Source organism: Haliotis rufescens, unplaced genomic scaffold (genome assembly GCF_023055435.1).
Source record: "Haliotis rufescens isolate VD_foot unplaced genomic scaffold, xgHalRufe1.0.p SCAF_18, whole genome shotgun sequence".
Classification (NCBI taxonomy): Eukaryota; Metazoa; Mollusca; class Gastropoda; order Lepetellida; family Haliotidae; genus Haliotis; species Haliotis rufescens.
This window is the reverse complement of record NW_025963868.1, coordinates 31,425,154-31,497,242: the sequence shown is the minus strand read 5'-3', so window position 1 is coordinate 31,497,242 and position 72,089 is coordinate 31,425,154. Positions and strand designations below refer to the sequence as shown.

At 43.1% G+C, this 72,089-nt stretch overlaps 2 protein-coding genes and 1 long non-coding RNA gene across 3 annotated transcripts; 1 reads left to right on the top strand and 2 right to left on the bottom strand.

Annotated features, from left to right (window-relative positions):
• Nucleotides 1-34,439: 34,439 nt before the first annotated feature.
• On the bottom strand, nt 34,440-35,498 carry LOC124124856 (keratin-associated protein 10-8-like). Its single transcript, XM_048398010.1, has one exon. It carries the CDS (start codon nt 35,496-35,498, stop codon nt 34,440-34,442), a length of 1,059 nt encoding a protein of 352 aa, XP_048253967.1.
• An 11,994-nt stretch (nt 35,499-47,492) lies between these two features.
• On the top strand, nt 47,493-52,347 carry LOC125381565 (WSC domain-containing protein 2-like). The gene is made up of 3 exons (XM_048398609.1): nt 47,493-47,620; nt 49,955-50,097; nt 51,916-52,347. The coding sequence occupies exons 1-3, from the start codon at nt 47,506-47,508 to the stop codon at nt 52,060-52,062; spliced, it is 405 nt and encodes a 134-aa protein (XP_048254566.1). The 5' UTR covers nt 47,493-47,505; the 3' UTR covers nt 52,063-52,347.
• Nucleotides 52,348-61,207: 8,860 nt separating this feature from the next.
• Nucleotides 61,208-62,733, bottom strand: LOC125381566. Its single transcript, XR_007221909.1, has 2 exons — nt 62,669-62,733; nt 61,208-61,707 (listed from the first exon to the last, which is right to left on the bottom strand). It is a non-coding gene; the product is annotated as an uncharacterized LOC125381566 (long non-coding RNA).
• Between the last annotated feature and the right edge of the window lie 9,356 nt (nt 62,734-72,089).

The window sequence follows — 72,089 nt, the reverse complement described above, 5'->3', positions numbered from 1 at the left end:
ATGCGGTTACTATTTCGAATTGGAAAAATAAAACTTCACAGCAAATAGACAGTGAACTATTTTTTGACGACCCTCCTATTGAACCAACCCTCAGTCTACAGGCTATCAACGCTTCTTCACAGTGCTCGAACACTCAGTTTGTCTTATCCTATTCAACACGAGCTGTCGTTTGTCGTAGCGAAAATCGCACCGTGCTTGACGTCAGACAGTTTCTGAATGAGAAACCAACAATAAAAGGTATAACGCTTACTCAGGGCGAATGGAAAATGATGTTACGTCTGAAACCTTTCATCCGTGCACAAATCAGATCCATGAATGAACGGACAATGAATAAACGAACACTGCCTGTATGATCTCCATGAACAATTTAAAATTATATATTTGGGCTATCAACAATGGGCTTAAAGACGATGAAAAGAAGAAAGTACTCGAAGTTTACTACACTCATCAATGAAAACCTGCATGCTATAGAATATAACAGTTGTAGCGATATGTACTCGAATAAAAATACTTTCATCTAAATGATAGCAGAAATTGCTTGAACGGTAACGCGAAAGCCGAAGGTCCTAAGGAGCGGAAAACGACACCAATAAAATATCACATCGATACGCTACATGAGGATGGTGTCGATATAAGAGTATGTCATACGTTGAAATATGCTTTGTTTTATAGTTGAACATTCATGTGTTTCTGATTCTCTGTGAACGAGTGTTTACATGAATAATATACGTTGTGTTTACATGAATAAAATACGCTGTTTATCACGCTCTGATTGTTTTGTCCTCATTGCTTATCGTTCTTAGATATCGTTAGTTTATCTTAACATGTATTTATGCGGAGACGAATATCGCTCTCTCGCAGTTGAATCATGGCTACAGACACAGCACCTTCCTTTACGGAAAAGGCATTAGAAAATTATTATTTTAACCCTCGTAATCCGGGTGCATTCTATGGTCCAATAAAATTCAAACAAGCATTGCAGAAACAGGGAAACAGCAAGTATAAAGTCAAGAAAATAAGACAATTTTTGAATGACAAAGATGCTTATTCGCTGCATAAGCCGGTGAAATATAGGCTTCCACGTTTGAGAGTTCGGGTGAACAGCCGAGATGAAATGTGGGATATTGACTTGGCAGATGTGAGTCGTTATGCTAAGAAAAATGATGAAATACGATATTTACTAATCATTATTGATATCCTCTCTAGGTATTTGTGGGTTGTCCCATTACTGAATAAAAAGACTATGACGGTCACCAAGGGGTTGAGAACAATCTTCAAAGAAGGTCGTTTTCCGATAAAAATTCGCGTTGACAAGGGCAAGGAATTTTCTGGAGAGTTTAGAATGTATGTGTCTAATCAAAACATAAAGCTGATTGTGACTCAAAACGAAGATATAAAGGCTAATTATGCCGAGAGTGTCATTAGGACGTTGAGAACGCTCATGTCTAGATATATGACACACAACAACTCTGAAAAATATATTGATGTGTTACAAGATTTAGTGTATAACTATAATCATAGTCAACATAACAGCCTCGGACATTGGGCCCCTGCTGATGTGACCAAGACAAATGAACTCAAAGTGTGGAAGCACTTGTACGTTAGATCCATGCTGATACATGTAAAAAGCAAGAAGCCTTTCCATAAATTTGAGTATAAGGTGGGTGATATTGTACGTGTAAGTTATTTGAGAAGAACCTTTAGTAAAGAACACAACCTACGCTGGACTGAAGAATTATTCAAAATTGCTTCGCGAACACGACGACAGGGTATACCTATCTACACGTAGCCAGACCATCGTAAGCGATTTAACAAAGCCTTGGGGTAGATACTCAAGATCCTGACTGAAGTATATATATATATATACTACGCGCGGACCTCAGAGCGGATAATCTCTCGTGGACAGCCGGCGAATGCAATAGTTTTGTTGATTTTATTTCCATCTCAAAAAGCGTATTTTGTTACAATGTTAATAATCGTTCACACATCAAGAACCAGTCACTGTGTACCACAAATACCTAAGAAATCAGCCAGGAAGAGTGGAACACGGAGACACACATTTATGTCCACAGCGACCCCAGCCTGTCGTGTCGCACACGTTCGTTTGACTAATACATATTTAAACATACAATGGATTTGTTTACCGAATAACACGATAGCGCCGCTCCAGTGAATATCACGCTCCACTCAACATTTAGTGTTTAACATGCATTAATTCCCTGGAGCAGCTAGAAACTAATTAATGCACATCCAAATGTTTACAATAGTAATCAAATTAATGATAAAAATAAGAATGTTCTGTTCTGCTGGACGATACAGAAATGAGTGTCAATATCAAATCGGCACAGCCCCTGTTTGACGAGTTTGGGAGACAATATGAGTAACTGAGTTTTGAATTTTCTGCAATGTAGTAATTCAGAGATTTAAAAAAATATGAATTGTAGTAATTTTGACATACGAGTGTTTGTATGAGAAACTTGGCTGTCTGATTGCCCAGGATTTTGCTGCTGGTGTAAAAGTGAAGAAAAATATAAGCAATACCATATTTATAAGAAATCTTGGCCAAAAGCGACTGTACGATTCCGACTATACCATGAGCATGTGTTCATGAATCACTTATAAATATTCATCATGCCAGATGTTCGCGATAAGGTGAGCATATCCTGCCGCACCTGTGGCATAAGCCACAGACACATGCACAATCAATAAATAAAAATGACAAAACCTTTTCCATATTCAATGGAAATCTCTGTCGATTGTAGGATCCCCAGTATATCATGAACATGTGTTTATGAATCACTATCAAATAGTAATGATACCAGGTGTTCGTGAAAGGTGAGCATATCCAGCCCCAACGGTGGCACCCGTCACAAACACATGTAAAGGCAAGTCAATTGTTCACCTAAAAAAAAGCATAAGAACACATGGTACAAGTCGAAATAGGAAACAGCATCGGACATCATTTTTGTCACTTTACGTCAAATTTGGAAATGTCCTTCACATGTCTCCCATTACGTTTTGAAAGCTTCACTGGGGACTTGAATGTTGTAACTTTGATCAAACAAATTCTGAGCAAGAGTCGCCCTTTGACATCTTGGTAGGAAGAGCATGCCCGATTGTATCTCAAAAGTTGTAAAACGTAAACACAGAAGACTGGAGCTGCTGGAATATTGTTCGACATGAAGGGGAAGTTGACTATTGGAAAGTTGAAGTCATCCCTTTGTCATACAGTCTTGTGGAGAATCTGAATCGTTATGCATAAATCTAAATCTGAAACAAATGAGGCGGACACACTGGCCTCCTATATTTCTAGTTCAGATAGGTTAATAAGTGGAAGGGAATTGGCTATTTGATGGTTATTGAACGATATCAGATCATCAATGTACCTGAAGCTTAAGTTAAACTTCTTGGCCAAATTAACATGTTTTTACTTTGCCATTCCGTGTAGACATTTCCGATTCATATGCATACAAAAACAGATCCACAAGAATGTGAACACAATTGGTGCCCATGGGGATTCCGCCTTCTTGCCAAAATACCTTATCCCCAAATTTTACATTAATTTTATCAAGTCCAGCATTTCACATATTGTTTCCTCAGTAATCTTCAGATAGCATTTGCTTTCAATTTTGAAAAATTTACCTTAACCTCTGAATATGGGTACGTAACTGTATCAGTGGTCATCATTTTTGTAACAAAAGACCATTGAATCAAGGCATAAAGTGTGTCACGTGGGATAGTGGTGTACAAAGTTGAAAAATCAAATGTTTGTAAAGAATAGAATGTCAAGTCAATTGTTCACCTGAAAAAACCGGAACATTTGCAACAAGTTAAAAAAGGGAACTGATCTGACATGATTATTTTCTTTGATGCAACAAATTTTGAAATGTCCTCCGCATTTTTACCGTTAAACGGTTGTGAAAGCTTTGCTGGCGACCGATTTAAGTTTGATCAAGCAACTTTTGAACAAGAGTCGTACGGCGTTCTTTGAAATCACTTTGAAATCTTGGTGGAAAGAAACATGATTTGCAGAGTTGACATATTCCTAGTGACAATTTGGAAGGAAAGAAAAGTTTCACGCTGCAGCAGAGACTTTGACATCACCGTTTACAAATTTGATAGAACAGCCAGATAGAATCTTCAGGGGTAGTTGTCTTGATCCTATTGTGGGTAACTTGATTTTGTTATCATTCAACTTGAGATAGTTAACATACACCTACAGCTCTATTGTATTTGGTAAAGACACCCAATATATATTCATGTATTAGTCACACGAATGTGCAACGTGACAGGCTGCCGTCGTCGTGGTGTTTTCTGTGTGTCTCATTGTTCCAGTCTTCTACTATCAAGGTAGGCAGCTGTATTACTTCTCTGTAATAATGTGGATGTGTGTGTGTTTGTTTTGTGTGTGTGTGTTTGTGTGTGTTATATCGTGTGTGTGTGTGTGTGTGTGTTACAACGTGTGTGTGTGTGTTACAACGTGTGTGTGTTACAACGTGTTTGTGTCTGTGTTACAACGTGTGTGTGTCTGTGTTACAACGTGTGTGTGTGTTTCATGTCGTTTCTGTGAAGATGTACACACTCCACCTGAGGTATCACAGGCCACCCTCCCTTCTACCTTGAGACAAACTCCCTCCCTGGCACAGTCCACACACATGATGTAACAGTCCACACAAGGCCACATCCATGGTATAATAAAAATAAAGTTAACTAATTATCATTAATAAATTTTTTAGATGTAACAGTTATTGTTGTTGGGTTTTTATTTAAAGGAAGGAAAGGAGAAACAAATGCATAAAGCATTATGTTTTTTTAATATTTTTTTCATTTCAAAATTAAAACAGAAAAGAAAAGAAAAAAAATTCTCCTTTCCTTCCTTCATGGTTTTTTCATCAAGTATGAACTAGTGACTTCAGTGAGCACTGAGAGTTTTATCAACCCAGTTGGATTCTGTGTCCCAGTCATAACAGTATGTGAAAAGAGTTATGTAGACACAAACAAAAATTGTTCCAAGTTCATAGTCAGTAACCAATATTGGGTGAGGTTTATCAAGCCAGCTGGATTTGATGTCTCAGTCATAAACAGTGTGTGGTAGAGTTTTTCTTTAACTGCACTCAAAATGACCTAAGATCATAGTCAGTAACCAATACCTTGTGCCCAGCGAACTGTCAAGTGTCCTGTTCCACTGACCTAGTCATCTATTATTGCTACTGGTGAAGTGTACTGTAACTGTGTCAATGATTTTATCACTGAAGTGTATCTCATGTCATCACTGAATGCCATTCAGTAATTGCTTCTTTTACCGCTTCAGTGATTCTCGAACTCCTACACGGATTTCTATTGTTTCTGGTTAAGTGATTTCAATTGTTTCCGCTTCAGTGACCGCAAGGCGCAAGGCAAAACTCAATCCCCTATATTTTCAACTACTGATATTATTCATAACGCATTATGTTTTTAAGGGCTAGTTTTGGTGTATAAATGTTGAATGGAAGAACGGACGAATGATAGAGGTATGACCTGATATTTCATAACATTATCGTCATGAAGTTCATTAGTAATGTATACAATACCACAGTGGATTATATGTGTATATATGTGCGCATTTAGAATATTCTGAATGTGCTTCGTTTAGTTTTGTAGCAGCGCTATATTGCTCCCGAGGACGTGAATTAATCGGAAAGACTTCCGCCCGTACCCCCCGCCAAAAGAAATATATATGTAAACGCATATTGCCGCTCAATCCTCGTAATCAAACATTTTTTAGGGGCATATGGGTGGAGGAAGTCTTAGCATATAGTTCTCTATCTTTAGTATCCAATGTGTTTAACGTTCATTGCAACGCGTGCGTTAGTATGAAGTATTTGCCTTGTGTTTGTATTATCAAGGAGTTCTTGGATGGTTGCCTCAATCAAAATGTGTTTATAGTTTCATTTTTTGCGTATGTTTTCTAAGGAATGATATTGGCCATACTCCTTTTGTAACTGAATACCTTCAAAATCCCGGTTACAGTAGCAGTAGTAGTAGTAGTAGTAGTAGTAGTAGTAGTAGTAGTAGTAGTAGTAGTAGTAGTAGTAGCAGTAGTAGTAGTAGTAGAAGCAGTTGGCTCGGTGTCAGGCTCAGTGACTAGGTTGTCATGTCATCGTATCCCAATTACGTAGATCGATGATCATGATTTAAGTCACTGGGTTGTCTGATCCAGACTCGATTATCCATGGCTGGAATATTGCTGAGTACGGCGTTATATATCAAGCAAACAATTGGCCACTGATTTAACTGTTCCGATTACACACAGTCGAGAATGAACGTTGGAGACCTCCTTGAACATGCCCTAAACACAGAAATGTATCAAATATTTTCACAAAGGGAACATCATAACACCTTTTGCTCCATGCAACCGTTTCACAAGTTAGAGTGTATGTACGACCCATGTAACCACTTTTCTTGTCGCTGTTCTCTATACAATGGTAAAACACAATCTACATGTAAAATCTGTCTCTAACATTTGATACTGAACATTTTACTGTTAGCACTCACACAATAAATATCTCAATATATCTCACAAAATCTCTATAATCACAAGACGATGTTTGCAAATGATTTTGCATTGTACAGACTGTTGAAAATTATTTGAACGACAACTTATTAAAAATAAATCACATGAACAAGTTATCAATATTTACAAGAAGATGGTGGTGTGTGTCTGTTGGATTGAAAATGGTTTTGTGTTTTTAGCAATATTCCCGCAATATCACGGCGGGTGACACCAGAAATGGATTTCACTGATTGTACCCGTGTGGGGAATCGTGCACGGGCCTTCGGCGTGACGAGCGAACGCTGTAATCACTTGGCTATACCACAGCCCTGCTTCTATAGAAATCCGTAACACATAATATAGTTATAAAATACATTGACTAAAATGACATGCCAGCCAGTTAGAAAATCATAAAAAGCATAGCTACTCTGACAGCACTGACTCATTATTGTAGCAACCGCGCGTGGGTTATGGACGTTGAAACATGGGACAATCTATAAAAAAACCTTCAAGATCAACTGAAACATTGTGTGGCAATGGTTTTACATGTTGATTTCCATTGTCTGGGAATTGTCACTCGTATAGTGCACGCTAGACATGTCCAGCTTGGAGCCTTGTTGCATAACACTGTCCGATGTTGTACTGATATACGTCCGATGTGGTTGGCGCTTGGTGACGTCACACGCGGGGCCCCATTGTTTCGAGACGCTTCTGACTTGACGATGTGTTGGAGCTTTAGGTGATTAAATCTGTGTACACTTTCAGCTCTCCTTGTTACTGAACACCCCGATAGTCTCCCGGCACGTGCTTGCAATTGCAGTCAGATATATGAGTGAGTGAGTATGGTTTTACGCCGCTTTTAGCAATATTCCAGCAATATCACGGCGGGGGACACCAGCTATGGGCTTCACACATTGTACCCATGTCGGGAATCGAACCCGGGTCTTCGGCGTGACGAGCGAACGCTTTAACCACTAGGCTACCCGACCACCCCTTTAGATATACATGTATGAAGTCAGTGCAAACTTTGATGATTTTAAAATAGCAATATTTTATGCTGAGGTCGGGTAAAGCGCGTCATGCTAGCATAACAACACGGAATTTGTATGTTTGAATAAAAAAAAATTATTTATCCCAAACGCTTGAAATTAGGATTGGTAAATATTTTTAAGTCGATTATTGTATTCTGCACATTTTACAACATGACACGTTATATTAACCCATTATTGCCATTTCCGCAACTGACCTCGAAAATTTAAGTTTTTTATTCTGTCTAACGTCTGGATAATAACTTTACTGAAATGGATATGGTTGATAATTTACCATCGCGCTCCTTTTTGCCGATAAAAAAATACGAATTTATAATCAGTTAAAATTAAAATATCGATTATGATTATATGATTATTAAAATCAATTGTCAAAAATCAAAAGTTTAACGATTTAGACAGGTTACTAATATGAAACGCATCACCTATAATAACGTATTCAGGTTAGTTAAAAATAAATACAAATTTTATATTAGCTTTTGTCTTAACCTCTGTATGTTTGAAAAGGTCGGGATATTTGTATATGTCAATGTGTAATTTTCTATCAGGTATTAATGTGTAAAATATTGGTTCAAACGTCCCTTGTTTAATGAGGCACCGACTGTTTGAAATCACCCACCCTCTTTACAGCGCCATGTGCTAAAATTAATCCAGCAGACAGGGCTAAGGGAGAAACCATCTGTTTAAGGAGGGGTGTCGGGATATTTTCTAAATTTATAAACTAGCTCCTGTTGTACTTAGCCAAAATGTGCCCTTATCTTGCAGACGGTATTGTTGAAAGTTCGGGGTGTCAAATGTTTTGTTAATATGTGTGTTGGAAAAAGTAATTTAGCTCCTAAACATTGAAAAATGCAGATCTCGAACCAAAATCAAGCTTCCGACCCCCCGAAACTCCACACAACAAGCAGTACAAGTCACCTACCGTCAACTACACACAACAAGCAGTACTAGTCACCTACCGTCAACTCCACACAACAAGCAGTACTAGTCACCTACCGTCAACTCCACACAACAAGCAGTACTAGTCACCTACCGTCAACTCCACACAACAAGCAGTACTAGTCACCTACCGTCAACTCCACACAACAAGCAGTACAAGTCACCTTCCGTCAACTCCACACAACAAGCAGTACTAGTCACCTTCCGTCAACTCCACACAACAAGCAGTACTAGTCATCTACCGTCAACTCCACACAACAAGCAGTACAAGTCACCTACCGTCAACTCCACACAACAAGCAGTACTAGTCACCTGCCGTCAACTCCACGAATTGACCACATTTCCATTTCTGAAACAAAAACCCGTCACACTTCTTTATCTCAAATATGAAACTTTATTAAACAAATATGTTTGAACCACAAACGTATATACACTCTGTAAGATGAGTACATTGCTTAACAGAAAGGAAACCGGTTGGTTTGGAATATAATGACGTCTTCTTTGCACACCATAAAACCAGTTCGTCCATTTCAATTCAAAAATAACGCTCAGCATACCTACAAGAAGAGAGAAGCAGTTCATAAAACATCATGAATGATGTACCATGTCAATATTGTCAACAACATATTCCATGAAACCTCATATCAGTTATAATAATAACGAATTGGAGTTTGTATACGTGGTTAATAAAACAGAACAAACAAATAAACATAGGTTAGTACGTCAACATCATCAAAATAAGAAGACTTTTACTCCGAAAGTGGTGTCAGATAATAAACAAAATAAAGTCATTATCATTTATTTCAATCATTGAAGCAACGTCATGCAATTATTAAAAAAATAAAATAGACATTGACTTTTGTTTTCTTTTAACCCTATCATTTTTTTAGCCACTGGGTGATGATGATAAAGTAGAAACATGTTTGATAATAAAATGGCATTGGTATTTCTTTATCATAATATTATATAATAGAGGGAAAAATACTTGTAAAAATGACGACAATATACAACATATAGAGTATGTTCAGTTAACAACTTGTTTCACGTCCACATCGAGTTATCTGCCCTTGGCAGCACACATCTACCTTCAGTAAAACATATCTGCACTCAGCATCTGTGGTGTGGACTTGTTCATATATGTATACATTGCTGCTCAATCCATTTACTTTGCTATTTGTGATGGGGAATGCGAGGGAAGTCTTAAGAGCATTTCTGTTAAACCTAGTTTTTAAGACTCATGTGCATAACAATAAAATGATCGACAAAAACGCTCCGTCTTGATGGCGGGTAAGAATTATTGTTCCCCAGAAACCTGTGCTGGTCGTAAGAAGCGACTTCATTGGTTTGGTCTTCAGGCTCTGTGACTTGGTTGATTTCATGTCATTGTACTCCGATGGCATCAATCGTTGCTCATAATATCGATCACAGGACTGTCTGGTCCAGATTTGATTATTTACAAACTGCCGTCATATTGCATAATTGACTATTGCTGAGTTCGGCGATAAACAACCAACAAATCTACAAATACATCCACAGTGGGAATCTGCTCACAATAGGTCCATAGCGACAAAACTGGATATTTTATTATTTATAACCATATTAAGAAGCTCGAATTAACGGTAATTTTTTTCCGGAAAAGCATGATGGCTGCCAAGCGTTATAGAAGCGTGGAATTATTTGTGATGTTCTATCTTGGAAGCTTGACCACTGTTGCGAGTAGGTGAATATTATCGCTAAACTTTTTGCTTTCACCGCTGCCATCATATTTTGTATTTTATACTGCCATTGAATATTGTACTACCATTCTATTGTGTACTGCCATTGTCATTGTTGTGCAGTAATTTGTATTGATTTGTAAACCTAGTTAATTGTGTAATGCAAATCGCTCGTTAATTGTTTTGTTGGGATGAAGCGTGGACGTGCCACCTTCAATATTCCCGTTATTCGAAGACTCATCATCAGCTGTTGCTTCCTGTACAATGTGTACTCCCGGGGTTTGTCTCCCGTTTGTCCTGGCCTGCTTGGCTCCCCTCACAAGCTTGTGGTTGATGGCTGCTCTTCTCTTTGGAGGCATCACGGGAGGTTGAGGTGGCGAGGCGGTAATCCACAAGTGTAAAATATGCCGAGGGTGAAATTAAAGGGGAAGTGTACACGCAAAAATTACTTTCTTTCTTTTTCTAAACAAAACGCAATTTTAGAATTAGTTAGTATCTGTGTTTGAAAATATACACTCATTTTTTTCACAGTGAAAGTAGGAAGCTCACAATAGTGTGAAAATGATATGCCGTTATGAGGCCTTCGTTTTTCGAGCTAAACAGGCCTAAGTTATCTCCCTTTGATTATGACGCATTTGGTGCCAATTCAACTGGGTCCCTGTCTATTCTGAACGCAAAAGATATCAAGTACCAGTTTGCGGTAAAACAACATGGCCTACGACACACTCCGGCGCAGTGGTGACTCAGCATAACACTATGCTGGCTGGCATCTGAGACGCTAGAATCACACACCTGTACCTACACAACGTGAAGCGGCTCTAACAAAGCATGATGACGTCATAATGTTTATCAATTGGCACCAATGACGTCATATTGCAAGGGACATAAGCCATGGTGTTTTTGTTATGGAAATAGAACACTTGGTAAATGTGAAAAATATAAATCGTTTTAATGCAAAACATATGTTGATTAATTGTGATATTTTTATATTTTTGTCTATGACACTTCTAGGTTAACACTTTTATTGTGGAAAAAGTACAAGAAAATTAGGTTAATTTCCGTGTGAACTTGCCCTTTAAGGAGTAGAGCAAAATATATGCGATACAACGAGGGCTGAAATAGATGGTATTTGAAGCGTGAATCGGCAAGACGGACGCGATTGTGTACAATGAGTGAGTGAGTTGGGATTAACGCCGCTTTTAACAGTATTCCAGTTATATCACGGCGTGTCAGCTTAATGTGGGAGGAAAGCCCGAAGTGATGCAGGTCTCAGACGTTTACCACTTCGGTGAAACCCACGAGCACGGGTATGGTGCTGACAAACCTAGAAACATATTTGGGGCGAACCGGGATTCGAACCCACAATCATAGGTTTCTGGCGTGCCCAAGGGACGCAACTCTGCACAGCGAATCGCGGCGCCTTAGACGACTGGGCCACCCGTGCCCGATTGTGTACAAAGAAAACGTACAAAGCGATTAGATACAGCGAAACACGTGTGGTGGACTATAGAGATGTAACAAAGGAGAGATGACGCTTGCGCGGGATCTGCTGCCCTGGGCACGATGCCGGGTGCTGACCCAGGGGTGATTCGGTTACAAGGGGTGAATATGTTACAGATGTGATTAGCCAATGATTTGGATACGCGCGATAAAGTCATTTAGTAGTTAGCACTAAATGTAGTTAAGTTCGTGAAGTTTCGGGGTAGAAAAGATCTTCAGCAACCCATGCTTGCAATTGCCGTAAAAGGCGACTATGCTTGTCGTAAAAGGCGACTAACGGGATCGGGTGGTCAGGCTCGCTGACTTGGTTGATGCATGCCATCGATCAAAATTGCGTGGATCGATGCTCATGATATTAATCACTGGATTGCCTGGTCCAGACTCGATTATTTACAGACCGCCGTCATATATACCTGGAATATTGCTGAGAGCGGCGTTGAACAACAAACAAAACCAACTAAATGTAGTTATGTTTCTAGGTTTGTCAGCACCATACCATTGCTCTTGGGTTTCATCGAAGTGGTAAACGTCTGAAACCTGCATCATTGCAGACTTTCCCCCCACATTAAGCTGACACGCCGTGATATAACTGGAATAATGTTAAAAGCGGGGATAAACCCAACTCCGTAACTCACTCATATATCCACCAATGAAGATCCAGGTTAGAATAGGCCCTCAGCAACCAATGCTTGCTGTGAAAGGCAACTATGCTTGTCATAAGAGGTGAATAATGGGATGGGTGGTCAGGCTCGCTGACACGGTTTATGCATGTGATGGTATCCCCATTGCCTGGATCGACGCTCATCATATCTTTCACTGGATTGTCTGGTCCAGACTCGATTATTTACATATAGCTATAATGTTGTTGAGTGCAGCATTAAACAGCAACAAACAAACAAACAAGCAGACAAACACTCACATATATCAGTTATTTCTTTATTATTAGACATTGTTATTATATTCTATATTTCAGGCTGTCAACAGCAGCAGCAGCAGCAGCAGCAGCAGCTACAGCCTTACCAGGAGCTGATACATATTTTAGACAAAGCGCAAAGGACTTAGGTGAGCTTTTTTTTATTAATCATTTGTTATTCATTGAGATTTCATGTTAATACAGACTTCCGTCCCCAACGATTGTAGAACTACTGGTTTGTCATGTACTGACTTGCATTTAGCTGTACCGCCTTGAAATAGTTAAATGACCCGTGAAGATTCCGGGGTAGAATAGGTCTTCAGCAACCCATGCTTGCCGTAAAGGGCGACTATGCTTGTCGTAAAAGGCGACTAACGGGATCGGGTGGTCTGGCTCGCTGACTTGGTTGATGCATGTCATCGATCCCAATTGCGTGGATCGATGCTCATGATATCAATCACTGGATTGTCTGGTCCAGACTCTATTATTTACAGACTGCTGTCATATAGCTGGAATATTGCTGAGTGCGGCGTTACACAACAAACCAACCAACTCTAATGGCTGTATTTGTCTGTATGAACTACTGGTTTGTCCAGTACTGACATGCATTTAGCTGTACCGCCTTGAAATAATAATAATCTGACAATAATACATTAGGCTGCTCCATTGTCACATACGGGGACGTGGGTGGCCCAGTTGTCCAAGGCGCCGCAATTCGCTGTGCAGAGTTCCTTGGCACGCCAGAAGCCTGTAAATGAGGGTTCAAATCCTGGTTTGAAATGATTGTTTCTAGGTTTCTCAGTGCCATGTTTGTGGGTTTCACCCAACGAGACCTACATCACTTCAGGCTTTCCTCCCTCTCACACTAAGCTGACATGCCGTGATATAAGTGGAATACTGCTCAAAGCTGCGTTAAAACCAACTCACCCACTCATTCTCAAATGCAATCTTGTAAGTTGACCTAATTGGCTATGCTTAAGAAAATGTTTTTTGCCCATTAAGACAAGATAGAAAGTTTCATTGACTGTTGCTGTTCAAATATCGAGTTACTACTAGCGGTGGGACGATACACCGATGCATCGGCGGATCGTGATATTTTACTTCTCGACACAAGTATCGATCAGAGTCGCCCACTAAGTAAAAAATATCGATTCATTCTTTAAATGTTTACTTTAATTGCTGTTACACCGAACACTAATGTAGTGAAAATTACTATTGAAAAAGTAAATATTTTCATCAATTGCGTCATACTTGACGCTGCCAAATGTAAATTGTCAGTGTGCCAGGTATTTAACTATCTTGTTTATGAAAAAGATGGCCTACAACACCACAGATAAGAGCACATACAAGAATCGTGATATGTATCGGATCGTGAACAAGATATCATGATACGTATTGGATCGCATAGTTGGTGTATCGCCCCAGCCCTAGTAACTACCGATCTCCCTACCTGTGGTTTGAAGTATTTCAGTCACATGAAGCCCTATCGACAATTTTAAAGGAGTAAATTTGAATCAAAACAATAAGTTCAGAATTATTCCAAGTTCAATGAGGGATGTCTAAACGGGTCCCGCATTAAGCTTATAAATACCTATACAGACATCTTCCCGAGGCGGGGCGGTCGGGTAGCCTAGTGGTTAAAGCGTTCGCTCGTCACGCCGAAGACCCGGGTTCGATTCCCGACATGGGTACATTGTGTGAAGCCCATTTCTGGTGTCCTCCGCCGTGATATTGCGTGAATATTGCTAAAAAGCGGCGTAAAACCATACTCACTCACTCACTCTTCCCGAGGCAAGGGAGTTAACTGACTATAAAAGTCCAGTTTCCACCCTTGCCGAACTAGGCTGCAGTTATGGTGTCATAATTATTTTGGCTGGATTTACCAGTCTCTGCATGGTCCAATCAAAGTCATGTAACGAAATCGAACACCCGGTTCGTAAACTGCCGTGCAGATTTCGGAACTGCAGGATTTGCAAAGCATGTGTATTGTCAACTTAGTGTCAACAGATATTTTCCAAATCTTTACATGTTTTTAATGAAGGTGATCACGTGATTTGATGCATTTCGCCAAGTAATTTAAGATCCGTTTTATCACAATATGAAGCTTGATTATTGATCGGTGCCGCCATTTTGTTTGAAACAAATGCAAGTGATATCAGAGGCTGAATCTGATTGGTCAGTAGGAGGGAACTAGAAGGGACATTACTAGTAATAGCCACTCGTGGCGCTATGATCGAACCCAGAAATTCCGGCCTAGTTCGGCAAGGGTGGAAACTGGACTTTTCATAGTCAGTTAACTCCCTTGCCTCTGGAAGATGATACACAGACAGTTTCATTTAGTCTTAAAAAGCCTTCGTCCAAAAATACATACAAACGCATGATCATGCAGGACCATTTTATATCAGATTTACGATTGGGTGTTTTTTGGGGTTTTTTACATGATATAGAAATACAGTAAACTATGTTTATAACGAACACGCTTATAACAAACTGACGGATATTACAAATTGCCTTTTGATCCCGTCCATTTGCTGTATATATGCTGTATATCTATGCTTATAACGAACTACGGTTATAACGAACTAAATTAGTGGTCCCTTTGAGTTCGTTATAACCGTAGTTTAATATACAGACTCTTCTTGTAATATCAGTGCTCTTACTCTGCATTAAGGGGCTGAAACAAGGTCGGCTCAGAGTCAGTGTACTGTCTGAGCAGTGTTAAACTGCGGCATGATATCTCAGTGAGCTAGTACTGTAAAATAGGCATTAGTCTGCACGTCGCTATATAAATGCAATAATCTTGAACTCGACGTTGAACCCCATTTCACCTCACCTCACTCATTATAAATGATATTTTCATATGTGCCAGTTACTACAGCACGTTTAAGATTGCAACATCTAAATCTAGAATAGGATGTTGTACTGATATACGCCCAAACTCGCTAACTCATCACAATAGGAACAACATGGATATATTGCTAATATAGGCAGGAATGTAAATTTGCTGTGCACTAACTTCTGGACGCTGTTACTAATTAAGTTAGTTGAATTCACCAGACTTTTGTCTCAGTGTCAGAAACAGTTTAGATTTTTTTGCAAAGCTTTGTATATTTATCAAACACATGCTGAACTGGTGCCTTTTCATTTTTTTCTAATGAACATTGTTTGTGTGTTTCCTTGTTTTATTAAGTGCATAATGTCTGCAATTTCTCATAAACTACTGAAGTTACATTAATAAAAAAACTTTGCTTGCTGCCTTGAGTTATGTCCCTTGCTACATGTATCTTTGCAAAGTTATTAAGGCACTTGCTGTATGTGTTTTCATATTAATTTCCATATTATTCACTACTAAATGAACAAAACCAAAATTGTAACATGCTCAATACTGGGGGACAGCATCTTCCCGAGGCAAGAGAGTTAACTGACTATTAAAGTCCAGTTTTCACCCTATTCGAACAAGGCTGGTATTATGGAGTTACATTTTGGCTGGACTAACGAGTCTATGCATAGTCCAATCAAAATCGTGCAATGAAATCGAAATCCGGTTCGTAAACTGTCATGCAGATTTCGGTCTATTGCAGGATTTGCAGAGCATGTGCACCGCCAACTCGCTGTCAACAGATATTTTCCGAATTTGATTTGATTTGATGCACTTCGCGATGTAAGACCCGTCTTATCACGTTTTAGATCTTGATTATCGATCAGACCGTCTTGACTGGGCACCGCCATTTTGTTTGAAGCAAATGCAAGTGATATGAGAGGTGGAATCTGATTGGTCCATAGGAGAGGCATACGAGGGACATAACTAGTATCAGCCTCTAGTAGGCAAGGGTGGAAACTGGACTTTTAAAGTCAGTTAACTCCCTTGCCTTGGGGAGATTGGGGGACAGTGATAATGCTGTTTTCTTGTTGCATGTTGTCACAGATCTTGTTCTAACATTTAGAAAGGGAGGTAATCAATACATCAACCAAATCTATGCTTGTAAGACAAGTGGTTGGCTCCTGCCGTTACTGGTGGACTAATGCTGAACAGCCACAACACCTCACTCACTCACACACATTTTGCCCAGTGAAGATCCAGGTCAGAATTGGTCTTCAGCTACCTTTGCCTATCGTTAGAGGCAACTTAAGGGATTGGATGGTCAGTCTCCCTGACTTGGTTTATGCATGTCATCGTATCCCAGTTGTGTAGATCAATACTAAGGATGTCAATAACTGGATTGTCTGGTCCAGACCTGATTATTTACAGATCGCCGCCAATTTGCTGGAATATGGCTGAGTAGGGCGTTAAACAACAGAGAGAGAAAATTCATTTCACAGAGTTTGCCCTTAATAGCTACTACTGCCACCACTACATGTACTACATCTAACTTTATGAGTGAGCGAGTGAGCTTGGTTTAATGCGGCTTTTAGCAATATTCCAGCAGTGGACATGGCAGTGGACACCGGAAAATAGGCTTCACACATTGTACCCATGTGGGGAATCAAACCCGGGTCTTCGGCATGACGAACCAACGCTTTAACCACTTGGCTACCCCACTGCCCTCTATATATGATCTCTGTGACCCAGGGCAAAATCGGCAACCCAGTACCTTATTCTAGTTGTCGAGTAAAATATGAACCAATCACCATGTGTGAATGTGCCCGCATTGATCATTATAACATCCTATCGACCACTGTGTGGTTGTCAGTCAAATATTAGCTGTAATATTGCTCAATGCGGCATTCTGCAGCATTCATTCCCTCACATGTCTACATGCAATGGTAACTCTGCCTACTTCAGACGTCCCAGATACCTTTGAGTGTGTTCGAATCCTGGTACGACCGGATTATCTTTCTAGATTTATCAGCACCATACCCTTTGCTCACCGAAGTGGGAAAGTCTGAGACCTGCATTACAGCTGGCTTTCCTCCAGCATCAAGCTGTTCTCTGTCTACTAAGAAAATACCTCGATATATTTTATCATGAATTAATTTAAATACTGTTTGGCACTGAAGCAAATTCTCTCACTCCACATAGAGTTTACAGAGTTCCGGAATTCTCTGGCTACTAGGAAAATACATCGAAACAGTTTAACATGGATTGTACTGTGTGAATCTCCAATTCAGTACTATCTCCTCGAAAGAAAGGTGTGATTTGATATAAGATTTGTGTGTGACGAGCATCTTTCTCAATTTAGACATTTTCAAACAATAACCTGTTGATGACATATACTGCTGGGAACAATGATTCTGTGGATTTCTGCAAGATTTGAAAACGTAACAAATAGTAAACCCTGAATGCACAAGTGTAATTCTTTGAACAGCTTTATTGTTAAAAATGTGCTGAAATATGCTCATAGTTATCAAGCAATCGCTTTTCATTTTTCTTGAAGTTATGACGTTTTTAAGATTTACAGACAAGATAATGTGTTCCTGAAGTTGTTGCTGGAATATTCTTGAAGTAGATATGTGTATAGGGTGGTAAAGGAATAGATGTTTCCTTCCTGGTTCTCCCTGTGTTAACGAATATCTGCTTACCATTTCAGGTGTCATAATGAGGGGCTAGGACGCATTAATCTGAAAAAGCAGCGATAGGTCACCAGCCACACTCACCAGCCTCAGTTGCCGTCCATCCTCTGTTGCCACAAGCCTCAGCCTCAGCCTCCAGCTTCCATTGGTCTCACCATCAACAGTCAAGCAGTGAAAATGAAATTCCTCCTTCACCATCAGCGACCATATCAACCTGGTGTTACATCTCCAGATGCGGTAAGTAAAACTGAAGATAAAACTAATTATTTATATTATAAGAATTATTCGTTTAAGGCAAACATGTTCCCCGTCATATTGAATCAAGGTTTATGTTCTACTCTATATCTCACTTTAACAGCTGTTATATTGGTGCATTATATACTTGTCCGTCGACCATCAACTACTGCAAAAAGGGCCTTACACATGTGAATTGAATGTTGTGTTTGTTTAAAAGTTATTGAAATTAACAAAATACTATTTCTGCTTCAGGTGTGGCTACCTTTTCCAACACCTCTGCCAATTACACCACGTCATGTGCAGGAATTGACACCCTCTGGTATACTCCATATCCATGTATCCTATCACTGACGTATACAAAGTGGTTCTGAAATCAACTCATGACTGGATTGTTAAATACCGTTAACTCCTTTGCCTAAGGAAGATGAATACATTGTCATATCACTAACATATACAAGGTGTTTCTGAAATCAACTCTTATCCAGCATGATGCAAAGATTACAACTTTACGTGCTGGTGTTATCAGGATCTTGTTTTGTGTGTAACGATCATCCACTTCCAAGTCCCTGATGGTGTCCATGTGTACCTCCTGATGACTCGGCAGCTTTGAGATGTTGAGGGGTGTTTCATGTTTCATGGCTCATACTCCTACTTGAAACACCCGCTAACATCTTCTAGATGAACGATGTATTCTGAAGCATCTTTTCAGGTAGTTTTTTGAGAGCGTCTTTTGTCATGGAATTGTTTGAATGACGCGAGCAGCGATGTCGGGCTCTATGATTTCTCATACCAATATGTCATCTGGTTCAAGCCTACTTGAATCCACTTTATAAATACAGTACACATGAGTATGATATAGTGTAATTAATAATTTGCTATTTAACTGGTCCGTTTTGACGAAATTGTTGACATTTTCATCTACATCAAACACACCTCAGGAGGATCATAGGGGACACTTTCTTGTCAATAGAATCTATCAAGTGACCGAGCTGGAGCTGGCGTCATTGCGACTTGAAGGTGATTTGTTGTCGTAGGTAGGAGTCAATAGATGTTGACATTTGACACGTCGACAGGGATAATGTGGCTTGGTGCATTGTCTAACAATAAAAACATGTCAGCCAATTCTTGCCAAAGAAATTGAAGCAATTAGCAAAGAAAGTTCCGGTCATTTAAGCTTTAATTATTAGCAAAGATAAAAAGAGGATTAACTGTGAACACAACTGAGATCAATTAATACACCTAAGAGGAGAACGATAATGATACATATTGGCATTATGGATAGGGAAATGGGACATTTGATCTGAAAAAAAACAAACATTGGAATTGGTATTAAAACCAGGTTGACATTATAAAAAGATGAATTGTTTGTGCCGAAATCCGTTCCAAGAAAATCATGGCATTATGAAAAATAAGCTTGCAGTTTCGAAAGAAACACCTTACATAATTATATTTAACATCAGATTTCTATCCATTTATCTGCCAGGAAGTGTATGTTAAGCAAATGCTAAGTGAAAATATAAATTTACTGATGTAGTTCTAATTTGTATCTATTTGTTAAATACTTTGCAATGCTAATTTATAACAATGTGTTATTTCACCTGTTCGTTTTGACGTACAGTTTTCTTTTCAACGACTAAATACTATCGTTTCGGTGCTGGTCCCCTTAGATAAGCACCTGAAAGGAAGATGCACATTAGACCTGTGCTTCCAGCTTCACACAACCTGTTAACTAGTCATTGCTAGGGGAGGTTACTCTATTTGACCCACGTCACGAGCTCACGCATTTCCCACCCCTTGAACAGCCATATTCAGCGTGTTGTAGTGTGAGACAGAAATGAACGTAATACGATCAATTTTAGGCTTTCACTTTTTTTTCTGTGTATCTGTGTTTACAAACTGATGTTGTGGGTTACATATTCAATGGCTTTTATGTTCATACTGATGAATTGTGGGATATATTGTACGTGCATCTCTTGCTGGAATCGATTTCGTAGGTGTGTTGTTCGAATCCAGTTGTCTTGTCGATTATTGGTTACACGTGGCCTGCCACTCCGAGGATGGTCTCTGACTCCATTCGTCTCTGGCAACATTGCCGTAAACACCAAATGGTGTTACTGTGGACGTTAAATTGTCTTGCAACATCACATTGACTCGATCCTGCTTCAAGCATACCATGCTCATTTTCGGACAGGCGAGGCTTTTCGTAATGTTGAATAATTGGGTAATTTTGTTGTTTTTCTGAGTGGTTTTTGTCAGCGCGATCCTAAACAATGCATAACATTTCATTTTTCGACCGTGGAGGTGGTCCCATGAAGGGGTGTTGACAACGACCTGAATGACCTCAGGGCTCCTCCAAATTGGAATTTTGTTGGTGGAATGAGTCTGTAACCACCTGCGTCAGTTGCTACCAGCTGCCATCCTCAGTTGCCCCTAGTGACCGCCTCAGTTCCTGTCTGCCTCGGTTGTTATCCCGTCTTAGTTGGAGCCAGACTCAGTTGGCCCCTTATGATTATGGAATGTATTTTGTCGCTGTTATTTACAGTCAATTCATCAACACATCAGGGTCCCTCCTCATTCTAATTTGACGGTAGAGGGAGTTCCATGAAGGTGTGTTGATGACTTGACATCACCTCAGGGTCCCTCCACGTTTTAATTTCGACCGTGGAGGGAGTCCCATAAAGGGGTGTTAACAACGACCTGAATGACTTCAGGGTTCCTACATATTGTTTTTTCGTTGGTGGAATGAGTCTGTTGCCACCTGCGGTAGTTGCCCCCTGTTGCCAGCCTGAGTTGCCACCCACCTGAGTTGCCTCCCGCCTCAGTTGCCACCCGCCTCAGTTGCCACCTGCCTTAGTGGCCACCTGCCTTAGTGGCGACCTCCCTCAATTGCACCACCTCAGTTCCTGTCTGCCTCGGTTGTTATCCCATCTTAGTTGGAGCCAGACTCAGTTGGCCCCTTATGATTATGGAATGTATTTTGTCGCTGTTATTTACAGTCAAGTCATCAACACATCAGGGTCCCTCCTCATTCTAATTTGTCGGTAGAGGGAGTTCCATGAAGGTGTGTTGATGACTTGACATCACCTCAGGGTCCCTCCACGTTGTAATTTCGACCGTGGAGGGAGTCCCATAAAGGGGTGTTAACAACGACCTGAATGACCTGAGGGTTCCTACATATTGTCATTTCGTTGGTGGAATGAGTCTGTTGCCACCTGCGTCAGTTGCCCCCAGTTGCCCCCAGTTGCCACCCACCTCAGTTCCCACCCACCTGAGTTGCCTCCCGCCTCAGTTGCCACTGGCCTTCGTGGCCACCTGCCTTCGTGGCCACCTGCCTTAGTGGCCACCTGCCTCAATTGCACCGCCTCAGTTCCTGTCTGCCTCGGTTATTATCCCGTCTTAGTTGGAGCCAGACTCAGTTGGCCCCTTATGATTATGGAATGTATTTTGTCGCTGTTATTTACAGTCAAGTCATCAACACATCAGGGTCCCTCCTCATTCTAATTTGACGGTAGAGGGAGTTCCATGAAGGTGTGTTGATGACTTGACATCACCTCAGGGTCCCTCCACGTTGTAATTTCGACCGTGGAGGGAGTCCCATAAAGGGGTGTTAACAACGACCTGAATGACCTGAGGGTTCTTACATATTGTCATTTCGTTGGTGGAATGAGTCTGTTGCCACCTGCGTCAGTTGCCCCCAGCTGCCACCCACCTGAGTTGCTTCCCGCCTCAGTTGCCACCCGCCTCAGTTGCCACCGGCCTTAGTGGCCACCTGCCTCAATTACACCGCCTCAGTTCCTGTCTGCCTCGGTTGTTATCCCGTCTTAGTTGCAGCCAGACTCAGTTGGCCCCTTATGATTATGGAATGTATTTTGTCGCTGTTATTTACAGTCAAGTCATCAACACATCAGGGTCCCTCCTCATTCTAATTTGACGGTAGAGGGAGTTCCATGAAGGTGTGTTGATGACTTGACATCACCTCAAGGTCCCTCCACGTTGTAATTTCTACCGTGGAGGGAATCCCATAAAGGGGTGTTAACAACGACCTGAATGACCTAAAGGGTTCTTACATATTGTTTTTTCGTTGGTGGAATGAGTCTGTTGCCACCTGCGTCAGTTGTCCCGAGCTGCCACCCACCTGTGTTGCCTTCCGCCTCAGTTACAACCCGCCTCAGTTGCCACCGGCCTTCGTGGCCACCTGCCTCAATTGCACCGCCTCAGTTCCTGTCTGCCTCGGTTGCTATCCCGTCTTAGTTGGAGCCAGACTCAGTTTGCCCCTTATGATTATGGAATGTATTTTGTCGCTGTTATTTACAGTCAAGTCATCAACACATCAGGGTCCCATCTCATTCTAATTTGACGGTAGAGGGAGTTCCATGAAGGTGTGTTGATGACTTGACATCACCTCAGGGTCCCTCCACGTTGTAATTTCGACCGTGGAGGGAGTCCCATAAAGGGGTGTTAACAACGACCTGAATGACCTGAGGGTTCCTACATATTGTCATTTCGTTGGTGGAATGAGTCTGTTGCCACCTGCGTCAGTTGCCCCCAGTTGCCCCCAGTTGCCCCCAGTTGCCACCCACCTCAGTTCCCACCCATCTGAGTTGCCTCCCGCCTCAGTTGCCACTGGCCTTCGTGGCCACCGGCCTTCGTGGCCACCTGCCTCAATGACACCGCCTCAGTTCCTGTCTGCCTCGGTTGCTATCCCGTCTTTGTTGCAGCCAGACTCAGTTGGCCCCTTATGATTATGGAATGTATTTTGTCGCTGTTATTTACAGTCAAGTCATCAACACATCAGGGTCCCTCCTCATTCTAATTTGACGGTAGAGGGAGTTCCATGAAGGTGTGTTGATGACTTGACATCACCTCAGGGTCCCTCCACGTTGTAATTTCGACCGTGGAGGGAGTCCCATAAAGGGGTGTGAACAACGACCTGAATGACCTGAGGGTTCTTACATATTGTCATTTCGTTGGTGGAATGAGTCTGTTGCCACCTGCGTCAGTTGCCCCCAGCTGCCACCCACTTGAGTTGCCTCCCGCCTCAGTTGCCACCCGCCTCAGTTGCCACCGGCCTTCGTGGCCACCTGCCTTAGTGGCCACCTGCCTCAATTGCACTGCCTCAGTTCCTGTCTGCCTCGGTTGTTATCCCGTCTTAGTTGGAGCCAGACTCAGTTGGCCCCTTATGATTATGGAATGTATTTTGTCGCTGTTATTTACAGTCGTCAAGTCATCAACACATCAGGGTCCCTCCTCATTCTAATTTGACGGTAGAGGGAGTTCCATGAAGGTGTGTTGATGACTTGACATCACCTCAGGGTCCCTCCACGTTGTAATTTCGAGTGTGGAGGGTGTCCAATAAAGGGGTGTTAACAACGACCTAAATGACCTCAGGGTTCTTACATATTGTCATTTCGTTGGTGGAATGAGTCTGTTGCCCCCTGCGTCAGTTGCCCCCAGTTGCCACCCACCTGAGTTGCCTCCCGCCTCAGTTGCCACCCGCCTCAGTTGCCACCGGCCTTCGTGGCCACCTGCCTTAGTGGCCACCTGCCTCAATTGCACCGCCTCAGTTCCTGTCTGCCTCTGTTGTTATCCCGTCTTAGTTGGAGCCAGACTCAGTTGGCCCCTTATGATTATGGAATGTATTTTGTCGCTGTTATTTACAGTCGTCAAGTCATCAACACATCAGGGCCCCTCCTCATTCTAATTTGACGGTAGAGGGAGTTCCATGAAGGTGTGTTGATGACTTGACATCACCTCAGGGTCCCTCCACGTTGTAATTTCGACCGTGGAGGGAGTCCCATAAAGGGGTGTTAACAACGACGTGAATGACCTGAGGGTTCCTACATATTGTCATTTCGTTGGTGGAATGAGTCTGTTGCCACCTGCGTCAGTTGCCCCCTGTTGCCCCCAGTTGCCACCCACCTCAGTTCCCACCCACCTGAGTTGCCTCCCGCCTCAGTTGCCACCCGCCTCAATTGCCACCGGCCTTCGTGGCCACCTGCCTTAGTGGCCACCTGCCTCAATTGCACCGCCTCAGTTCTTGTCTGCCTCGGTTGTTATCCCGTCTTAGTTTGAGCCAGACTCAGTTGGCCCCTTATGATTATGGAATGTATTTTGTCGCTGTTATTTACAGTCAAGTCATCAACACATCAGGGTCCCTCCTCATTCTAATTTGACGGTAGAGGGAGTTCCATGAAGGTGTGTTGATGACTTGACATCACCTCAGGGTCCCTCCACGTTGTAATTTCAACCGTGGAGGGTGTCCCATAAAGGGGTGTTAACAACGACCTGAATGACCTGAGGGTTCCTACATATTGTCATTTCGTTGGTGGAATGAGTCTGTTGCCACCTGCGTCAGTTGCCCCCTGTTGCCCCCAGTTGCCACCCACCTCAGTTCCCACCCATCTGAGTTGCCTCCCGCCTCAGTTGCCACTGGCCTTCGTGGCCACCTGCCTTAGTGGCCACCTGCTTCAATTGCACCGCCTCAGTTCCTGTCTGCCTCGGTTATTATCCCGTCTTAGTTGGAGCCAGACTCAGTTGACCCCTTATGATTATGGAATGTATTTTGTCGCTGTTATTTACAGTCGTCAAGTCATCAACACATCAGGGTCCCTCCTCATTCTAATTTGACGGTAGAGGGAGTTCCATGAAGGTGTGTTGATGACTTGACATCACCTCAAGGTCCCTCCACGTTGTAATTTCTACCGTGGAGGGAATCCCATAAAGGGGTGTTAACAACGACCTGAATGACCTAAAGGGTTCTTACATATTGTTTTTTCGTTGGTGGAATGAGTCTGTTGCCACCTGCGTCAGTTGTCCCGAGCTGCCACCCACCTGAGTTGCCTTCCGCCTCAGTTACAACCCGCCTCAGTTGCCACCGGCCTTCGTGGCCACCTGCCTCAATTGCACCGCCTCAGTTCCTGTCTGCCTCGGTTGCTATCCCGTCTTAGTTGGAGCCAGACTCAGTTGACCCCTTATGATTATGGAATGTATTTTGTCGCTGTTATTTACAGTCAAGTCATCAACACATCAGGGTCCCATCTCATTCTAATTTGACGGTAGAGGGAGTTCCATGAAGGTGTGTTGATGACTTGACATCACCTCAGGGTCCCTCCACGTTGTAATTTCGACCGTGGAGGGAGTCCCATAAAGGGGTGTTAACAACGACCTGAATGACCTGAGGGTTCCTACATATTGTCATTTCGTTGGTGGAATGAGTCTGTTGCCACCTGCGTCAGTTGCCCCCAGTTGCCCCCAGTTGCCCCCAGTTGCCACCCACCTCAGTTCCCACCCATCTGAGTTGCCTCCCGCCTCAGTTGCCACTGGCCTTCGTGGCCACCGGCCTTCGTGGCCACCTGCCTCAATGACACCGCCTCAGTTCCTGTCTGCCTCGGTTGCTATCCCGTCTTTGTTGCAGCCAGACTCAGTTGGCCCCTTATGATTATGGAATGTATTTTGTCGCTGTTATTTACAGTCAAGTCATCAACACATCAGGGTCCCTCCTCATTCTAATTTGACGGTAGAGGGAGTTCCATGAAGGTGTGTTGATGACTTGACATCACCTCAAGGTCCCTCCACGTTGTAATTTCGACCGTGGAGGGAGTCCCATAAAGGGGTGTTAACAACGACCTGAATGACCTGAGGGTTCCTACATATTGTCATTTCGTTGGTGGAATGAGTCTGTTGCCACCTGCGTCAGTTGCCCCCAGCTGCCACCCACCTGAGTTGCCTCCCGCCTCAGTTGCCACCCGCCTCAGTTGCCACCGGCCTTCGTGGCCACCTGCCTTAGTGGCCACCTGCCTCAATTGCACCGCCTCAGTTCCTGTCTGCCTCGGTTGTAATCCCGTCTTAGTTGGAGCCAGACTCAGTTGGACCCTAATGATTATGGAATGTATTTTGTCGCTGTTATTTACAGTCAAGTCATCAACACATCAGGGTCCCTCCTCATTCTAATTTGACGGTAGAGGGAGTTCCATGAAGGTGTGTTGATGACTTGACATCACCTCAGGGTTCCTCCACGTTGTAATTTCGACCGTGGAGGGAGTTCCATCAAGGGGTGTTAACAACGACCTGAATGACCTCAGGGTTCCTACATATTGTCATTTCGTTGGTGGAATGAGTCTGTTGCCACCTGCGTCAGTTGCCCCCAGTTGCCACCCACCTGAGTTGCCTCCCGCCTCAGTTGCCACCCGCCTCAGTTGCCACTGGCCTTCGTGGCCACCTGCCTTAGTGGCCACCTGCCTCAATTGCACCGCCTCAGTTCCTGTCTGCCTCTGTTGTTATCCCGTCTTAGTTGGAGCCAGACTCAGTTGGCCCCTTATGATTATGGAATGTATTTTGTCGCTGTTATTTACAGTCGTCAAGTCATCAACACATCAGGGCCCCTCCTCATTCTAATTTGACGGTAGAGGGAGTTCCATGAAGGTGTGTTGATGACTTGACATCACCTCAGGGTCCCTCCACGTTGTAATTTCGACCGTGGAGGGAGTCCCATAAAGGGGTGTTAACAACGACCTGAATGACCTGAGGGTTCCTACATATTGTCATTTCGTTGGTGGAATGAGTCTGTTGCCACCTGCGTCAGTTGCCCCCTGTTGCCCCCAGTTGCCACCCACCTCAGTTCCCACCCACCTGAGTTGCCTCCCGCCTCAGTTGCCACCCGCCTCAATTGCCACCGGCCTTCGTGGCCACCTGCCTTAGTGGCCACCTGCCTCAATTGCACCGCCTCAGTTCTTGTCTGCCTCGGTTGTAATCCCGTCTTAGTTTGAGCCAGACTCAGTTGGCCCCTTATGATTATGGAATGTATTTTGTCGCTGTTATTTACAGTCGTCAAGTCATCAACACATCAGGGCCCCTCCTCATTCTAATTTGACGGTAGAGGGAGTTCCATGAAGGTGTGTTGATGACTTGACATCACCTCAGGGTCCCTCCACGTTGTAATTTCGACCGTGGAGGGAGTCCCATAAAGGGGTGTTAACAACGACGTGAATGACCTGAGGGTTCCTACATATTGTCATTTCGTTGGTGGAATGAGTCTGTTGCCACCTGCGTCAGTTGCCCCCTGTTGCCCCCAGTTGCCACCCACCTCAGTTCCCACCCACCTGAGTTGCCTCCCGCCTCAGTTGCCACCCGCCTCAATTGCCACCGGCCTTCGTGGCCACCTGCCTTAGTGGCCACCTGCCTCAATTGCACCGCCTCAGTTCTTGTCTGCCTCGGTTGTTATCCCGTCTTAGTTTGAGCCAGACTCAGTTGGCCCCTTATGATTATGGAATGTATTTTGTCGCTGTTATTTACAGTCAAGTCATCAACACATCAGGGTCCCTCCTCATTCTAATTTGACGGTAGAGGGAGTTCCATGAAGGTGTGTTGATGACTTGACATCACCTCAGGGTCCCTCCACGTTGTAATTTCAACCGTGGAGGGTGTCCCATAAAGGGGTGTTAACAACGACCTGAATGACCTGAGGGTTCCTACATATTGTCATTTCGTTGGTGGAATGAGTCTGTTGCCACCTGCGTCAGTTGCCCCCTGTTGCCCCCAGTTGCCACCCACCTCAGTTCCCACCCATCTGAGTTGCCTCCCGCCTCAGTTGCCACTGGCCTTCGTGGCCACCTGCCTTAGTGGCCACCTGCTTCAATTGCACCGCCTCAGTTCCTGTCTGCCTCGGTTATTATCCCGTCTTAGTTGGAGCCAGACTCAGTTGACCCCTTATGATTATGGAATGTATTTTGTCGCTGTTATTTACAGTCGTCAAGTCATCAACACATCAGGGTCCCTCCTCATTCTAATTTGACGGTAGAGGGAGTTCCATGAAGGTGTGTTGATGACTTGACATCACCTCAAGGTCCCTCCACGTTGTAATTTCTACCGTGGAGGGAATCCCATAAAGGGGTGTTAACAACGACCTGAATGACCTAAAGGGTTCTTACATATTGTTTTTTCGTTGGTGGAATGAGTCTGTTGCCACCTGCGTCAGTTGTCCCGAGCTGCCACCCACCTGAGTTGCCTTCCGCCTCAGTTACAACCCGCCTCAGTTGCCACCGGCCTTCGTGGCCACCTGCCTCAATTGCACCGCCTCAGTTCCTGTCTGCCTCGGTTGCTATCCCGTCTTAGTTGGAGCCAGACTCAGTTGACCCCTTATGATTATGGAATGTATTTTGTCGCTGTTATTTACAGTCAAGTCATCAACACATCAGGGTCCCATCTCATTCTAATTTGACGGTAGAGGGAGTTCCATGAAGGTGTGTTGATGACTTGACATCACCTCAGGGTCCCTCCACGTTGTAATTTCGACCGTGGAGGGAGTCCCATAAAGGGGTGTTAACAACGACCTGAATGACCTGAGGGTTCCTACATATTGTCATTTCGTTGGTGGAATGAGTCTGTTGCCACCTGCGTCAGTTGCCCCCTGTTGCCCCCAGTTGCCACCCACCTCAGTTCCCACCCACCTGAGTTGCCTCCCGCCTCAGTTGCCACCCGCCTCAATTGCCACCGGCCTTCGTGGCCACCTGCCTTAGTGGCCACCTGCCTCAATTGCACCGCCTCAGTTCTTGTCTGCCTCGGTTGTAATCCCGTCTTAGTTTGAGCCAGACTCAGTTGGCCCCTTATGATTATGGAATGTATTTTGTCGCTGTTATTTACAGTCAAGTCATCAACACATCAGGGTCCCTCCTCATTCTAATTTGACGGTAGAGGGAGTTCCATGAAGGTGTGTTGATGACTTGACATCACCTCAGGGTCCCTCCACGTTGTAATTTCGAGTGTGGAGGGTGTCCAATAAAGGGGTGTTAACAACGACCTAAATGACCTGAGGGTTCTTACATATTGTCATTTCGTTGGTGGAATGAGTCTGTTGCCACCTGCGTCAGTTGCCCCCAGTTGCCACCCACCTGATTTGCCTCCCGCCTCAGTTGCCACCCGCCTCAGTTGCCACCGGCCTTCGTGGCCACCTGCCTTAGTGGCCACCTGCCTCAATTGCACCGCCTCAGTTCCTGTCTGCCTCGGTTGTTATCCCGTCTTAGTTGGAGCCAGACTCAGTTGGCCCCTTATGATTATGGAATGTATTTTGTCGCTGTTATTTACAGTCGTCAAGTCATCAACACATCAGGGCCCCTCCTCATTCTAATTTGACGGTAGAGGGAGTTCCATGAAGGTGTGTTGATGACTTGACATCACCTCAGGGTCCCTCCACGTTGTAATTTCGACCGTGGAGGGAGTCCCATAAAGGGGTGTTAACAACGACCTGAATGACCTGAGGGTTCCTACATATTGTCATTTCGTTGGTGGAATGAGTCTGTTGCCACCTGCGTCAGTTGCCCCCAGTTGCCACCCACCTCAGTTCCCACCCACCTGAGTTGCCTCCCGCCTCAGTTGCCACCCGCCTCAATTGCCACCGGCCTTCGTGGCCACCTGCCTTAGTGGCCACCTGCCTCAATTGCACCGCCTCAGTTCTTGTCTGCCTCGGTTGTTATCCCGTCTTAGTTTGAGCCAGACTCAGTTGGCCCCTTATGATTATGGAATGTATTTTGTCGCTGTTATTTACAGTCAAGTCATCAACACATCAGGGTCCCTCCTCATTCTAATTTGACGGTAGAGGGAGTTCCATGAAGGTGTGTTGATGACTTGACATCACCTCAGGGTCCCTCCACGTTGTAATTTCAACCGTGGAGGGTGTCCCATGAAGGGGTGTTAACAACGACCTGAATGACCTGAGGGTTCCTACATATTGTCATTTCGTTGGTGGAATGAGTCTGTTGCCACCTGCGTCAGTTGCCCCCTGTTGCCCCCAGTTGCCACCCACCTCAGTTCCCACCCATCTGAGTTGCCTCCCGCCTCAGTTGCCACTGGCCTTCGTGGCCACCTGCCTTAGTGGCCACCTGCCTCAATTGCACCGCCTCAGTTCCTGTCTGCCTCGGTTATTATCCCGTCTTAGTTGGAGCCAGACTCAGTTGACCCCTTATGATTATGGAATGTATTTTGTCGCTGTTATTTACAGTCGTCAAGTCATCAACACATCAGGGTCCCTCCTCATTCTAATTTGACGGTAGAGGGAGTTCCATGAAGGTGTGTTGATGACTTGACATCACCTCAAGGTCCCTCCACGTTGTAATTTCGACCGTGGAGGGAGTCCCATAAAGGGGTGTTAACAACGACCTGAATGACCTGAGGGTTCCTACATATTGTCATTTCGTTGGTGGAATGAGTCTGTTGCCACCTGCGTCAGTTGCCCCCAGCTGCCACCCACCTGAGTTGCCTCCCGCCTCAGTTGCCACCCGCCTCAGTTGCCACCGGCCTTCGTGGCCACCTGCCTTAGTGGCCACCTGCCTCAATTGCACCGCCTCAGTTCCTGTCTGCCTCGGTTGTAATCCCGTCTTAGTTGGAGCCAGACTCAGTTGGACCCTAATGATTATGGAATGTATTTTGTCGCTGTTATTTACAGTCAAGTCATCAACACATCAGGGTCCCTCCTCATTCTAATTTGACGGTAGAGGGAGTTCCATGAAGGTGTGTTGATGACTTGACATCACCTCAGGGTTCCTCCACGTTGTAATTTCGACCGTGGAGGGAGTTCCATAAAGGGGTGTTAACAACGACCTGAATGACCTCAGGGTTCCTACATATTGTCATTTCGTTGGTGGAATGAGTCTGTTGCCACCTGCGTCAGTTGCCCCCAGTTGCCACCCACCTGAGTTGCCTCCCGCCTCAGTTGCCACCCGCCTCAGTTGCCACTGGCCTTCGTGGCCACCTGCCTTAGTGGCCACCTGCCTCAATTGCACCGCCTCAGTTCCTGTCTGCCTCGGTTGTTATCCCGTCTTAGTTGGAGCCAGACTCAGTTGGCCCCTTATGATTATGGAATGTATTTTGTCGCTGTTATTTACAGTCGTCAAGTCATCAACACATCAGGGCCCCTCCTCATTCTAATTTGACGGTAGAGGGAGTTCCATGAAGGTGTGTTGATGACTTGACATCACCTCAGGGTCCCTCCACGTTGTAATTTCGACCGTGGAGGGAGTCCCATAAAGGGGTGTTAACAACGACCTGAATGACCTGAGGGTTCCTACATATTGTCATTTCGTTGGTGGAATGAGTCTGTTGCCACCTGCGTCAGTTGCCCCCTGTTGCCCCCAGTTGCCACCCACCTCAGTTCCCACCCACCTGAGTCGCCTCCCGCCTCAGTTGCCACCCGCCTCAATTGCCACCGGCCTTCGTGGCCACCTGCCTTAGTGGCCACCTGCCTCAATTGCACCGCCTCAGTTCTTGTCTGCCTCGGTTGTTATCCCGTCTTAGTTTGAGCCAGACTCAGTTGGCCCCTTATGATTATGGAATGTATTTTGTCGCTGTTATTTACAGTCAAGTCATCAACACATCAGGGTCCCTCCTCATTCTAATTTGACGGTAGAGGGAGTTCCATGAAGGTGTGTTGATGACTTGACATCACCTCAGGGTCCCTCCACGTTGTAATTTCAACCGTGGAGGGTGTCCCATGAAGGGGTGTTAACAACGACCTGAATGACCTGAGGGTTCCTACATATTGTCATTTCGTTGGTGGAATGAGTCTGTTGCCACCTGCGTCAGTTGCCCCCTGTTGCCCCCAGTTGCCACCCACCTCAGTTCCCACCCATCTGAGTTGCCTCCCGCCTCAGTTGCCACTGGCCTTCGTGGCCACCTGCCATAGTGGCCACCTGCCTCAATTGCACCGCCTCAGTTCCTGTCTGCCTCGGTTATTATCCCGTCTTAGTTGGAGCCAGACTCAGTTGGCCCCTTATGATTATGGAATGTATTTTGTCGCTGTTATTTACAGTCGTCAAGTCATCAACACATCAGGGTCCCTCCTCATTCTAATTTGACGGTAGAGGGAGTTCCATGAAGGTGTGTTGATGACTTGACATCACCTCAAGGTCCCTCCACGTTGTAATTTCGACCGTGGAGGGAGTCCCATAAAGGGGTGTTAACAACGACCTGAATGACCTCAGGGTTCCTACATATTGTCATTTCGTTGGTGGAATGAGTCTGTTGCCACCTGCGTCAGTTGCCCCCAGTTGCCACCCACCTGAGTTGCCTCCCGCCTCAGTTGCCACCCGCCTCAGTTGCCACCGGCCTTCGTGGCCACCTGCCTTAGTGGCCACCTGCCTCAATTGCACCGCCTCAGTTCCTGTCTGCCTCGGTTGTTATCCCGTCTTAGTTTGAGCCAGACTCAGTTGGCCCCTTATGATTATGGAATGTATTTTGTCGCTGTTATTTACAGTCAAGTCATCAACACATCAGGGTCCCTCCTCATTCTAATTTGACGGTAGAGGGAGTTCCATGAAGGTGTGTTGATGACTTGACATCACCTCAGGGTCCCTCCACGTTGTAATTTCAACCGTGGAGGGTGTCCCATGAAGGGGTGTTAACAACGACCTGAATGACCTGAGGGTTCCTACATATTGTCATTTCGTTGGTGGAATGAGTCTGTTGCCACCTGCGTCAGTTGCCCCCTGTTGCCCCCAGTTGCCACCCACCTCAGTTCCCACCCATCTGAGTTGCCTCCCGCCTCAGTTGCCACTGGCCTTCGTGGCCACCTGCCTTAGTGGCCACCTGCCTCAATTGCACCGCCTCAGTTCCTGTCTGCCTCGGTTATTATCCCGTCTTAGTTGGAGCCAGACTCAGTTGGCCCCTTATGATTATGGAATGTATTTTGTCGCTGTTATTTACAGTCGTCAAGTCATCAACACATCAGGGTCCCTCCTCATTCTTATTTGACGGTAGAGGGAGTTCCATGAAGGTGTGTTGATGACTTGACATCACCTCAAGGTCCCTCCACGTTGTAATTTCGACCGTGGAGGGAGTCCCATAAAGGGGTGTTAACAACGACCTGAATGACCTGAGGGTTCCTACATATTGTCATTTCGTTGGTGGAATGAGTCTGTTGCCACCTGCGTCAGTTGCCCCCAGCTGCCACCCACCTGAGTTGCCTCCCGCCTCAGTTGCCACCCGCCTCAGTTGCCACCGGCCTTCGTGGCCACCTGCCTTAGTGGCCACCTGCCTCAATTGCACCGCCTCAGTTCCTGTCTGCCTCGGTTGTAATCCCGTCTTAGTTGGAGCCAGACTCAGTTGGACCCTAATGATTATGGAATGTATTTTGTCGCTGTTATTTACAGTCAAGTCATCAACACATCAGGGTCCCTCCTCATTCTAATTTGACGGTAGAGGGAGTTCCATGAAGGTGTGTTGATGACTTGACATCACCTCAGGGTTCCTCCACGTTGTAATTTCGACCGTGGAGGGAGTTCCATAAAGGGGTGTTAACAACGACCTGAATGACCTCAGGGTTCCTACATATTGTCATTTCGTTGGTGGAATGAGTCTGTTGCCACCTGCGTCAGTTGCCCCCAGTTGCCCCCAGTTGCCACCCACCTGAGTTCCCACCCATCTGAGTTGCCTCCCGCCTCAGTTGCCACTGGCCTTCGTGGCCACCTGCCTTAGTGGCCACCTGCCTCAATTGCACCGCCTCAGTTCCTGTCTGCCTCGGTTGTAATCCCGTCTTAGTTGGAGCCAGACTCAGTTGGACCCTAATGATTATGGAATGTATTTTGTCGCTGTTATTTACAGTCAAGTCATCAACACATCAGGGTCCCTCCTCATTCTAATTTGACGGTAGAGGGAGTTCCGTGAAGGTGTGTTGATGACTTGACATCACCTCAGGGTTCCTCCACGTTGTAATTTCGACCGTGGAGGGAGTTCCATAAAGGGGTGTTAACAACGACCTGAATGACCTCAGGGTTCCTACATATTGTCATTTCGTTGGTGGAATGAGTCTGTTGCCACCTGCGTCAGTTGCCCCCAGTTGCCAGCCTGAGTTGCCACCCACCTGAGTTGCCTCCCGCCTCAATTGCCACCCGCCTCAGTTGCCACCGGCCTTCGTGGCCACCTGCCTTAGTGGCCACCTGCCTCAATTGCACACTCAGGCACACATACGGGCAAACACACGGGCACACACTCGGGGACACATACGGTCACACTCGGGCACACACTCGGGCACACACCCGGGCTTACACCCCGGGACACACTCAAATACACACACCGGCACACACACTGGCAAACACTCGGGCACGGGAAAACACGGGCACACCTTCGGGCACACACACGGACACACCTTCGGGCACACACACGGGCACACACTCGGGGCACACACTCGGGCACACATGCGGGCACACACTCGGGGCACACACTCGGGCACACCTTCGGGCACACACACGGGCAAACACTCGGGCACACTCACGGGCACACGCTCGGGCACACACACGGTCACACATACGGGCACATCTTCGGGCACACACACGGGCACACACACGGGCACACACCCGAGAACACACTCGGGCACACATCCGGGCACACACATACGGGCACACACTCGGGCACACACTCCGGCACGGGAAAACACGGGCACACCTTCGGGCACACACACGGGGAATCACTCGGGCACACACACGGGCATACACCCGGGGACACACTCGGGCACACACACCGGCACACGCACGGGAAAACACGGGCACACCTTCGGGCACACACACGGGCACACACTCGGGGCACACACTCGGGCACACACATACGGGCACACACTCGGGCACACACTCGGGCACACATGCGGGCACACACATACGGGCACACACATACGGGCACACACTCGGGCACGGGAAAACACGGGCACACCTTCGGGCACACACTCGGGCAAACACTCGGGCACACTCACGGGCACACACTGGGGCACACACACGGGCACACGCTCGGTCACACATACGGGCACACACTCGGGCACGGGAAAACACGGGCACACCTTCGGGCACACACTCGGGCAAACACTCGGGCACACTCACGGGCACACACTCGGACACACGCTCGGTCACACATACGGGCACACCTTCGGGCACACACTCGGGCACACACTCGGGCACACACACGGGCACACACCCGGGGACACACACGGGAACACACTCGGGCACACACTCGGGCACACACTCGGGCACACACACGGGCACGGTAAAACACGGACACACACAGAGGCACACACTCGGGCACACACACGGGCACACTCGGGCACGGGAAAACACGGGCACACACGGGCACATACTCGGGCACACACATGGACACACTCACGGGCACACTCACTGGCACACACACGGACACACTCGGGCACACACACGGGCACACACTCGGGAACACACGGGCACAATCTCGGGCACAATCTCTGGCACACATACGCGCACACACACGGGCAGACTCGGGCACACTCTCGGGCACACATACGCGTACACACACGGGCACACTCGGGCACACTCGGGCACACACTCGACTACACACTCGGGCACACATTCAGGCACACACTCGGGCACATATACGGGCACACACACGGGCACACACTCGGGCACATAATCGGGCACACACTCGGGCACACACACGTGCACACACACGTGCACACATACGGGCAGACACACGCGCACATTCGGTCATACACACGGGCACACACTCAGGCAAACATACGCGCACACACACGGGCAGAAACCTCGGGCACACACACGGGCACACATACGCGCACACATGCGGGCACACTCTCGGGCACACACTCGGGCACACACGGGCACGTGAAAACACAGGCACATACTCGGGCACACACACGGGCACACACCCTGGGACACACTCGTGCACACACACGCGCACACTCGGGCATACACACGGGCACACACCCTGGGACACACTCGGGCACACACACGCACACACTCGAGCACACACACGGGCACACCCTCGGGCACACATGCGGACACACACGGACACGGGAAAACACGGGCACACCCTCGGGCACACCCTCGGGCACACACACGGGCACACACTCAGGCACAAACACGGGCACACACAAGGGCACACTCGGGCACAGGAAATCACGGGCACACACACAGGCACACACACGGACACACACACGGGCAGACACACGCGCACATTCGGTCATATACACGGGCACACACTCAGGCACACATACGCGCACACACACGGGCACACATACGCGCACACATGCGGGCACACTCTCGGGCACACACTCGGGCACACACACGGGCACGGGAAAACACAGCACATACTCGGGCACACACAGGGGCACACACCCTGGGACACACTCAGGCACACACACGCGCACATTCGGGCATACACACGGGCACACACTCGGGCACACACACGAGCACACACTCGGGCACACATGCGGGCACACATGCGAGCACACACACGGACAAACACTCGGGCACGGGAAAATACGGGCACACCCTCGGGCACACACACGGGCACACCCTCGGGCACACACTCGGGCACACACTGGCACACTCGGGCACACACAAACGGGCACACACACGGACATAACTCATGCACATATACGGGCACACACTCGGGCACACACAAACGGGCACACACACGGACATAACTCATGCACAAATACGGGCACACACACGGGCACACTCGGGCACAGGAAATCACGGGCACACTCGGGCACACACAAGGGCACACACTCGGGCACACACTCGGGCACACACTCGGGCACACACTCGGGCACACACTCGGGCACACACTCGGGCACACACTCGGGCACACACTCGGGCAAACACTCGGGCAAACACTCGGGCACGGGAAAACACGGGCACACACTTGGGCACACGCATGGGGACACGCATGGGCACACACATGGGCACATATTCGGGCACACACTCGGGCACACACTCGGGCACACACTCGGACACACACTCGGACACAGTCGGGCATGTCTGCACGCCCAGTGGATAATTTGCTATATTACTAAAATTTTCATCAATTCTCACTGAGCCAGTCATCATGGGATAGCAATTATAATGCTTTGTAATTCTATTATCCCATTGTTTATATTATTTGCGAAGCGTCCCATAGCAATGCCACGTCATATCAACGCATTGTTTGCATATAACTAATGACGTCATCCATTGTTTATGACACGTAGGTTCTCCTATGTGCTATTTGTCATTTTTCACAGAAAATATTGAAAAAATGTGTATTCAGTCTTGTTCCAATAACTATATATATCCAGAAATGGGACGGTTAAACGTGCATGTATAGAGAATGGATGTATCCTTCTCTCCAACAGGCATTTCCTACGAATATCAATAGACTAGTTTTGGACTCTGCTTCGTTCATCCATGATTGACTGGAGTGTGTCCAATAGCCATGCTGTGTGATTGTCACACTGAAGACTCCAAAACCCACAATCGGTATAATCATAGTCAGCACGTTGTACTTAACTGTATCACTTGGGTTAGTATAGGAGTGGGTTAAATGGGACTTCCATGTTGTGTTACGTTCTACTCCAAAACCGAGGGTCCGGTGGGGTAGCCTAGTGGTTAAAGTGTTCGCTCGTCACGCTGAAGACAAGTGTTCCTTTCCCCAAATCGGTACAATGTGTGAAGCCCATTTCTGGTGTCCCCCGCAGTCATTTTGCTGAAAATTGCTAAAAGCGGCGTAAAATACAACTCACTTACTACTTCTTAACCAGCTTATACAATTTATTACAGCCTCTCTCAGGATTGATACATACAGGCATAATTAATTGCAACGGTAATGTTTTCGAATTTTAGTGTATAGTTCAAAGCCTCAATGATAAAAGTTTAGTATTTATAGCTGCGAGGGTACACATCGGTTTCTGCCATGTTTCAAATTCAGTCTGCATTTGTCATATTAATTTTCAAAATCTATTTCGGCCTGTCACAAGAATGGATATATACAGATGTGGTTGAGCCATGCTGCTCTGGATGTATTCATTTGATACCGTTTAAACAAACCTAGCATTCTTCAAAGTATGAGTATAGACACTTACACCAAGTTTCAATCGTTCAACATATCTGGGCCACATATTGCCTCTGTCATTGCAAGTTCCAGTGACATTAATGACACAACTAATGTTTTTCATATCAATAGCAATACGTTCACACATACATTAAGTATTTAATAAGTATAACAGTTTTAACTTGAGGTAACAGCCTAGAAATGTGGCTAAAGTGTTTGCTGGGTTGGGTTCCATTCGTCACGTGTCAATGCCTTTGTGGTCTAGTGGATAGAGTTTATCCGGAGAGCGGATGGTCGGGGTCGATTCCTGGTCGCGTCATACCAAATGATGTTATAAGATTACACTTGTTGTTACCGTGCCTGAAGCTCGGCATTAAGCTTGAACGACATTATACCCCATTCCACCTCACCTTCCCACATGTCACCATGTCTGCTGACCTGATATTCTTGAATAGTGCTGAAAGCAGTCAAAATCCACAAGCCCGTGATAAATAGTTTAATAGTTCTTGTCATGTGTCAAATATTGCCTTCATTGTCTGAGTGATGGTATACTATCATTTGTCACTGGGTGACAAAATCAACCCTTGTAAAGGTCTAGTGACTGCACCGCTCCCCGGCTATATTTCCGACACCGCTCAGAAAAGTCAAGCGGTCGTCGTTGCATTCTGTGGTAGAGAATTAGTGACCCAGGGGAGAATAGGTCTTCAGCAACCCATGCTTGTCGAAAAAGGTGACTATGCTTGTTGTAAGAGGCGACTAACGGGATCGGGTGGTCAGGCTCGCTGACTTTGTTGATGCATGTCATCGTATCCCATTTGCATAGATTGATGCTCATGATGTCAATCACTGGATTGTCTGGTCCAGACTCGATTATTTATAAACAATCGTCATATAGCTGAGATATTGCAGAGTGTAGCGTTAAACAACAAACAAACTAATGGCGCACTCATACCATGTATTGACTTGATGTTTGTTATCTCCTGAAAATGTTTTTGTAACTATGATTTTCAAACATTAGGGGAATTTATATGTACACTCCGATATTTATCATGAATTAAATTTCATACGTTTATTGGGGAGGCAACAATGATCATTATTACAAATATAAAGCATACATAGATCAAACGTTAATGATTTGGAATTTTAGTATAATTTGGGAATTCAAAGCCTCACTGATAAAAGTTTAGTGTTTATATAGCTGCGAGGGTACACATTGGTTTCTGCCATGTTTCAAATTCAGTCTGCATTTGTCATATTAATTTTGAAAATCTATTTCGGCCTCTCACGAGAATGGATATATACAGATGTGGTTGAGCCATGCTGCTCTGGATGTATTCAAGTCAAACCAAACAACTAATGGCACACTCATGTATTATCTCCTGTATGTTCACTACCTTATTCATATTTTGAAAATGTTTTTGTAACTATGATTTTCAAACATTCGGAGAATTGATATGTACACTCCGATATTTCTCATGTATTTTTGATCGCTGTTGCCTCCCAAATAATTATGCACAGCTTGTTGTAATCTTTAATGATACCATTGGATAGCTCATGTTCAGTGCTTTATTTTGATACTTACATCATTAGTATGGACATGGTAGTTTGTTATCCGTGTTTTCCTGGTGTTAAGAAACACGTTGGTTAAGTGCCTCAGACTATTGTATTCCCCGGCAGTGAAGGAGAGACTGACCTCTCTCAGGTCTGCGCCCTGTATATACATCAACTTTTTTTCAAGATCTTGTGTCTTTATCCCCAAGGATGTAAGTTTGTTGTTGTTGTTGTTGTTGTGTTGTCAAAGTGTTGTTTTAGCTACCCTTATTTTATTACTGTAATACAATTGCTTGGCTCAGCCGCTTGTGTGTTTGCTCTGATTTAATTAATCAGATCTTTGTTAGCGCAGATTTGGCTCATTTCATCATGTTTATTGTCGTTTATTGGTACAATTAGTTGTTAGTAGTAAACCTGTGAAGCTGTTACCACATTTTCATTATTATTTCTTGTTTAATGACACCCCTGATCATTGGAGCACTTCAGAACAAATTATTGTTTAATTATTTCCTTGGTGCTTTCCTTTATAACGTTTGTAGATTTGTTTTTAATAAAGTTGTATAGTAATCAGCTTTATCATGTTGTCAACTTGTCACCTGCTTGTAAGAACCACGGCCGTGCTGACTGGTTTCACCAGTGATGGATATGTGCGACCTGCATCACTTCAGGCTTTCCTCCCACATGAAGTTGATACTCCGTGTTATGACTGAAATGTTCAAAACGGCGTCAACTTCCTCAGTTTGGTCTCGGACTGCATTGGGGAGTGGTTTTCACTTTTAAAAACAAATGTAAAGCTCAATACACCAAATTCCTTTCCTTCGTACAGCAAAATAGGGGTCCTACTATTTAACGTCCGGGGGCGTCCGGAACGTCCAGGAGGTTTCATCAGACGTCCGGGAGTTTAATAATACAGTGCAGTCAGTCAATAAATCATGTCTTTCTAAGTTTGGTAAGATCGTGAGAATATCAACTGGCGTACAAATAAATAGAACACACAGCAAAATAAAAAAAACAAAAACGCGTACAAGTAACCATGGTAACAAGGTACACAAATAGTTAATAGGCCATGAAGTGTTTTTTTATCCAACAAAGCGGATTTAATGGTAATTACAGAAAAAAATGTTTAAATAATGTTTCGATTGTTACTTAACTCTCCCGCTCACTATGTCACGTACGTATCCCAAGTATAGTTGACGTAATGGCGTAGCGAGGTCACAGACTGACCATTGGGATCGAACATAAGACCTAAGTAGAAGCTCTGGAGTGAGTGAGTGAGTGAGTGAGCATGGTTTTACGCCGCTTTTAGCAATAGTCCAGCAATATCACGGCGGGGGACACCAGAAATAGGCGTCACACATTGTACCCATGTCGGGAATCGAACCCGGGTCTTCGGCGTGACGAGCGAACGCTTTAACCACTAGGCTACCCTACCGCCCCCTGACCATATGGGATCGAACATAAGACCTAAGTCTTACTGTGTGTAGAGCCTTTATCACACAGACACCCGTAGGAATCGACCATGAGTGTGACCGGGGGATCCAGGGACCATAGGTCCCGAGTCTCGTGAGTCGACCGCCACCCTGGCTGTGTCTCTCCCCATACCAGTACTTGCTTAACTTAGTGTGGGTTTTAACGTGTGCTTCCGACATATGCGTATTTCGCGCACAGCAAAGTATACAGTCAGTGTTATACATGATAGTGAATGCATTGACAGTAGTAAACATTCTGATTGGACAATGTACGCAATGAATTTTTTAGTTTCATTTGAATGGACTTATGCATAAATGTCAATCAAGTCTATCTAATATATAATGATGCTGAGACTTGACATGCATGATGAGTGAGTGAGTGAGTGAGTCTGGTTTTACGCCGCTTGTAAGAATATTCCAGCAATATCACGGCGGGGGACACCAGAAATGGCCTTCACACATTGTACCCTTGTCGGGAATCGAACCCGGGTCTTCGGCGTGACGAGCGAACGCTTTAACCACTAGGCTACCCGACCTCCTCAATGACAAGTGATGGACATCGTCTAATTTTATAATAGTACTTTTACTGTTTGACATCAGTGCGCCAGGTTTATGACTTATCATTTAAATTTATATATTATTTATGCTTATAAATGATGTATACACGTAAAAGTAGTTGAATGACATTGTCCGGTTGGGTGCGAGTCTGCTCCGCAATGAAAATATAAGCAGTATTGTTTTGAGTCTGAAGGTCTACATAATATATATAGGTATGACGCTACTATATACATCGAGAAATTACATGTACGGTAATACACAATATCGCGAGTGTAAGGTGTATACAAAGATTCGTGCTAAATAATATACACGCTAAAACGTCATAAAATACAACATCATGAATATGACAATTCGTGACATACATTATCAAGACAACACTGACAGTTTTGTGCTGGTAAGTGTATATGTTCAGTTCTAACTCTCTACCTGGTGAAGATCCGGGGTAGAATAGGTCTTCAGCAACCCATGCTTGCCGTAAAAGGCGGCCATGCTTGTCGTAAGAGGCAACTAATGGGATCGGGTGGTCAGGTTCGCTGACTTGGTTAGTGCATGTCATCGTATCCCAATTGTGTGGATCGATGCTCATGATGTTAATCACTGGATTGTCTGGTCCAGACCCGATTATTTACAGACCGCTGCTATATGGCTGAAATATTGGTGTGTGCGGCGTTAAACAACAAACAACTGTTCGAACTTTCCCAGCAATCGCCAACTTCCAATTCTAGCTTTTGTGCAGGATAGTATTGTTCTTAAATTCTTAAATTGACTTGCAAAACTGATGATTCGCTTCTCTCCACATCGGGTTTGGTCAAAGCTGCTACGAAGCCCTTCTGAATAGCATCTACATGCAACTCACAAGAAAGAGAAAATTCACATAAACCGGTGGTGAAAGTAAACTGGCACGTAACTCACATGATAAATGTCCCTGCTCTGGTCCTCATTCCCATATTCTCTCCGAAATCTTACTTTTCCATTTTCCTTTTCTTGGGGGATGAGGAAGAAGTTTACTTCAAGGTCTGGCGATTTGCAAAATTGGCAACAAAACCCACTTCAAATAGATTAACAAAATATCGCGATCATTAAATAACTAAGAAAGATGCATGTGTGCTCATACATATAGAGTGAAAACAAGCCATTCCGCCGATGAAGAATTTTGCTTATTTAATGACAAAAATTGCAAAGTTCATTGTTCAGGAAATGTCCATTTATATTGCGTTAAACATCGTCATTGAGTTGTGATCACGTGGTTACAATCGGGGAAAGAATCTACAGTCAGGTGAGGACTACAGGACAAAACATATGTGCCCTTTCCTACAGACGTTGTGCGTTTAAATATGGAGAAGCATCTGTTTCTTAAACAATTAAGCTCTTTAAACATTAAACACAATACTCATCTCAAACCAAAATCACCCCCCCCCCCCCCCCCCCACACACACACACACACACACCCACCCACCCCACCCCCCACCAAATTCCTTAAATATCAAATGGTAATTCTATTCCCTAATGCAGGTCTGACTTTGATTGCGTCAAGTATTTCGTGTTTTTAATTCAATAGAGCAGAAAAAGCTAACTTAGATCCAAACAAATCGCTGAGAAATCAGAAATGTAAATGATGATCACCTGTAGCCTTCACATTTCTCAAAATGTCAATTTACGTCCAATTCCTTATGCAGATTACAGCCGTTGATTCTTATTTCCAAAATGTACGCTAACGGACATAATATTTAAATTGTCGCGGTAGTAAGTGCTTGAGAAATGCAGTATTTATGTCGTTAAGAATGATAAATATATCAAGGGAGACAACTCTTCAGACATTGCGTATATATAGGCTGTGAAAGCGAAGTTTATCATTGCCGGAGTAACGGTTGGGTGTTGGTATTAACCTTAACTCAACTAAAGAAATCTGAAACAAATCAACTAATTTATCAACAGCAATATAATGAATTACGAAGGAAATATGACACTTACAAATCTATATTTACAGATGGATCCAAGGATGGTGACACTGTTGCAAGCGCCACTGTCATTGGGTCTAGGACTGTCTCATCCAGATTACCTGATAACTGTTCTATTTTCACAGCAGAAGCAAATGCTATTTTAACAGCACTTAAATATATCAACAGCCAAACTAAACATAAACAGTACATATTTGTTTCAGATTCTCTTTTTTGCCTTCAGACTATTACAAACCTTTAATGCACACATCCACTTTTAATTGAAATTGTTGAATTGTTTAATGATCTTGCTACTGGCCAATACGACATCGTGTTCTGTTGGTTACCCAGCCATGTTGGGATTATAGGTAACACAATGGCCGATGCTGCTGCAAAAACAGCACTCAACAAATCTGTGACACCACTTCTGATCCCGTGCACTGATTATAAACCTGTTATAAGATCTTACATCAAAGATCTTATACATAAGAAGTGGGACACCCAAGTAGGTATCAATAAATTACATGCAATAAAACCATATACTGGTTACACTTGGGTTGTCAGTCCAGATTTGAAGAGGTCATAGCACGACGATGTCGTATTGGCCACAGTAGGTATACTCATGAATTTATTTTAAAAGGTGAGGATCCTCCATTCTGCATACCTTGTGATGAAAGAATCACGGTCAAGCATGTCCTGCTGGATTGTATTGATTTTTCCGTCACAAGGGATCAATATTTCAAAGCATCGTCTATTAAGGATCTTTTTACTAGTATCAAATCCCGTTTAATTATAGATTTTATAAAGCATATTGAATTGATTGCAAAATTTTGATTAATAATATTGTATAAAAACTATGTTTTAAATTTGGTAGATTAAATTAACAACTGCGATTGTTAGTGGCTATATCCTCGAAGGGGGTTAAAGTACAGTACAAATATTGTCCCCCAGAGAGGATAATTAAGTTCCATTTCTTTCAAAGTAAATTGATAGCTATCACAATTTTAATGGTAGTATATTTGTTAGTTTTAACTGATGGTTAATATTGACTACAATCGCCAGCGACTGAAGGGATGGTGTAAATCCTGCTGGGGAGCCGTGCAGGTAGCAAAAGCATCGTACGTCCCCTCGGTCCCTAGTATGGTGGCCTAACTTTGGTTGCTGGCGATCTATAACCCGTTTTTATATTGTGTTGTTGAATTGTAGTGTATTCTTTTATATACTCTCAAACTAGTTTTAACTAACATCTGTGGTATTCTAGTTATTGTATTGTCCTTTGGCGACAGGTATTTTACAAATTTGTAATCAAATGTTTGACTTTATCTCGTCACGATATGGCTGCAATTTTGCCGATGTGACGTTAAATTTTAACTCACTCACTCACTCCAATGTCACAGAACGACGTTATTTTGAGGGAAACTCACTGGTTAGAAACTTCCAAGCGTCCATAAGGAGTAGTTTTCCATCCAATGACCATATACCAATGGCCAATGGATACAACGCTACTTTCTCCAACGAGAACGTCCATAGTTATTATATCTATTTAAAACAAGTGTAAATGTCGTTTCCGTTTCTCTGATTGGTTATTGCGAGAGAAACCATATGAGATGTAGCAGGACGTGGAGTCATCCCACAGATGTCATCCTTACCTTGTCAGCTTAACCTCTTTGGTCATGTGGACAAGGCGTCCGACCTCGGATCAGAAGGTCCGTGGTTCGAATCCCATCACGGGACTCGGATATTTTATGGCCTCAACACAGAGCTTCCGCAGCTCCTCCGTGTCTCCCAGTCTCCTTTCATCTTTCATCCTCGTTAGTGACTTAAATTCCCTTTGACAATCAGCCATTGAAGGACAAGTCGCCAACCGAGAAGGCCATTGCAGGTTGAACGCAGCACTGGACACACGTAATTGACTGATGGTGAGATGAGTGAGTGAGTGAGTGAGTTGGGTTTAACGCCGCTTTTAACAGTATTCCATTTATATCGCGGCGTGTCAGCTTAATGTGGGAGGAAAGCCCGAAGTGATGCAGGTCTCAGACGTTTACCACTTCGGTGAAACCCACGGGCATGGTACGGTGCTAACAAACCTAGAAACATAATCGGGGCGAACCGGGATTCGAACCACAACCATAGGTTTCTGGCGTGCCCAAGGGACGCTACTCTGCACAGCTAATCGCGGCGCCTTAGACGACTGGGCCACTCGTGCCCCCGATGGTGAGATTAGGTGATGTATATTTTTTTTTAGTTGAAAGACAAATGAAGTTAGACATTAAAATTTACAAATTGTCAGTGAAGGAGCAACCATTTCATTACTGGTGGGGGTTTCTGAAAATAATAATCACATCCCTGTTTTACGGAAAGTTTGTGCCTCGCATTGTGTAGTCCTCGCCACCTGAAATAGATTAACAAAATATCGCGATTATTCAATAACTACGAAAGACGCATGTGTGCTAATACATATGGAGTAAAAACAAACCATTTCACCGAAAAGAATATTACTTACTGTAATGACAAAAAATGCAAAGTGCACTGTTCAAGAAATGTCCATTTATATTGCGTTAAACATCGTCATTGAGTTGAGATCACGTGGTTACAATTCGGGAAAGAATCTGCAGTCAGGTGATGACTACAGGACAAAACATATGCGCCCTTTTCTGCAGACGTGGTGCGTTTACATATGGAGAAGCATATGTTTATTAAACAATTAAGCTCTTTAAACATTAAGCACAATACTCATCTCAAACCAAAATTCCACTAATGCAGGTCTGATTTTGATTGCGCCATGCGTGCGCATGCGCACAAGTATTTTGTGTTTATAATTTAATGGAGCAGAAAAAAGCTAACTTAGATCCAAACAAATCGCTGAGAAATCAGAAATGTAAATGAAGATCGCCTGTAGCCTTCACATTTCTCAAAATGTCAATTTACGTCCAATTCCTTATGCAGATTATAGCCGTTGACGCTTATTTCCAAAATGTACGCTAACGGACATAATATTTGAACATTTTTCGGGATTCTTGGCATTTATTTTAAAGGTAATCGTGGGGAAAATAATGTGTATACGGTGTTTTCTCGTGTGTTCTAACAGTTGATGTCAATAATAACCAGACACCCTAACATTCACGCATATGACATGTGACTCGTGCGGCGATTCTTACGTTTTATAATGCCTAAAATAAACTGTGCGAGTTTGATACCCGAACACGCTTGCCTACCTATCAACTAAGTTATTGCAGACAAAAAATAGAAAAATATTTAGTTCAGTTAAGACATTATAAAAATGATTGTATCAAGCCCTTTTTTCCCATGTTGTCACGTTTGAGTTATGCTTTTAGAAGCTCGTGCGTTTCTTTGCTTAAAAATGACATTAATTATTTAGTACTGAATGGTATTATATTCATCCTTTACATAGCATTTATGTGCTATTATTGTGTTGCCATCATAAATACTATCTTGTATTTATTTTCTGTAGAATAGATACAGTGATCAATAGTTAATCAAGGTAATCGACACGTCCAGTTAAATATTTGATTGGTTATCTATCAGTTCTGCTTGTAGTGATAACATAAATATTTCGGAAAAATCACTTTGTGCTTCAAGACTCCCGCGGAGCAAAAGTGAAAATGCTCAACAGCGCTTCAATCTGTGGTCTTTTATTTACTTTTTCCGTTTACGCCATTGCTAACCAAAATACAATCAGGAAAGGAACCGATACCGTGCAGCTGACAGATGGCATGCACTTTAAAGTAGCCAACAGGTTGACATGTGCTATGAGTTGCTGCAAAACACTCAGTAGTTGCGGCTTCTTCTTTTCGAAAGCTGGACGTTGTCAGTGTCTAAAGGAGTACGGGGGCTATGAAATATGGACAGCAAACCTCAAGAGAAGTAAGTTATTATGTTTCTATGTGTGTATGACTTTACGCCGCCTTTAGCAATATTCCAGTGCTATCATGGCGGGGGATACTAGAAATGGGCTTCACACATTGTACCCGGGTCTTCAGCGTGACGAGCGAAAGCTCTAATCACTAGGCTACCCGAGGTAAGCAATACGTTCTGAAACATTGCACGTCATACGGGGGCTGATTAAAAAGCTCTTAGCCTAGGAAACAAAACCATAAATTGTCAAAGCGTTTTTAATATTATTTTCTACATAATCTTCCTGCTTTTCAATACACACCTCATATTGATAGTGAATCTTTTCAATTCCTGTCAGTAAGCAGTTTTCTGAAGCCATCTTGAAATACCCAGGTATCAGGTAATCGTTGTCATCATAGCGCTTTCCACATATGTGTTCTTTAAGTTAAGTAAACCGGTGAAAATTACTTTATGCCAGGTCTGGCAAGTTCTGAGGGTGAAGAAGGTCTTCGAACCCACATTGTCGCACAGCAGCCTTTGCAAGTCGAGAAGCGTGAGAAGAGGCATTGTCATGAAATAGAAGAACTCAATCTGTCAGCATTCCTTGCCGCTTTTCATTGGTAGAATCTCTCAGGCGGCGAGGGGCGGTCGGGTAGCCCAGTGATTAAAGCATTCGCTCGTCACGCCGAAGACCCGGGTTCGAATCCCGACATGGGTACAATGTGTGAAGCCCATTTCTGGTGTCCCCCGCCGTGATGTTGCTGAAATATTGCTAAAAGCGGCGAAAAACCAAACTCACTCACTCACTCACTCAGGCGGTGAAGCAAATCAGCATAGTAGGCACCGTCGCTGTAATCGTCTTTTTACTTTCTACGTAATCAACAAGGATCACACCCATTGCACCCCAGAATACAGTGGCCATAACTTTCTTCACTGATCTTGACGTCTTGAATTTCTTTGGTGCCAGAGAAGTGGGATGGTGCCATTCCATGGATTGACATTTTGACTCGGGATCATGGTGGTAGACCCATGTTTAATCTCCCTTTAATAATCCCTTTTTTGAATTTGACGCAATTCTCCTCAATTACCTCTAAATTTCCTCTGTCATCGGACAGTATATATCTCCTGGTTGAATATTCCTTGATTGAAGATGAGGGACGTGGCTTGTTCTCCCAGCCTTAAACATAGCTGCCCAACGTTTAACAGCGGAATAGCTAGGGCACTTATCCCCATGCGGTCATGAATATCCCAGGTAGTACTATTCTCTGAAGTCAAAAGCTTAATGACTGATTGGTACTCATTCTTTTCATTTTCTGTGTTCATTTGGACCCCAATCACGTTCACCGGTCTGATACTTATATACTAACGGCTTCAACAGACCAAGTAGATTTGCAATGAACTACCCAAACAATGCACTACTTTGACTGGTTCACTTTGTTGTGGTCCATAGTTGAAAGGTTGTCAGGCTTAGAACTTTTTGACCAGCCTCGTATTTATTTTCATGATTTGGTTGGTTGGTTGGTTTGTTGTGATACACCGCCCTCAGCAATATTCCAGCTATATGACGGCGGTCTGTAAATAATCGAGTCCAGACAATCCAGTGATTAATACCATGAGCATCGATCCACGCAATTCGGATCGATGACATGCATCAACCAAGTCAGCGAGCCTGACCACCCGATCCCGTTAGTCGTCTTTTACGACAAGCATAGTCGCCTTTTACGGCAAGCATGGGTTGCTGAAGACCTATTCTACCCCGGAATCTTCACGGGTCATATTTTCATGAAAACGAGATACTTAAAGATGAATTTGTTTGGCGTGGACGATTTAGACTGATTTGAATGCACTGAATTAGTCTTTAATGCTCTGGAATCCCAGCCTGTTGTCTGCACTATGAATGTCTTTAAAGGAAAGAAAACCTGAATACATACTATCGTTACGCGTATATTACTCAAAACATTTTGTAATCACAGTTAATCCGCATTAGTATATATTTGAGCTGATTTCAAATTATGGCTAAATTTACTAAAAACCACCAAGGAATAAACGCATAGTGTTAAACGTCTCTGGGTACCGTGCTGGGAGCAGTGATGTCTCTTTGAGAGCCTCATGATAATTAAATATTATGTCATATTTTGTAAAACAAAAATATTATGTGTTAGCCAACTAGTTTTAAAAGAATATCTGTTATATGATGATGTTTGTTTTGTTGCTTGTTTTACTATTTTCATTTTATTTTCTAAACATTACTCTTGTGATAATACCCTTTTATTAATTTACCACGCAAAACAACATTCCATCCGCCTGTCATAACCAATGACTTTATATTCCCTCCCTCATGCGATCAAACATTTGTTCATACAGTTAGTGCATCGTACATTGGATGTTACCACGATGACTTTGACCGAGTACTTCCACACGGTATCATGCAGAACGTGACAGACCTGACAACTGAAACCTGCATGCAGCACTGCCATAGCATCAACTACATCTACTTTGGAACTGAGGTAGGCAAACACAGTTACTCTTATAGAGCTCCATGGGAAGACATGTTTTAAAATAGGTGTTATCTGCTTCACAGTCAATTGTGCATGTTTGTATTCACCCACAATCATGGAATGTCACCTAGTCCAACAATCTATATACAATTAGGCCCTGACTGTTACTTGACTAACCATCGATCCCAATTCCAGGACTACTCTCCTCACCAGGTCATCCGTGAAGATCTGGGGTAGAATAGGTCTTCAGCAACCCATGCTTGCCGTAAAAGGCGACTATGCTTGTCGTAAGAGGCGACTAACGGTATCGGGTGGTCAGGCTCCCTGACTTGATTCATGCATGTCATCGTATCCCAATTGCATCCACTACATATACTTTGGAACTGAGGTAGGCAAACACAGTTACTGTTTATAGAGCTCCATGGGAAGACATGTTTTAAAATAGGTGTTATCTGCTTCACAGTCAATTGTGCATGTCTGTATTCACCCACAATCATGGAATGTCAACTTAGTCCAACAATCTATATACAATTAGGCCCTGACTGCTACTTGACTAACCATCGATCCCAATTCCAGGACTACTCTCCTCACCAGGTCATCCGTGAAGATCTGGGGTAGAATAGGTCTTCAGCGACCCATGCTTGCCGTAAAAGGCGACTATGCTTGTCGTAAGAGGCGACTAACGGTATCGGGTGGTCAGGCTCCCTGACATGATTGATGCATGTCATCGTATCCCAAGTGCATCAACTACATATACTTTGGAACTGAGGTAGGCAAACACAGTTACTGTTTATAGAGCTCCATGGGCAAGCATGTTTAAAAATATGTGTTATCTGCTTCACAGCCAATTGTGCATGTCTGTATTCACCCACCATCATAAAATCGTCCCCTTAGACCACGATCTACATTCTGCAATACGGTAAGCCCTGACTGCTTATTGCTGAAAAAACAATGTTATTATTTTGGGTGCATATAAAATTTTGGAACTGATAATTACGCCTAACATTACTGTATTGCGGCGACATGTATATAATATGCATAAGTAATCGATGGTGAGTGAGTTACTATGACACCAATATCATACCTAGGGATCTTCCGAATTTCGGAGTGTTTTGGTATTACCCAGAATGTGAGTGAGTGAGTTGTGTTTAACGCCGCTTTTAACAGTATTCCAGTCATATCGCGGCGTGTCAGCTTAATGTGGGAGAAAAGCGTGTGTGAGTTGTGTTTAACGCCGCTAACCTGGTTCTTCATTGGTAGATATATGAGTGAGTTAGGGATTGGATTTAACACCGCTTTTAACAGTATTCCATTTATATCGCGGCGTGTCAGCTTAATGTGGGAGGAAAGCCCGAAGTGGTGCAGGTCTCAGACGTTTACCACTTCGGTGAAACCCACGGGCACGGGTATGGTGCTGACAAACCTAGAAACATAATCGGGGCTAACCGGGATTCGAACCCACAACCACAGATTTCTTTTAGTCTGAAGTCTGATGACGTTTAGCATGCTGTCAATGTCTGTGACCAGCTTTACAAATCACCACTTTAGAAAGATGTTGTTCCAATATCGTTTTGAAACATCATGGTTATAGTTCAGAAAGGACATCGGTTTGAGAAATAATTTTTTTGCAGGATATTTAATGGTGATTGTTAAGTGACGTCGAAAGAATGTATGCTCTCTATTAAGGAAGAATATATGGATGTCAACTTCTTTTTTATGAGGAACACAACGTTTCGGAGTACATGCTTACTCCTTCATCAGGTGAATGATGCTCTCTATTGTTTCTTATGCCACATGGCAAGTGATGCTTACTTTCTCTGATTACAGTGCACAAGTCAATGCTTCTGCGGTCATGTTATCAAACCTGGGCACGCCAAGGTACCCGACAAGGAATGCAACATGCCATGTGCTGGTGACAGCAGCTTGCTGTGTGGAGGATACTTTAGGACATCCATCTATAAGATTAACATTTAAAGTACCGTGTACACCACTATAAGCCTTCCCTTTGAACTATTTCAGCCATATTGTGACGAGAAGTTTTACATAAACAATACATGCATTTAGCCTTCATGAAAAACCTGTCATCGATAGACCCGAGCAGGATTTATACAACCCCCTTGTTTCTGCGATAGTTTCAACAAAATTGTGAACCATTTAACCAATCTAAGTTACTAGTTAGCGCTACCAATTTAAGAAAAAGTATCGCACTTTGTGCGCTAACAATTATCAGTTGATTTAATTTCTTAGAAGAAAACATTATTGAATGATCTAATGCAAAGTGAGACACCAAATCAGGTATAAATAAATGACCAAAAATACAATAAAACTACTGAATTGTGTAGTCAGTCAAGATTTAGAGAGGTCATTTTTTAGATGAATACACAATGCCTTTGAGAGGGGGGACAAATAGTGTTGGCGATTAAATGCCTCATTCTGAGAATGTGGTTAAGAATTCCGGATCGGAACTAACGCCCCAAAGTACTAGTATTTTTGGTGTGATGGCAGTTAATAACTTTTTAATCCTCTGATACTATATTTAATGAAACAAAACTGATATTCTTAATGTTGTACTGTTCATTGTTGATAGATTTTTATGTGCTGTTTAATTATACTAATGTATAGCATATTCTAGTCACGCTGTGGCTGACATATTTACGATCTGACTGCACAATTGACCGCACTCACTCCATCCGATGTCTATACACATCCCTGCCGTCAAGATGGTCTCATCTGTAAACAGTATGCTGTCCTAGTCTTGTCTTCTGATCCGCAGATGCTATCAATACCAATCTAGGCGTGCATGACGGTGATATGGAAGCATAATAGGGCGCCGTGCATAAACATGCACGTGCAAACTGTGAATCACCACCTATATGTATTTTCAGAATAAATTTATTTTTCATTGATGCACAGTTACTTTTGTCAATTAGTATGTAAGTATGGATCAGGTTCATCATAGGTGATCGTGACAAAGTTTGTATATGTGATTACCATACATGATTCTAAAAATGCCATGGCAATTACAAACGAATGAAATTAATACTTATTCAGAAGAGAATTGACCATTGTTGCCTGATACAATTTAATTATCTTAGTGATCAATCATATTTTCATATTTGGAGGGCATAGTCCATTCCAAACACATTTTTACATTAAATACTTGATGATGTGAATATCTGATTATTATCAGCAGAGCTACAGATAAGCTGCGGATTTGCGTACAAAACTCCCATAAAATATTCAAAACCCAATTTGTTTCAATTAACTTCCGTACAGAAACGCATGCATTAAATGATAAGCTCAATTGTATAAAAACAGCTCGCGTAAATTCCCAATGAAGTTTTCTTCAGCATGCATACACTGGAGCTAATTTCCGGACCACAATTACATGCTAATTTACTTTCCGAGTCAAGCCTATATTTAGAACCGTTATATATACTCAACAACAAAAGTTTCTGTAACACAAATATTTTAGTGTATTTTTCAAGCAAGTACAGTTTGATTTCAATATTGTAGTACATGTATGAAATCAAGTCACAAAAACGCAACTGCTACAGAAAAGCATGCATTCCATGCAAACGTTGACTTTTATGCAAGCCCCATGCATGTCACTACCGAAGAATGGATATAAAAACATGTGCGTTAACGGGATTCCATATGCATTGTTTAGCATCGTGCTGACAACAACCACTCAGAAAAACAACAAAATTACGCAATTTTTCAACATTACGAAATGCCACGCCTGTCCGAAAATGTGCGTTTGCGAGCTATAGGTATGCTTGAAGCAGGATCGAGTCAACGTGATGTTGCAAGACAAGTTAACGTCCACAGAAACACCATTTGGTGTTTATGGCAACGTTGGCAACAGACGAATGGAGTCAGAGACCATCCTCGGAGTGGCAGGCCACGCCTAACCAATAATTGACAAGACAACTGGATTCGAACAACACACCTACGAATTCGATTCCAGCCAGCAACAGTGACTGCAAGAAGCAGCCTTCGACGAATATCTTCACAAACCGTACGTCGCCGCCTCAGATGTGCAAGGATTGTCACCAGAAGACCCGCCACACGTCCCATTTTGACAGGAAACCGCCGTCAAGCACGTCTACAGTGGTGCAGACAGCATCTACGCTGGACGGCCATGCAGTGGGCACAAGTTATATTCACTGTTCTATTCACCTCAGCCACAGCGATGGACGGATTCGAGTGTACCGACGTCGAGGTGAACGTTACAATTACAGCAAGACAGAGGACCCGTTTAATGGTGGTAGAGGGAAATCTCAATGGACAGCGCTACCGAAACGACATCATCGGCTCTCTTGTTCTACCGTTTATGCGTCGTCATTGCCCAGGCATTACCTTTCAGCATGACAACGCCCGGCCTCATATTGCTCTACTTGTTCAGGATTCTCTTCAACAAAACAACGTGAATGTCATCTCCTGGCTGGCTCGCTCCCCTGATCTCTCACCAATCAAGCACATGTGGGATGAGATAGATGGATATGCGCCTTTGACGTCAACCACGTGTTCCGCAGACACTCCAGGAACTTCGAAACATGCTCCAGCAGATATGGACCGATATCCAACAGGACTTTGTGCGACGCCTGGTCCATTCCATCAGATGAAGATGTGTTGCTTGCATAGCAACCAGAGGTGGACACCCACGCTATTGATTTTTGTGAATTGACATTTTGGCATGTTCATGTTTTTTTTATGAAATCACGCATTTTCTGTCAGTATGGCAAATTAAACCATTTGAACACTTACAGGAGTCTTTTATCAGTTAAAAAACAAAAAAACAACATAATTTTGCATTAGACTCTAAATCTTATTCAATGTCACAGGAACTTTTGTTGCTCAGTATACCTCGAAAAATTATTATTATTTTTTTAAATCTGAAAAAGGTGTACTCATTTTGGACAAAACCCTTTAGATTGATACATAGATGAGTGACAAAATATAGGTCACCCAATGAAAATTGTAATAACCTAATTAAAATAGAAACCTTAGAGTAAAAACTCAATTGCTCAAAACGTTATTTGGAGCTCTGAATTATTTTGCCAACACAGCACTATGCAAGAGTCAAGCAAGTATAGTAAAGTTGGTAATAACTGATACATTTTTATGAGGTTCAGGTGTTGATGTGTAGCCATGACAGAGGTTCAGGTGTTGATGTGTAACCATGACAGAGGTTCAGGTGTTGATGTGTAACCATGACAGCGGTTCAGGTGATGATGTGTAACCATGACAGAGGTTCAGGTGTTGATGTGTAACCATGACAGGGGTTCAGGTGTTGATGTGTAACCATGACAGAGGTTCAGGTGATGATGTGTAACAATGACAGGGGTTCAGGTGTTGATGTGTAACCATGACAGACGTTCAGGTGATGATGTGTAACAATGACAGAGGTTCAGGTGATGATGTGTAACCATGACAGAGGTTCAGGTGATGATGTGTAACCATGACAGAGGTTCAGGTGATGAAGTGTAACCATGACAGAGGTTCATGTGTTCATATGTAACCATGACAGAGGTTCAGGTGATGATGTGTAACCATGACAGAGGTTCAGGTGATGATGTGTAACCATGACAGAGGTTCAGGTGATGAAGTGTAACCATGACAGAGGTTCATGTGTTCATATGTAACCATGACAGAGGTTCAGGTGATGATGTGTAACCATGACAGGGGTTCAGGTGTTGATGTGTTACCATGACAGAGGTTCAGGTGATGATGTGTAACCATGACAGAGGTTCAGGTGATGATGTGTAGCCATGACAGAGGTTCAGGTGATGATGTGTAACCATGACAGAGGTTCAGGTGATGAAGTGTAACCATGACAGAGGTTCAGGTGATGATGTGTAACCATGACAGAGGTTCATGTGTTCATATGTAACCATGACAGTGGTTCAGGTGTTGATGTGTAACCATGACAGCGGTTCAGGTGACGATGTGTAACCATGACAGAGGTTCAGGTGTTGATGTGTAACAATGACAGAGGTTCAGGTGTTGATGTGTAACCATGACAGAGGTTCAGGTGTTGATGTGTAACAATGACAGCGGTTCATGTGATGATGTGTAACCATGACAGGGGTTCAGGTGTTGATGTGTAACCATGATAGAGGTTCAGATGATGATGTGTAATAATGACAGAGGTTCAGGTGCTGTGTAACCATGACATAGGTTCAGGTATTGATGTGTAACCATGACAGAGGTTCAGGTGATGATGTGTAGCCATGACAGAGGTTCAGGTGATGATGTGTAACATTGACAGAGGTTCAGGTGATGATGTGTAGCCATGACAGAGGTTCAGGTGATGATGTGTAACCATGACAGAGGTTCAGGTGATGAGTAATCATGACAGAGGTTCAGGTGATGATGTGTAACCATGACAGAGGTTCAGGTGATGATGTGTAACCATGACAGAGGTTCAGGTGATGATGTGTAACCATGACAGAGGTTCAGGTGATGATGTGTAACCATGACAGAGGTTCAGGGGATGATGAGTAATCATGACAGAGGTTCAGGTGATGATGTGTAACCATGACAGAGGTTCAGGTGATGATGTGTAACCCTGACTGAGGTTCAGATGATGATGTGTAACAATGACAGAGGTTCAAGAACTGTGTAACCATGATAAAGGATGAGGTGATGATGTGTTACCATGACAGAGGTTCAGGTGATGATGTGTAACCATGACTGAGGTTCAGGTGATGATGTGTAATCATGACAGGGGTTCAGGGCATGAAGTGTAACCATGACAGAGGTTCAGGTCATGAAGTGTAACCATGACAGAGGTTCAGGTGAAGAATAATCATGACAGAGGTTCAGGTGTTGATGTGTAGCCATGACAGAGGTTCAGGTGTTGATGTGTAACCATGACAGAGGTTCAGGTGATGATGTGTAACCATGACAGAGGTTCAGGTGATGAAGTGTAACCATGACAGAGGTTCATGTGTTCATATGTAACCATGACAGAGGTTCATGTGATAATGTGTAACCATGATAGAGGTTCATGTGATGATGTGTAACCATGACAGAGGTTCAGATGATGATGTGTAACAATGACAGAGGATCAGGTGCTGTGTAACCATGACAGAGGTTCAGGTGATGATGTGTAACCATGACAGAGGTTCAGGTGATGATGTGTAACCATGACAGAGGTTCAGGTGATGATGTGTAACCATGACAGAGGTTCAGGTGATGATGTGTAACATTGACAGAGGTTCAGGTGATGATGTGTAACATTGACAGAGGTTCAGGTGATGATGTGTAACCATGACAGAGTTCATATGATGTGTAATCATGACCGAGGTTCAGGTGATCATGTGTAACCATGACAGAGGTTCAAGTCATGAAGTGTAAGCATGGCAGAGGTTCAGGTAATGAGTAATCATGACAGAGGTTCAGGTGATGATGTGTAACCCTGACTGAGGTTCAGATGATGATGTGTAACCATGACTGAGGTTCAGGTGCTGATGTGTAACCATGACTGAGGTTCAGGTGATGATGTGTAACCATGACAGAGGTTCAGGGCATGAAGTGTAACCATGACAGTGGTTCAGGTCATGAAGTGTAACCATGACAGAGGTTCAGGTGAAGAATAATCATGACAGAGGTTCAGGTGATGATGTGTAACCATGACAGAGGTTCAGGTGCCGTGTAACCATAAAAGAGGATGAGGTGTTGATGTGTAACCATGACAGAGGTTCAGGTGATGATGTGTAACCATGACAGAGGTTCAGGTGCTGTGTAACCATGACTGAGGTTCAGGTGATGATGTGTAATCATGACATAGGTTCAGGGCATGAAGTGTAACCATGACAGAGGTTCAGGTCATGAAGTGTAACCATGACAGAGGTTCAGGTGAAGAATTATCATGACAGAGGTTCAGGTGATGATGTGTAACATTGACAGAGGTTCAGATGATGATGTGTAACCATGACAGAGGTTCATATGATGTGTAATCATGACCGAGGTTCAGGTGTTGATGTGTATCCATGACAGAGGTTCAGGTGATGATGTGTAACCATGACAGAGGTTCAGGTGATGTGTAACCATGACAGAGGTTCAGGTGATGATGTGCAACCATGACAGAGGTTCAGGTGATGATGTGTAACCATGACAGAGGTTCATGTGATGTGTAATCATGACTGAGGTTCAGGTGTTGATGTGCAACCAGGACAGAGGTTCAGGTGATGACGGCAACCATGACAGAGGTTCAGGTGATGATGTGCAACCATGACAGAGGTTCAGGTGATGACGTGTAATCATGACAGAGGTTCAGGTGGTGTGTAACCATGATAGAGGTTCATGTGATGTGTAACCATGACAGAGGTTCATGTGATGATGTGTAACCATGACAGAGGTTAATATGATGTGTAATCATGACCGAGGTTCAGGTGATGATGTGTAACCATGACAGAGGTTCAGGTGATGATGTGTAACCATGACAGAGGTTCAGGTGATGTGTAACCATGACAGAGGTTCAGGTGATGTGTAACCATGACATAGGTTCATCTCATTTGTAATCATGAGAGAGGTTCAGGTGATGATGTGTAACCATGACAGAGGTTCGGGTGATGATGTGTAACCATGACAGAGGTTCAGGTGATGATGTGTAGCCATGACAGAGGTTCAGGTGATAATGTGTAACCATGACAGAGGTTCAGGTGATGATGTGTAACCGTGACAGAGGTTCAGGTGATGATGTGTAACCATGACAGAGGTTCAGGTGATGATGTTTAACCATGACAGAGGTTCAGGTGATGATGTGTAACCATGACATTGGTTCAGGTGTTGATGTGTAACCATGACAGAGGTTCATCTGATTTGTAATCATGACAGAGGTTCAGGTGATAATGTGTAACCATGACAGAGGTTCAGGTCATGAAGTGTAACCGTGACAGAGGTTCAGGTGATGATGTGTAACCATGACAGAGGTTCAGGTGATGATGTGTAACCATGACTGAGGTTCAGATGATGATGTGTAACCATGATAGAGGTTCAGGTGATGATGTGTAACCATGACAGAGGTTCAGGTGATGATGTGTAACCATGACTGAGGTTCAGATGATGATGTGTAACCATGACAGAGGTTCAGGTGAGGATGTTTAGCCATGACAGAGGTTCAGGTGATAATGTGTAACCATGACAGAGGTTCAGGTGATGATGTGTAACCTTGACAGAGGTTCAGGTGATGATGTGTAACCATGACAGAAGTTCAGGTGATGATGTGTAGCCATGACAGAGGTTCAGGTGATGATGTGTAACGATGACAGAGGTTCAGGTGATGATGTGTAACCATGACAGACGTTCAGGTGATGATGTGTTACCATGACAAAGGTTCAGGTGATGATGTGTAACCATGACAGAGGTTCAGGTGATGATGTGTAACCATGACAGAGGTTCAGGTGATGATGTGTAGCCATGACATAGGATGAAATGATCATGTGTAACCATGACAGAGGTTCAGGTGATGATGTCTAACCATGACAGAGTATCAATTGATGATGTGTAACCATGACAGAGGATCAAGTGATGATGTGTAACCATGACAGAGGATTAAGTGATGATGTGTAACCATGACAGAGGATCAAGTGATGATGTGTAACCATGACAGAGGATGAAATGATGATGTGTAACCATGACAGAGGTTTGGGTGATGATGTGTAACCATGACAGAAGTTCAGGTGATGGTGTGTAACCATGACAGAGGTTCAGGTGATGATGTGTAGCCATGACAGAGGTTCAGGTGATGATGTGTAACCGTGACAGTGCAGAGATGTACAAGTTATAAATTTGATTCATGTGGGGTACGAGTTATAAATGTGGTTCATGTGGTGTACAAGTTATAAATGTGGTTCATGTGGTGTAAAAGTTATAAATGTGGTTCATGTGGTGTAAAAGTTATAAATGTGGTTCATGTGGGGTACGAGTTATAAATTTGGTTCATGTGGTGTACAAGTTATAAATGTGGTTCATGTGGGGTACGAGTTATAAATGTGATTCATGTGGTGTAAAAGTTATAAATGTGGTTCATGTGGTGTACAAGTTATAAATGTGGTTCATGTGGGGTACGAGTTATAAATGTGATTCATGTGGTGTAAAAGTTATAAATGTGGTTCATGTGGTGTACAAGTTCTAAATGTGGTTCATGTCGGGTACGAGTTATAAATGTGATTCATGTGGTGTAAAAGTTATAAATGTGGTTCATGTTGTGTACAAGTTCTAAATGTGGTTCATGTGTACAAGTTCTAAATGTGGTTCCAGGCGGCAGCAGTGGTACAGCTCTGCACTATGGCATCCAGGCAATGAAGGACTTCGGCTTCGGTGAATGTGTGTGTATGTGTGTGAGAGAGAGAGTTGTGGGCTGTATCTTGGTTATATCACAGCGTGTCAGATAGATGTGGGAGGAACAGGATGTAACGCAGGTGAATGCCATGAACTCGGGTCTGGAACCATACTCATTGTCAAACTAAGATTCTAACCCCGATCACAGAGATTCTGGAGAGCCGTCTCACGTTATCTGCCCCGCATACTTCAGACCAACCTGTTGATTGGGGGAATAGGTCAATATTTAATTGACAATAAATTCTTTATGTGTTAAGACATTGTAAAAATACCTCAAAATCCCCCAAACGTTTTTTTTCTTCTTTTTTAACTTTAAGATAGCTGCTACAACTAAAGGTCGTGCGAATTTACAGTGCAAGTCCTTTTCAGTTGTGATATAACGCTCAAAGTCGTTTGACTTCCAGTCACCGTGTAAGTACAGCCTCCCCTCGGAAGGAATGTCCACTGTAATCTTGAGGTGAACCCACATGCCGCTAGCACACGGCCCAACGCCTTGACAAACATATCGTGAGTCACACAGTCAACCCGAGCTGTGTCTAAGAATGAGAACACATGGCATGTCACCGGTATCATGTTCTGGACCTGGCGAAGAGATTGTAAAGCTGTTACTGGACACAAGAGTGAGCTGGCCACGTTACACAAGGGAACTTGCAGAATCCTTGACCAAACTGGATAGTTTTGCTATGTCTAATTGTTAAGAGCACTTTATCACTACACCATGTGACGTCACGAATACACAACTTGTGAGTGGTTTGGATTTTCCACATTGTAGGGCAACAGAGTCGATTTTCTTAAAAATGTGAAAAGCCCACCACACAGGATGACCAGGAAGCTATGTTGAAGAGTGAGGTCAGGTCTAATTTTTGACGTATCTTCAGAAGAATAGCAGGCGTGATCGGTAACTTCTGTGCTGGTGGTTACCTTCTAATCTCATTGCTTACCGCAATATAAGATTGGTGCAAGTTTACGAAGCGCATAGTGAGACGGTAGCCAGTATATATATCTTTCTCTTGGCATTCGTGACCAACTCCTGTTATTCCGGGACAAGCCGAATATTGTAGGTTACGGAAAGGGGCGAGTGGAGAGCAGCGACACCAAGCGAAGGATGCGGGAAACAGTCTAGGCTAGTGCTGTTGAGGAGCTTCCTTCCTCTATTTAAATACAAGGTAGCACTGGGAACGAGGCATCGCTGTGAGGAGCTAGGACTAGCTGCATCGAGACTTGTCTTGACGTGTTGACAGGGGCCGGAGCTCGTCCACGCATTTCCTAGTAATACAACACAGTAAGTGTCGACGGATTTTTGCTTGTCTGTAATCATCACTGTGTGACTATTTATTGTCGGGTTGAATTTGAGAACGAATAGTTAAGTGTTTATATTAATATAGACGCGATGTTGGTAACTGAGAAGCCCAGTGGCGTCAGGAAGAACAAGTACTATATATGTTTCTTGGTCCCGTTGTTACAGAATGGCGAAATCCAACAGATAACATAAACAAGGGATACATTACTTTTTACTACAATGATCGGTGCATGTAGACTATTTTTACAAAGTGTAACATGAATTTGTCATGGTTCTCCCACTTTACTAAAACATACTGATATTTGGTGCTTTTGGAGGTGGCAGAGGGGCTCAAAATGTATCTGTAAATATCTGTCATGCACACATTGTTCAAACTGAAACCCATAATGTTGTGAGTCGCGTAGCTTAGGTACAATCCTGAATCATGTTTCTCAAGGAGAGTTACCTCCCTTATGCTAAGCGTACTGTATGTTTACTCCTTTGCCCTGACACGTCAATTATTCACGCTGTACTAAGTCCTCACATATCGCTACATGAAAAACCAGGTCAACATTCACGCCTGCCCCCTTGATAACAGTGATAACGTGTTAAGGATAATAATTTATAGTTAAGTTTTATAGTTTTAGAAAAAAAAATGTCATTATGATTCACTCATTTCATATGTACACATGTCATTATACGTGTGAGACATACATATGGTTTCTTTAAAAACAATGTTTACGCATAACTCATTACTCATATCATAGAGTTTGTCCCCCTTTTATCATAATGCCCGACTAACAAGGACATATTAAGTGTACAGATGTACAGTTAGGAATGGTTTAACCTTTAGCCTGCTGATATCTTTTAAAACTGACATCAAACAAAAACAACACCAAATAAAGCATGGTAGGCACGGCATGCAATAATGGTACCAATACTCACCACTATTACTGCAAATATTCTACCTTTGGAAAGTTGCCATGACTCGCCGAACCGAGAGCTGAGAGCAGTCTTAATAGTGGGTGACCGTAGTCCTTCTCTTAGACTTGTTTGCCCTAGAGAAATAACTTGTGCCGCCGCTGTGCTCCGTCTCTCATATCACACTTTACCTTTGGCGCAAGTTGACGCAAGTTGGATATACGCGGCATAAACACAGCTATATTTAACACTGTTTTTTCCAGCGTCTTGTTCTTCCCCGCCCTGAAGGCAGGGAAGTATACATGAACCGTTACTTTTGTAGCGTGTATCTCGACATGTTAGTTTATTTGAAATTTCAAGCCACGCATTTACCTAAACGAAACATACAAATCATGTTCGTGAAATGTTGATGCTATTCTTTTGCAGCAATAAGAGATACTTCAAAATCGTCTTGCAATTCTGAGACTTAGTCACGTTTCCTAATGCAGATAACCCATGACAATTGTCATTTTCTTTTTAAAAGAACTAAAAATGTTAAGGGTAAATATATATATATCTCATATTAACCGGTCTATATTTTGCAAGAATAAACTATTGTGCATTGAGCGATTATCTCCTTTAGCTATATGCGCAGTAAAGAGCTTTATCACGCGCTGACCTTGCAATGCTGTACATCTTATCTTATACAAGCTGTATCACAGAGCGTGAGTCATTATCTCCCTTACCCGAACAGCTCTGTTATGCACTACCTTTGCAATGTATAGTATGTTATTCAGGTCAGAATTTAGGTCAAGGCTGTCACGCACACTCAATCTTTCAACTTCACATTGCCGTTGCAACATATTGTACAACACGATTAAATAACAGGCTTCTATAAAGTATGATTTTGTTCAACAAACAACAAATGTAAAACAATGGGTTTGATATGATAAATTTGCAATTTGTTGTTTTCATGATCACATGTATGACCCTTGCTGGCCATAGTTGAGCACAGTATTGTTTCAAATAGTTCACTTTATGTAATGTACAAAATTAACAGTTTCCGTATACTTACCCGCCTTCAGGGCGGGGAAGTATGATTCATACCATTTCATGCGGCGGTTAACGGTTCTGCATGGTTTATTGCTTTGACAGTTTTTGAAACTTCCGGCAGAGATTATATACCCGTATATGTTCTTTGCTTCTGGATACATAGGAAATCAACAGGTTGGTCTGCAGTAGTAGTATAGGTAATGGGGGTTCTGGACCACTTCCACTGGAGCCGGATTTATATACCTATACTGCTACTACAGAGGGAATTTTTTATGCCAAAATGATTATGCGATTCAATGATAGTCATAAGTTGTATTAAACGAAACATCAATATTAATTAATTATGGATAAAATTTACTATAGCCCATGAGGATATTGGAAAGGTGTAGGAGCAATAAAAAAATTAGCCACCACGGCTAAGGCTTCTAAAGATGTGGCCAAGGATTGGTTAGAGAAACAAGCGATGTGGCAGATATATTTACCGGCACCGCGTTTTATACCGAGGAAGAAGTTTGATATTTTTACAAGGAATGAAGTTCATCAGGCTGACCTCTTGTTTCTTCCCCACGATAAGGTAAAATGCAAAACGTATAAATACGCTTCAACAGTAGTGGATGTGGCTAGTTGATACAAAGAGGCTGAGCCATTAACCTCGAAAGAATCAACAGAGGTAGCTAATGCACTGAGACGCATATATAAACGCGGACTGCTAAAATGGCCTAAGCTATTTCAAGTAGATCCCGGTCGCGAGTTTATGAGATCGGTAACTAAACTGTTAACAAAGCACGATGTCGAAATCGTCCGTGGTGAAAGAAAGGCCCACCACAGTCAAGCTATCGTTGAAAGATTTAACAGGACATGAGCGGAACGTTTGTTTGGCTATCAGTATGGGATCAAAATGAAATCGGAACGATTAAGATCAACCGAATGGGTGACACGATTATAAGCCGTTGTATCAGCGCTGAATAATGAAGTAACGAGATTAATAGGGAAGAAACCATCCGATGCTTTTAAAATGAAATCCGTGACTTCCGAATCTTCAGCACCGAGGAGAGGAAAAGAATGAAAACTTCCGGATAGAGTAAGGGTAAGATATTTATACCAGGCAGGTGAACTCGAAGGAGGCCTACGTCGCGCAACCGATCCCATATGGTCCCTTAAAACGTATAACATTAGTAGATTGGTTACGAAAGAAGGAGAGCCTATTCTTTATTATCTTCAAGATGGACCGGGTAGGGCATTTGTACGAGAAGAGTTGTTCATAGTTCCCGACGGTACGGTATTACCAGCATAACATAAGCATAGGTAGTTACACCATCATTATCAATCCATCTCTTTGTATCTAAGGGGGATAATGATGTCTTGTTCATTCTTAATCCATATATCCTATGATTGTAACTTCTTAAAGAGTTCATCTCGTGTTTGAACGTTCTACCGTTGAATAATGATTCTTTATACTGTTCGTGTTTGATATGCTTTTTTACAACATACTTCTTAACGCCCCTAGCTTTTCTTATCTCCCCATTATCAGACTTCTTTATAGATTACATCTTAGGTCTTAATCCTACATACTCCGCTATAGGGGTCCCAGCACATTCATCCTTCATCTTACCTAACACCTTTTTATTTACTACGCTGTGTAGTGGATTATCTTTTGGGTAATCGCTCGTGTCATACATGTCTATTTTTTCTGCCATATCTTTATACACATCCTCGATTTGTATTTCCATCAACAAAGAATCTGTGTCGGTATATAACACCTCGCATCTATCTCCGTATTGCTTCTTAAGTTCGTTGTAATAAAAGTCATACATTAAGTGCTTTGACAAGTCGAGAATACCCATACCGACGTACACCGGTCTGTTGAATTTTATATTACTTTTCTGCATATGCAACCCGGCTAAGTCGTTATCGAATATCTTGCTTCTGTTAAAAGCCGGACTGGCTATAAGTTTCCTGAGTCTTTCTTCCTCATTAGATCTGACTAATTTCACATCAACACGCTTCCTTAGATTCTCCATAGTTTTACCAAATACTGAGTTATTCATGAGCTTATACAGATTCTTTTCGAAATCGCTGGTAGCTATGTTTCTTAAATCTATGTTCAACCTTATATAGGGCTCCATCCAAGGACTTTGATCAAACTTTAGAACTCTGTGTATTTTCTTAAGTTTCATACCTAACGATAGATACAACTGGAGATTTCTGTAGTGAACTATATATTTTGTCTTATCCATCAAATTTGGTACGAGTTTTTCTATGTTAGCTAACCTTCTATTACCCATCAAGGAGTGTTGATATTCCGACATCCAATCTTTATTAATCATTAATCTTTCGGGAGCTAGCAGATAACTGTTATGATCTTTATGTAACGAACTTGGATATTCCAAGTCAACTTCTAGTATGTACCCTTTATTCGCATCATTCACATTGATATCATTCTCATCGACCCACTCAAAACCACCCGTGGGTAAAGGTTGACTCATAGCCCATCCGTACAAATTGTTAGCGTCGAGATATAATATATGCGTGTCAGGTTTACTCGGATGGTATCCTTCCACTAATTTATTATTAGCCTTAGAATACCTTTTCGCTGCCATCGATATACCACCTCTTAATCCTTTCTCAATAAACAAGTGCATATCGTAATCTGTGAGTAGTTTTAGTTCTACGCCGGTCTTCTTCAACAATGCATCCCACGATAGTCCGGGACTGGAATAGTACCATGCCGGGTCCAAGCCGTATTGTTTTAAACATGTTTTTCTAAATAACATCGAATATATCGGCGAGTAACAGTACATCGGTTTTAAATACAGATCGTGATAATCACCTAAATTCTTACAACCTAATTTATCCCAGACCGTCAGAGCGTGTTCATAATCGGCATCTGTTATTTTAGATTCTGTTAAGTAACTATAGAATGATTCGAGGGGTGGTAATTCAGTTTCTTCGAATCTAGACCAATCATCCATATATTCGTAAGGATATATACCTTTTCTCAGCAACAAATGACGAGTTATCTTATCGGTATATTGATTTGTTATCGCAAAGTCATCGGGATTGTTCGCATTAGCTAAATTGTCCAGGGAAGATAACAGAAACTGGAGGGAGTCTATGAATCTAAGCCCATTACTTTGCTTTATTCTAGATTTCCCATCCTTGTCCCTATAATGTATAGGTTTAGTCAACGAGAACGATATGTATTTTTCCATATTGTTAGGAATGCACGTTAAACCGCCATCGGTCTTTGAGATAGCTTGCATGATGAGATGTGAATCGTATCCCCTAAGGTTGTGAAACACAACGGGGATGGGTATTGTTTGAGAATTCATTTTTAGTTTCAAGTTACACTCGTTATGAGCGGCCCCCCGATAATTACCCTTGACGTGGCAATGATCTCTTACAGAATCCCCATCCAGGGGTTTATTACAAACGTGACAACTCGTTGACTTCTTATAGGCCCTCCAATCATCCCTCCTCATACGCATGGGTTTCTTACACGATAATTTTTCCTGATTATTCTCTCTTCATTTTGTAGATATTCTAGGAACTTTCCCGCTGCATCGAGACCTCTGTAAATCACGGGCGGGTTTGTTTTCCCATCATACCTTACAACTATATATCCAAACCCACAAGGAATATGTTCTTGAGTTTTGTACGAAAAATACTATCTTGATTGCTACGGTTGGTATTTTCTATGGGTTTGATAAGCGCTTCGAAGTCGGCGTAAATTACGTACGGTACTGGCATTTGATTACAATAATATTCAAATTTTAATATATTTTTTCCCTCTTTAGGCATATCGATCCTGATAGCATTCTGTCCAACAACTCTACAGTCTTCTTTATGCGCTTCTAATAGATCTTGTCTGCCGTACCCATGCAGGCATCTTTCGCAGAAATATTTCTTTTCCTTATGTTTTGTTTGATCGTATAATAGCCTGTTTAAACTCTTTATCCACGTATAATGATATTTACCATCTTTTTCGATCAGAAATGAATTGATTCTGGGAATATGTTCTGGAGCGGAGCTTATCCTGTGTACAACAATTCCTTTAGAATGTCCAAAAACATTTATAGCTAAATTATTTTGCTTTTCCACCTTATCAATTTGTGATATTGGTGTAGGTTCGTCTATACCATCGAAGTTGAGTCCATCGTTTTGGGGATAGCTAGAAGGTCTATCCCGATGCTTGTCTACGGGGAACAATGCAGATCTTATCATAATTCTTAAACAGTCATCGGATTTATTTTTTACGTTAATTATGGCTTTTTTCTTCTTATATTACGGGGATCAATCTATATAAGATCCACCTTTGAAGGGCATATAATTTGCTATATCTAAATATAAACTATCGATTTTATCCACACCCCAACCCGAACCTCTATTAGTCCAACGTTCTAAAGTTTCCTGTATCCTCTGAATTGATGTATCTTATGATGCGTTTATAGTATCGGATTCGGTTATAACTTCTTGATTGCTACGGAAATATGGTTCGGTATATTCGGTGCTATCGTCTGTGTTACTTTTACTCAATAACATTTTAATCGTCAGCTGGTATTTTATACTATGTAAATCATCTAACTCCTCATTAATTTTACTCGATATGATGGGCTTAATATCGTTAACATCCATGTTGGTATTAATATCCATCTTCCAACCTCTTAGATATTTACCAACGTCGGAGGATGTGGGTACAAATATTAATTCTTGTTGTTGTTGATTATTATCAATATCAACATTATCATCATTATGTTGAATATCATTATTATCTAGTAAAGCGATCAATTCAGCTCAATAACCTCTCAGCCCACTGTTTCTCGCTCGACCTTTGAGTTCCCTAACAGTCTGGGGTTTGTTGTATTCCAAACCGAGTAAATCAATCAATTCAGCTTTTTGTCATTCGAGAATATCCACGTAGGCCACTTTGCTTTGCCATAGCCTTCAACTCTCTGACAAAGACCATTGTGGTTGAATGGTATATGCAAAATGAGACACATGTCTAATTGGTTGTTTTCATATATCTAAACACGTATTCTCCCCAACCTATTCCTCTCATTGATGTAATCTCTCTTCCTAGCATAAATAATCTGGTTCCTGACCCTATCAGCACCGTGTTCCTTACATAAACAATAACGACCTTTGACCCCTATCCCGCATACAGAACACGTATAGTTTATGTTTCCGCGCCTGATGTAATAATTGTGTATGCCACAGTAAATTTAAACACAGCGTCGGTTACATAGAGTCGTCTTACCCATGAGTGTAAATTTGCAATGATTCATTGTTATACATCTATCATATCATTTGTCTAAATGCAAATCACATCTACACTGGTGAGATATTGATTAGCTAACTAGGTCATGGTTTATGCATAGCCACACCTGTCACTCTGACTTATGCATAATTGTATAGCTGAAAATCAATACAGAAGTCAATCCCATAATCACAAATGCGACCTCGCGGTTCTTTTGAGCCTCTGACAGTGTGTAAAACTGACTCATTGTTGGTCTCGGTATTGGGTCGAGTTTTTCCCCATAAACGAGGTCGTATTCGTGCATGGCAGATTCGACATCCTTAAACGTTTGAATTGAATGTCCTTCCTTAAGCAGTTTTTCATGAATAAAGTCTAATCTCTTCATTCTCTGCCGCGCATATTGTGACTGGGCTGCTTGGAGTTGTTCCATTGCTTTGTTATGTCGTTTACGTTCCTCTTCAACTTCTTTAGCATTTGATTTCCTCATACTAGAAAATAAAAAATTAATCCCCGAAAAAGCTAGAGCATTAACAACAGCTCCACCGACCATCATCGCAATTGTTGCCATGGTTTATATGAATATAATATATTCAAATGTTTAATTACTTCATTATGGCTTCCGGGATAAGCCCTTGTTTGATGAGCATATCCTTCGTTGCAATTGCTAATCCAATATCCAGAATCATCATACCTATATCAAATCCATTAAAATCTAGATTGGGAGGTGTGGCTTTAGTAATCATTTTAGCCATACAGGCATAGCCAATGGCCAAGCCGGTGACCACCGCTGAATGATACGTCGCGTTTACCAACATTTTACCGTCTGTAACTGGAGTAGTCATGCTTATTATAGCATTATATGCGGGCTTACCTCTAATTGAACTTGTTGTTGTATTGGGGGTGACATTTTCTCTTCTCCGGTCTTATAAAAGAACCATACAGCCGCTATACCAGCAACTCCTACTAGTGCCCATGTTTTAATCGGATTAATATTTGAATTATTTATTAATTTCGCTTTGCGCGCCAGTACTCCCTTTCTTCCTGCGGCTATTTTCAAAGGATTCTTTGTCACTCTGGGTATTAGTATTTTCTCATTCACATGTGGTGGTTCCTCATTCACTCGTTGTTCCGCAATCTGTTGTTCCTCGTTCACTTGTTGTTGTGTGTTCACAATCTGTTGTGGTGTCACCTGTTGAGTCTCCATTATTATTAAGTGGGCACGTATGTTTAAATTGACAATACCTAGCCCTTATTAAAGCTGTGGTGAGTGGAGCTAAGAACATTCCGTATCTATGATAAAACATACAGCTCACTGAGCTTATAGCGTGTTCGATGAATGGGTCTTTCGCTAGAGATTCGCATAAATACATGCGATGTTCTGCAGGGATGGGGAGAAACGTACTAGCTACGACTGTGTATAGTTGTAACATAGCCGACCCTATCGTTTTAGTCATGGTAGCTCCCAGTCTAGACTCGGAACTCGCGTACAGTTTTTAATTTCTTCGTCGGTCATGTTATCAATTTTTTCAATGGTATAATTTTCTCCCAAATATTGGGAACATTTTCCACCGGCTACCAAAGCGGCGAGTCTTTCTCTATGTTTATCTAAAGATTTATCTAAAGATTTATCTAAAGATTTATCTACATTTTGATCAGACTCAGATTCTTTGAGCATTTGTTCGATGAGTTCGTCGCATTCCATAATGTAATACCTAAGGAGATATTTAAGTCTAACATAATATAATATGACATATCCAATACAACCCGTAATAATGAACTGTTGCGAAAGAATGAGGATTTCAAACCACATTATGTCATATTAACCGCTAATGTTCAATTTATTGTATTTTTGCTATAATTGTGCTACATTTGCTATAATCTTGCTATATTTGTTACATTTTTTCTATATTTGCTATAATTTTGCCACTATTTTGCTACATTTTGCTAAGCAATTGCATAAGCAGCTGGTTGATCGGTTGAATGAATCTCGGTCTTTGCAATGAAACAGAGTTGTATTTTTGAGTAAGTACCCAAACGCTATGCTGAGTATGCCGTCCGGAGAATGCTAAATACGAAAGCATATCTTTCTTTTTTGTTAGTTCTTTACTCGCGCTGCAATCGTCTATTACGAAAAGGGTTGATTCTCCTTTGTTTCTTTCGTGACATACTCGGAGGCAGTCTTGTAAACGATCGCCCGGATCGACTCTGTGTACCACGTCGTCATTCATTACCCAATCTCTCGATAGGTAGGTTTTATTAACGCTTATAGTCGGGCACAGAATAATAATATGGTCAAAAACGTCCCTATAATGACTTTCTAAAATATCTAGAATAAAAGCTGTTTTTCCGCAGCCCGTTTGCCCGCATATGATAGCGCAGTGCGGATCTTTAGGTAAAAGATTATTAATAGATTGCTTGCACGAATCGCCTATTCTGTATATTAAGTTGTGCATCCATAATCACGTACAAATATATGTTTAATTTACCAGCTGGTTCCTGGAGCTTCGTTATCTGTATGGTGACACCCTCGCTAGCATTTTCTATTCTCCTCCCGATCGCCTCCATGGTCTTGTGGTAGAGCGTCCGCCCAGAGAGCGGAAGGTCCAGGGTTCGATCCCGGGCCGCGTCATACAAAAAGACGTTAAAAGATTGTACTTGTTGTTACCCTGTCTGGCGCTCGGCATTAAGGGGCTAAAACAAGGACTGGTCGGCTCGGAGTCAGTATACTGTGTCTGAGTGGGGTATTCATGTTAAACTGCGGCATGGTATCTCAGTGAGCTAGCACTATAAATCGGCATCAGTCCGGACTAGAACAAGCAGCCACACACACACATACACGTGCATGCACGTCGCTATATAAGTGCAATAATCTTGGACGCGACGTTAAACCAAATTTCACCTCACCTATGATTCACTGATCGCTGAGCCAGCAGAATTGAACCAAAAGGGAAAGTTCGAGGTTGAGGGGATCAGGAAGGATTTCGTTTCGACAGCGTGTGACAGACAGGGCAGTTAAACACCCTCGGTAGGGGCCTGTATCCATTCAAGTGTAGCCCTGTCAATTATAAAAAAAAATCCGAATGAAACTTACAGATTTGATCAATTTTCAAAAGACATTGTTGATGCTTGCAAAATAATTGGTGAATGAGCTCTGAATTA

What these genes read in the sequence shown, in the direction of transcription:
- LOC124124856 (XM_048398010.1), bottom strand. Translation starts at nt 35,498, where the DNA reads ATGTGCCCGTGTGTGCCCGTGTTTTCCCGTGCCCGAGTGTGCCCGTGT.
- LOC125381565 (XM_048398609.1), top strand. Translation starts at nt 47,506, where the DNA reads ATGAGTTGCTGCAAAACACTCAGTAGTTGCGGCTTCTTCTTTTCGAAA. An exon ending in GACAGCAAACCTCAAGAGAA is followed by an intron (nt 47,621 to 49,954) that starts GTAAGTTATTAT and finishes TTGTTCATACAG; the next exon opens with TTAGTGCATCGTACATTGGA. An exon ending in ACATCTACTTTGGAACTGAG is followed by an intron (nt 50,098 to 51,915) that starts GTAGGCAAACAC and finishes CTCTGATTACAG; the next exon opens with TGCACAAGTCAATGCTTCTG.